Source organism: Syngnathoides biaculeatus, chromosome 15 (genome assembly GCF_019802595.1).
Source record: "Syngnathoides biaculeatus isolate LvHL_M chromosome 15, ASM1980259v1, whole genome shotgun sequence".
NCBI classification, from domain to species: Eukaryota; Metazoa; Chordata; class Actinopteri; order Syngnathiformes; family Syngnathidae; genus Syngnathoides; species Syngnathoides biaculeatus.
The window spans coordinates 4,448,332-4,520,420 of NC_084654.1; the positions used below are offsets into that span (position 1 = coordinate 4,448,332).

General features: G+C 42.2%; 2 protein-coding genes and 1 long non-coding RNA gene across 3 annotated transcripts; 1 reads left to right on the forward strand and 2 right to left on the reverse strand.

Moving 5' to 3' along the window:
• Positions 1-15,480: 15,480 nt before the first annotated feature.
• Positions 15,481-44,216, reverse strand: gnmt (glycine N-methyltransferase). Its single transcript, XM_061844297.1, has 6 exons — positions 43,801-44,216; positions 38,380-38,507; positions 22,641-22,757; positions 22,311-22,453; positions 17,738-17,859; positions 15,481-16,922 (listed from the first exon to the last, which is right to left on the reverse strand). The coding sequence occupies exons 1-6, from the start codon at positions 44,022-44,024 to the stop codon at positions 16,751-16,753; spliced, it is 906 nt and encodes a 301-aa protein (XP_061700281.1). The 5' UTR covers positions 44,025-44,216; the 3' UTR covers positions 15,481-16,750.
• Positions 44,217-52,246: 8,030 nt separating this feature from the next.
• Positions 52,247-54,778, forward strand: LOC133513385 (uncharacterized). Its single transcript, XR_009798480.1, has 3 exons — positions 52,247-52,849; positions 53,051-53,071; positions 53,478-54,778. It is a non-coding gene; the product is annotated as an uncharacterized LOC133513385 (long non-coding RNA).
• A 5,479-nt stretch (positions 54,779-60,257) lies between these two features.
• On the reverse strand, positions 60,258-62,034 carry LOC133513651 (complement component C1q receptor-like). Its single transcript, XM_061844608.1, has one exon. The coding sequence runs from the start codon at positions 61,930-61,932 to the stop codon at positions 60,265-60,267; it is 1,668 nt and encodes a 555-aa protein (XP_061700592.1). The 5' UTR covers positions 61,933-62,034; the 3' UTR covers positions 60,258-60,264.
• Positions 62,035-72,089: the final 10,055 nt, after the last annotated feature.

Consider the following 72,089-nt stretch of genomic DNA (forward strand, 5'->3'; position numbering starts at 1 on the left):
TGAATTTCCACCGACACCCTGGAGGTTAACGGTGCCATGGGCGAGCGTTGTTGGCCCGCGCCATGACCGATCCAGTATGGAATTTAGACGAATGCTCATATTTGTTTGGCACAATTTTACGCCGGATGCCCTTCCTGACGCAACCCTCTGCATTTCTCCGGGCTTGGGACCAGCCTACAGATTGCACTGACTTGTCCCCCCATAGGGCTGCATTCAGTATGTGGAAAAACCCACACAGGCACAGGGAGAACATGCAAACTCCACACAGGCGGGGCCGAGATTTGAACCCAGCTCCTCAGAACTGTGAGGCAGATGTGCTAAGCAGTCGTCCACTGTTTTGAGGAAATACATATTATACAGTAAATGGCATGCAAGAGAAGACCGATAGAAGTACATTCACAAAATAGAAATCTAAACTCTTGTCCTTGCATAAACTATCCAGTTTATCAGCAAACTTGATTTTTTACACAATAGAATGCTCACTTGAACTGACTTTTAAGATCTATTCATCTAATTTCAAACTTTTTCTGTTGAAAAGTTGAAAACAGAATTCTTAAAGACGGATTAATCCAGACTTATTTTTGACACCAACATGTTGGTAATTCCATATCCTTTTTTTTATGCTGCAATTATGTCAAGCCTACAAGGTAGATGCAGTCATAACAAATAAACAAAAATTGAAGCCATAACTCATTCATGATTATGATGGCAGAGTGTTTTGTGTACTTCAACAGTATACAGAATTGTTTTTATCTTATTGCATCATCAATAATGTGATAATTTTCCATGGTAATGTTCTTGACAAAATTAAAAAAAAAAAAGGAAATTCAGACAAATTGGGACAAATCATTCTGGAAGTGAATTTATATGGGTTGGCTGTGCTATTCATTCTGAACACACCCATATTACAGTTATATAAGAGTGTGCACACTTATGCAAGTGCATTGCTTCAGCTGTTGATTGAAATAATTGATTGCTTTTTTGATTGCACTTGGTGGAATGATCTTCGTTTAATCAATCAAAAATTGTTGATGTTTTTCTTTGATGTTAACAGAATACTGCTGTTTCTCAACTATGACAACTATTTGACACAATATCAGTGCATCAAATGTAGCCTCAAGCAATTTACACTACTGATCGGTGTGCGAGTGTATGCTAAAGTGCAGTCTAATTATCATTTCAAATGCATACAGAGGAAATTGATAACTTGTAAAAAGGTCCTTCTTTTTTGTCCTCATTTCATTACCAAATTTGGAATGGCACAGTGTGTTTATTTCATACAATTCCACACAATGTGACTTTCTGTCTTCTTGGGTGAGTCGTGACACCCAATATCCCTAAATGTTGTTTTTCACATAGTTTTTGTTCACGCCCCCCCCCCCCCTCAGCAAGGGATGTTGCCTGTATCTTTATTCCCTTACTGGATCTTGTGGATGCTTACAAACCATTTATGTATTAAGAAATTAGTCCAGTCTAAATTACACTATGTACCTAAAAGTAACACAAGAACAAACATTCAAAATCTGGCATACTCTGTCCAAATAATGACTTGGCACAGACTGGAAAATCCTATAGCTGCTGTTGCGTTTAGTGTGACCAACTGCTTTTTGATAATGATGGTACAGTAAATGGTAACAGGCCCTAAATCTGGCCAAGGGAGAGATTTCTAAAAGTCTCCAAATATAGAATGTATGTGTACACACGCTGCCGGGTATAGGAAGCTCCTAAAGAAATAAACATAAATATTTTTTTAATTGTTCCACCTCTTTCATTGCATCCATTTTGCTCAACAGGGGCCAACAATGGCAGCGATAAAAGAAACAGCTCCTATATCTTAAGCCACCATCTACATTTACAAATACATAGTGTATACACACACACACACACACACACACACCACACACACACACACACACACACAGAGTCACTTGTTGACAGCAGGAGACGATCTGTGCGAGAAGGGATAAGTGACAGTTTGTGGGGGGATTCACTTCTCCATAGTTATAACCAATGCTGTCTATTTTGCTTTAGGTGGGAAAAAAAGATGTTCAGATGGTGGGGTACTTACCATATTTGTTCAAGGGCAGAGCACAGCCATTAATTATTACTGTACAGATTCCTCTATTGCAGTAACAGAGCCATAAAAATGTGATGCAAACCAAGTCTTCTCTGGTTCATTAGAAGATAGCCCTTTGCTTTTTCTCATGAAGAGGCAATTATTGTAGACTGGTGATTTTCAACTTTTATGGAGCCAAGGAACATATTTTACAATTTAAAACATCAACAAAGAAAATGTCATAAAAAGTGGATAAATTCATTACTCTATCTACTTCTTGCCATTGCTCTACTTGCATTAGCTCTTTGTGTCACTATCTCTTACTGGCATTAACATATGAACAAAGATACAATATTACTTGGAAATATATATATATATTATATATATATATATATATATATATATAAATAAATATATATATATATATTAAGTAGAATTTGATACTTTCCTAAACCACACTAACGTGACCCAGCGCACTGGTTGAGAATCATTTTTGTAGACAATTTCAGACTTATTAAACTTTTGATAAATGGCAGCAGTGAGAGGGAAACTTATCGGGCCATAAAACCAAAAATATCCATCAAGCATTCTCGTTTTTCAAGGCAAGTGATGATGATTAACACATTAACACACAATAGTGGATTTTCAATTGTTTTTATAGGTCATTATAATACCAATTCATCAGAGGATTCATTTAAAACAGAAGGTTGTACATTCTATGCAGTGAATATCAACAGACAAGAGTCAGATCATTTTTATTGACTGCATGATTACTAAAAAAAAACAACATCACTTTATAAGTACATATGTTAAAGCAGGGTTATCAAATCTATTTTTTGTCACGTACAGTTATGATGGCTGGGCATTGAAAATCAAGTACCGATTGGAACCGGGAATAATGTGGTTCTCCAGGAATTCATTCAAATTTAAACATTTGGGTTTCCACTTTGGATGCCTACAGTCCGGCGATGCTGGAAAAGAAAGTGGTGAAAACCAACAAAAAGGAATGCGCACGAACTTGTTGTTGGGCCCAATGACAACAACGTACAAAAGTGTTACATATGTTAAAATAAATGACCAGTCAAACAATGCCAACACTGACAAAGCGAACAGGTAAATCGGTTGGTTGTACTTTTGCACTAATGGTTTTTAGTTTTTATTTTAGTCTTAGTCTAAACACAAAAACCAGAGGACAGGGCATCTTAAAGCCCAAGTGTCATCCCTATAAACATTCTAAAATAGATATTGACATGAAAAATACAAATAACATTTTTCACTTCAATGTCTATACGAAAAAATAAATGTGAGCAGAGAGCGTGTCATCCATGCGCAAAGTTGCAGAAGTGTCATTGTACAATATCCAAGTGGCCGCCATATTGGCTGCATCCTCCATCCGTGACGTCAACCGGACATTCGCCAATGAAAACATGCGGTGCACCCTAACTATGGGAGACAAACGCGCCCCTTCTGACACGGAAGCTCTCTTCGAAAAGGAAAACACCACACAACCGAGTGAAGTTACTGGGGCAACATTACACTATTGTTTCGAGGCCTCGGGGCAATATTACATTATTGTTTCAAGCCATATTCAGATGATATGCGATCACGGCCAAACTGCATCCCCGTCCGATCCACTTCCACGGCGGAGATGAGCCATCGCGGCTCATCGCAGCCGGCCGGTGTGGCTTATGACAGAGCCGAGCCGTGCTGCTTTAGGGGGTTGTTCATAGACGCCGCAGTACGTGATGAACAACACAGTAGAGCCGGGGCGCTTTACTGGGCGCACGGGGCTGAGTGAGGCATTCTTGGCTGGGTTCTTCAGAGCCGCCCCCGTCCGCAAAGCCCGACGCGCAGCCGTCACAGAAGCAGTGAATGGCAAACGCGGCGCAGATGTGGCAGATTTTCGGCGCCACGGTGGCATATAATGGAGCCGAGCCGTGCTGCTTTTAGGGGTATGTTCAAAGCCGCCGCAATACTCGATGAACACCGTTGAGCCGGGGCGCATTACTGCACGCACGCGGCTGAATGAGGCATTCTCGGCTGGGTTCTTCAGATTCACCACCGTCCGCGCAGCAGCCCGACTCCGTCCGACCTGCACATTGACATATTTCGTACGCAGATCTTTTGTTTTGTTACGTGATGAGAGACCGATTACGTGGTCCGCCCCAAACTATTATTTTTTTTAGTAGCTGGATACACACCGACCTCTTATTTGGAACCAACGAAGCTCTCGTCCTCTGCACCCGTGCAATCCATTTTACAGAACGAACCGTGTCTCTTGCAGACTTATGAAGGCTAAATCGATTCTCCTGAGTGTTCAAGAAATGTCAAGCAATGCAATGAGCCGGCATTTTAGCTAACACGAAGGAACAACGAACTACCTTCCCGGAGGTAAAACCATTGGAAACAAATGAGTCCACTTGGGGGCGCCGCTGTCCTTTACGTCAATTCCTGCGTCTTTAAAAAAACAAATCCCTCGAGAGGATTTTCATGGCGGAGTTACAAAAAGCTGTATACGTCAAAGTCAATTTTTGTGGTGAAAAAATGCATGGGCCCATATTGGCTGACGTTTTTTCATTAATAACTAAAAATCATCCATTTCATGACAGTAGCCCTTTAATATTGACCTAAAACGTCACCATCGGTCAAACCATCAAACAACAAAACACATCAACTCTAACCTATTGCCTTATCAATGGGTAGGTAAAGAATTTTTTTTTTTTATAGCATTCGTACTTGCCATCTTGGTAAAGCAGCCCTATGGGGGCACAAGCCAGTGAAATCTGAAGGCCGGTCCCAAGCCCGAATAAATGTAGAGGGTTGCGTCAGGAAGGCCATCCAGCGTAAAACTGTGCGAAACAAATATGAGAATTAAAATAAAGGAATAAAGAATTCCATACCGGATTGGTCATGGCCCGGGTTAACAACTCCCACCCGCGGCACCGTTAACCTCCAGGGCATCGGTGGAAATTCAGCTACTGTGGGTCAAAGACAAAGAAGAAGAGGGGGAAAACGGATTCATCAGCAGAAGAAGAAGAGGAATGCATAGAGCTTACAACTGCGTGGAGGGACTTTGAGTGTTGGACCTATAACAGGAAAAGCTCAGGAGTTGGTTGACATAATGTTTGGGAGAACGACTGATATATTGTGCATCCAAGAGAGCAGGTGGAAAGGTAGTAAGGCTCGAAGGGTTTACATGTTAACATGGAGTAGATGGGAAGAGAAATGGAGTAGGGGTTATTTTAAAAGAATTGGCTAAGAATGTCTTGGAGGTGAAAAGAGTATCAGATCGTTTGATGAGGCTGAAATTTGAAATTGAGGGTGTTACAGTATGTATAAGGTGATTAGCGCCTCTGCCCCACAGGTAGGATCTGACCGAGAGAGAAATTTTGGAAGGAACTAGATGAAGTACTTCTGAGCACCCCAGACTGAGAGAGTTGTGATTGGTGCGGATTGTAATGGTCATGTTGGTTAGGGTTAGGGTTGAAGGAAACAGGGGCAATGAAGAAGTGATGGGTAAGTACGGCATGCAGGAAAGGAACTTCGAGGGACAGATGGTGGAGGACTTTGCAAAAAGGATGGATATGGCTGTATGGCACACTTTTTTTCCCCGGAAGAGGCAGGACCATAGAGTGACCTACAAAAGCGGAGGTAGTGAGGGGGAATTTAGAAAGGCACTGAAGAGGATGAAAAATGGAAAGGTAGTTGGTCCTGATGACATACCTGTGGAGGTATGGAAGCAATTTGGAGAGGTGGCTGTGGAATTTTTGACCAATTTATTCAACAGAATACTAGTGGATGATAAGATGCCTGAAGAATGGAGGAAGTGTGGTAGTTCCCATTTTTAAGAGCAAAGGTGATGTGCAGAGCTGTGGGAACTATAAAGGAATAAAGTTGATGAGCCACTCAATGAAGTTGTGGGAAAGAGTAGTGGAGGCTTGACTCAGGACAGAAGTAAGTATCTGCGAGTAACAGTATGGTCTCATGCCTAGAAAGAGTACCACAGATGCATCAGTTTCCTTGAGGATGCTAGTGGAAAAGTACAGAGAAGGTCAGAAGGAGCTACAGTACATTGTTTCTTTGTAGATCTAGAGAAAGTCTATGACAGAGTACGAAGAGAGGAACTCAGATACTGCATGCGTAAGTCTGGTGTGGGGGAGAAATATGTTGGAATAGTACAGGACATGTGTGATGGCAGCAGAACAATGGTGAGGTGTGCCGCAGGTGTGACAGAAGAAATCAAGATGGAGGTGGAACTGCATCAGGGATCAGCTTTGAGCCCCTTCCTGTTTGCAGTGATAATGGATCGGGTGACAGATGATGTTAGACAGGAATCCCCTTGGACCATAATGTTCGCAGATGACATTGTGATATGGAGTGAAAGCAGGGAGCAGGCAGAGGAACAATTAGAAAGATGGAGGCATGCACTGGAAATGAGAGGAATGAAGATTAACCGAAGTAAAACGTAATAAATGTTCATAAAAAGAAGGGTGGAAGGGGAAGATTGAGGCTCCAGGGAGAAGCGATAACGAGGGTGGATGACTTCAAATACTTGGGGTCAACAATACAGAGCAATCGTGAGTGTGGTCCGGAAGGGAAGAAATGGGTCCAAGAAAGTTGGAACAGCTGGTGGCAGGTGTCTGGTGTGTTATGTGACAGAAGAGTCTCTGCTAGGATGAGGGGCAAAGTTTATAAAACAGTGGTGAGGCCAGCCATGATGTATGGATGAGAGACGGTGGCACTGAAGAGACAACAGGAAGCAGAACTGGAAGTGGCAGAAATGAAGATGTTGAGGTTCTTGCTCGGAGTGAGCAGGTTGGATAGGATTAGAAATGAGCTCATTAGCGGGACAGCCAAAGTTGGATGTTTTGGAGACAAGATTCGAGAGAGCAGACTTTGATGGTTTGGACATGTTCAGAGGCGAGAGAGTGAGTAAATTGGTGGAAGGGTGCTGGGGATGGAGCTGCCAGGCAAAAGAGCGAGAGGAAGACCAAAGAGAAGCGTGATGGATGTTGTGAGGGAAGACATGAGGGCAGTTGGGGTTAGAGAGGAAGAGGCAAGAGATAGGCTAAGATGGAAAAAGATGACACGCTATGGCGACCCCTAACGGGACAAGCCGAAAGGAAAAGAAGAAGTTTCCACAGTGCTGAACTTCGCCTTTGTTCTTAAAAATGGGAACTCGCACACTTTTCCTCCATTCTTCTGGCATCTTCTCTCGCGCTAGTATTCTATTGAATAAGTTGGTGAAAAACTCCAGAGCCACCTCTCCAAATTGCTTCCATACATCCACTGGTATGTCATCAGGACCAACTGTCTTTCCATTTTTCATCCTGTTCAGTGCCTTTTAACTTCACCCTTACTAATCATTGCCACTTCCTGGTCATTGATGCTTGCCTCTTGTACTCTACCTTCTCTCCCATTTTCTTCATTCATTTAACTTCTCAAAGTACTTTTTCCATCTATTTAGCACACTACTGGCACCAGTCAACATATTTCCATCACTATCATTAATCACCTTTACTTTCTGCACATCCTTCCCATCCCTATCCCTCTGTGTGGTCAACCTGTCGAGATCCTTTTCTCCTTCTTTCGTATCCAACCTGGTGTACATGTCGTCATATGCCTCTTGTTTAGCCTTCGCCACCTCTACCTTTGCCATCCGTCGGATCTCAATGTATTCCTTTCTCCTCTCCTCAGTCTTCTCCGTGTCCAACTTCTTCTTCACTAATCTCTTTCCTTGGATAACTTCCTGCATTTTGGGGTTCCACCCCAAGTCTCCGTCTCCCCTTTCCTACCAGAAGGCACCCCAAGTACGGTTTTCTCTTGGAGTGAGTAGGGTGGATAGGATTAGAAATAAGATCATTAGTGATACAGCATACACCTGGATGTTTTGGAGACACGGTTCGAGAGAGTAGACTTCGATGGTTTGGACATATCCAGAGATGAGAGAGTGAGTATATCGGTAGAAGGGTGCTGAGGATGGAGCTGCCAGGCAAAAGAGCGAGAGGAACACCAAAGAGACGTTTGATGGATGTTGTGAGGGGAGATATAAGGGTAATTGGGATTAGAGAGGAAGACACAGGAGATAGGGTAAGATGCTGTGGTGACCCCTAACGGGACAAGTCAAAAGGAAAAGAAGAAGACTCTGGTTTCGTCCCGCATCCTAAAAACATGCATAGGTAGGATGTGACCGAGAGTTGAAAGAGAAATTCTAAAAGGAACTAGATGAAGTAGTTCTGAGCAGAGAGTTGTGATTGGTCCACACTGTGACGGACATGTTGGTGAAAGAAATAGGGGTGATGAAGAAGTGATGGGTAAGTATAGCATCCAGGAAAGGAACTTTGAGGGACAGATGTTAGTCGACTTTGCTAAAAGGATAGAAATGGCTGTAGTGAACAAATTTTCCAAAAGAGGCAGGAACATAGAGTGACCTACAAGAGCGGAGGTAGAAGCATGCGGATGGATTATATTTTCTGCAAACGCTGTTGTCCGCATGAGGTTTCTGACTGTAAGGTAATGGTACAGGAGAGTGTAGCTCAACAGCATAGGGTGGTGGTGTGTAGGATGACACTGGTGTTGTGTAGGTTGATAAAGAAGACAAAGGTAGAGTAGAGAACCATGTGGTGGAAGCTGAGAAAGGAAGAATGTTGTGTGGCCTTTTGGAAAGAGGTGAGACAGGCTCTCAATGGACAGGAGGAGCTCCTGGAAGACTGGACTACTCCAGCCAAGGTGATCAGAGAGACAGGCAGGAGAGTACTTGGGGTGTCTTCTTTTAAAAAAGGGTAGAAAGAGACTTGGTGTTGGAACCCCAAAATACAGGAAGTCAGACAAGGAAAGAGATGAGCAAAGAAGAAGTGGGACACCGAGAGGACTGAGGAGAGGTGAAAGGAATATATTGAGATGCAATCTAGAGCAAAGGTCGAGGTATTGAAGGCTAAACAGGAGGCATATGATGACATGTACACCAGGTTGGACACAAAAGAAGGAGAAAAGGATCTCTACAGGTTGGCCAGACAGAGGGTTGAAGATGGGAAAGATGTGTAGCAGGTAAGGGTGATTACGGATAGCGATGGAAATGCGTAGACTGATGCCAGTAGTGTGCTAAATAGATGAAAAGAATACTTTGAGAAGTTGATGAATGAAGAAAATGAGAGAGAAGGAAGAGTAGAAGGGGCAATTGTGAAGGACCAGGAAGTGGCAATGGTTAATAAGGGGGAAGTTAAAAGAAGAAGAGGAATGCACAATGCCTGAAACTGAGTTTCGGGACTTTAAATGTTGGGACTATGAGAGGAAAATATTCTGCATCCAAGAGAGCAGGTGAAAAGGGAGTAAGGCTCGAAGTTTAGGAGCAGGGTTTAAATTATTATACCATAGAGTAGATGGGAATAGAAATGGAGTAGGGGTTATTTTAAAGGACGAGCTGGCTAAGAATGTTTTGGAAGTGAAAAGAGTATTAGATTGAGTGATGAGGCTGAAATTTTAAATTGAGGGTATTGTGTATAATGTGATCAGCGGTTATGCCCCACAGTTAGTATGTTACCGAGAGTTGAAAGAGATATTCTGGAAGGAATTAGATCAAGTAATTATGAGCATCCCAGACAGAGAGTGAGTTGTGATAGGTGCAGATTGTAATTGACATGTTGTTGAAGGAAACAGGGGCGATGAAGTGATGCGTGGGAAAGGAACTTTGAGGGACAGACGGTGGTGGACTTTGCAAAAAGGATGAAAATGGCAGTAGCGAACACTTTTTTTCAAGAAGAGGCAGGAACATAGAGTGACCTACAAAATTGACGGTAGTAACGGGGAAGTTAGAAAGGCACTGAAGAGGATGAAAAATGGAAAGGCAGTTGGTTCTGATGACATACCTGTGGAGGTATGGAAGTAATTTGGAGATGTGGCTGTGTAGTTTTTGACCTACTTATTCAACAGAATACTAGCAGGGGAGAAAATGCCTGAAGAATGGAGGAAGTGTGGTTGTTCCCATTTTTAAGAACAAAGGCGATTAGCAGAGCTGTGGGAACTACAAAGGAATAAAGTTGATGAGTCACACAATGAAGTTATGGGAGAGTGGTTGACCCCAGACTCGGGACAAAAGTAAGTGTCAGCGAGCAACAGTATGGTACCACGGATGCATTATTTGCCTTGAGGATGTTCGTGGAAAAGTACAGAGAAGGTCAAAAGGAGCTACATTGTGTCTTTGTAGATCAAGAGAAAGCCTATGACAGAATACCAAGAGAGGAACTGTGGTACTGCATGCATAAATCTGTTGTGGCGGAGAAATAGGTCAGGATAGTACAGGACATGTATGAGGGCAGCAGAACAGTGGTGAGGTGTGCCTTAGGTGTAACAGAAGAATTCAAGATGGAGGTGGGAATGCATCAGGGATCAGCTCTGAGCCTCTCCCTGTTTGCTGTGGTAATGGATAGGCTGACAGATGAGGTAAGACTGGAATTCCATTGGACCATGATGTTCGCAGATGATATTGCGATATGCAGTGAAACCATGGATCAGGTGGGGGAACAATTAGAAAAAATGGAGGCATGCACTGGAAAGGAGAGGAATGAAGATGAGCCGAAGTAAAACTGAATATATGTGTGTGAATGAGAGGAATGGAGGGGCGAGAGTGAGGCTGCAGGAAGAAGAGATCGGGAGGGTGGACAACTTCAAATACCTGGGGTCAACAATCCAGAGCAATGGTGAGTGTGGAAAGGAAGTGAAAAAATGGGTCCAAGATGGTTGGAACAGCTAACTTAGGTGTTTGGTGTGTTATGTGACAGAAGAGTTTCTGCTAGGATGAAGGGCAAAGTTTATAAAACGGTGGAAGTGGCACTAAAGACAACAATACTGAGCAATGGAGAGTGTGGTAAGGAAGTGAAGAAACGGGTCCAAGTGGGATGGAAAAGTTGGCGGAAGGTGTCTGGTGTGTTATGTGACAGAAGAGTCTCTGCTAGGATGAAGGGCAAAGTTTACAAAACCATGATGTAGCGATTAGAGACGGTGGCACTGAAGAAACAACAGGAAGCAGAACTGGAGGTAGTAGAAATAAAGATGTTGAGGTTCTTGTTAGGAGTGAGCAGGTTGGATAAGATTAGAAATTAGTTCATTGGAGGGACAGCAAAAGTTGGATGTTGTGGAGACACAGTTCGAGAGAGCACACTTTGATGGTTTGGACATGTCCAGAGGCAAGAAAGTGAGTATATTGGTAGAAGGGAGCTGAGGATGGAGCTGCCAGGCAAAAGACCGTGAGGAAGACCAAAGAGAAGGTTGATGGATGTTGTGAGAGAAGACATAAGTGTTCGAGAGGAAGATGCATAAGATAGGCTTCGATGGGAAAAGATGACACTCTGTTGCAATCCCTAATGGGACAAGTTGAAAGGAAAAGAAGATGACTTGTCGTCTTGGTCAAACTTTAATTTCCAAAAGCTACCAGTGTTGTGTGAAGTTACTGTTTTTGCCAAAAGGCTGAGTTCCTGTCCAAAGTTTAAAATGTGACATGAAATTTAGATGTGCACATATACAACATTTGGTGTGATAAAAATAACTGTTAACAATGCTATATTAAACTTTTTGATGAACCCTTATTTAATGGATATTAAATCAGCTGGGTTAGTTCCACATACATTGCCTTTACTTCATAGGGATTACAGTGGTGTTGGTTCAAAGGAACCAAGAATTGAACGTTCATTTTAGTGTACGTTGCAGGCTGCAAAGAAAATCGATTTTCATAATTTAGACAGCCTTTATTTAAACCCTGAAAACATGATTTCCCTCAGAGGGCCTTTATACTGTAACTGTGAATCTATATAAAGGTCTAATTGACTTATATAACTAAACAAAATTGATATAGTTTTGAAATCAGAATTCAGTAAACACATTATTTGTTATGATTAAAATTACTTGATATAGGCTACATTGCCTGCAAAAAGTGGTTTCTATATTATAAAAAGTGAAGACAATTTACAAATTTGGTATTTTAGTATAAAAAGTTGATGTACTTGATTTGGTTTTTCAGGCCACATAAAATGATTTGGCGGGCCAGCCCTAGCCCCTGGCCTTGAGTTTGACCACTGGATGTCAAAGTGACTCAATATGTACTTTTCCAATTATTGTCTGAAATTTCAGGATATCCTCAACTTAAAGAAAATGAGATTTTTGGCACATGATAGGAGAATGCTGAAAACTTGATGGCACAGCTGTAGGGGCATTGGCCTCACAGTTCTGAGGATCAGGGTTCGAATCCCGGCCCCACCTGTGTGGAGTTTGCGTCCGTGGATGCATCGGTTTTCTCCGAACACTCCGGTTTCCCCCCCACATCTCAAAACATGCATTAATTGGAGACTCTGAATTGCCCTGAGGTGTGATTGTGAATGCGACTGTCTGTCTCTATGTGCCCTGTGATTGGCTGGCAACCAGTTCAGGGGGGAACCCTGCCTCCTGCTCGATGACAGCTGGGATGGGCGCCAGCTCTGTCGCGACCCTCATGAGGATAAGCGACTCAGAAAATAGATGCATCGATCATATCCTGTAAAAACCCTTCAAAATAAAACTTTACTATATTGACCAATCTATTTCAATGCAGCTAACTGTTTTCGTATGATTTGGCCATTGATGTGCTGTGAAAGCGACCCTGGCCGGTCAAAACCACGATTAACCACGGACTCTCAAACAAAGCAAAGCATAGGGTCTAGGTCTGGAGACTGGCTAAACCACGCCAGAACCTTGATGGGCTTCTTACGGAGCCACTTCCTGGTTTTCCTGGCTGTGTGCTTCGGGTCATTGCCATGCTGCAAGACGCAGCCACAACCCATCTTCAATGCGCTGACTGAGGGAAAGAGGTTGTTCTCCAAAAACTCACAATACATGGCCGCGGTCATCCTATCCTTAATACAGTGCAGTCGTCCTGTCCCATGTGCAGAAAAACACCCCCAAAGCATGATGCTACCACCTCCATGCTTCACAGTAGGGATGGTGTTCTTGGGATGGAACTCATCATTTGTACACTTTTGTCTCTGGTGTCGTTGGACAGCTCTTTGGTCTTGGCCATGTTGCAAGTTTGAGTCTTACTGATTGTATGGTGCGGAAAGGTGTCTTTATGCGATCTCACACAGGTGCATCTGATTCAGGATAATACATGGAGTGAAGGAGAACTTTTAAAGGCGGACTAACAGGTCTTTGAGGATCAGAATTCTACCTGATAGTCAGGTGTTCAAATACTTATTTGCAGATGTATCACACAAATAAATCATTAAAAAATCATATATTGAGATTTCTGTGTTTTTCTTTTTAGATTATCTCTCTCACAGTGGACATGTACCTACGATGAAAATTTCAGACTCCTCCATAATTTCCAAGCGGGAGAAGTTGCAATATAGCAGGGTGTTCAAATACTTATTTTCTTCACTGTAGCTGGGATGGACTCCATCTTTCCTGCAACCCTTGTGAGGAGAAGTGGCTCAGAACATGAATGGATGGGTGAAACAAACTTAAATATTAGTCGAAGAGGACACAATCACAAAATTGAGTCTTAAATTAATGTTTTTTTTTTGTCACAAGCATGCGACATGGGGATGGACCCAAATGCAGGACTCTGAGGCAAGGACATGATGTTGAGGGTGGTTTTATTCCAGGCAGAGGTCATACACAGATAAGCAGTCCAAAAATGCAGAGGTACAAAATCATGTGGCAACAGGGAAGGTCCAAAAACATAAAAATGAGGTCGGATTAATACTAGGCAAAAAACAAGACTCGACTTAGCTGTGGTGGCTCAGGAATGCGAGCTGTGTCAACAAGGCTAATACATAACAAGAGGCTTGTATACTCACACAGACAACGACAGTCTCAAACACAACGAACTGGCAAATGAAAGTGACAAACTCAAGGCTTACTGTATATGCCTGGCCTAATTACACCAACACACCTCCCCCTCAGGAAGCGTAGTCTGGGTTCTCTGAGGCAGGATCTCCTATCTCTTGGGTAGTTAAAAAGATCCTCGATGGCAAGGCTCTCCTGGTTGACACAAGTCTGCAACATTGCGTGGACATTGGGGACAGTGCCTCTAGATTGACATCTAGGGGTGATGTTCCCCTATTTAAGAATGGGGACCAGAGGGTGTGGTTCAACTATAGAAGGATCAGACTCCTCAGCCTCTCTGGTAAGGTGTCTTTGGGGTGCTGGAGAGGAGGCTCCATCAGAGAGTGGAATTGCATATTCAAAATGAGCAGTATTTTTCACACAGGGCCTTGTTGGATGGGATTATTTTCTTTCCCTTAAAAAAAATAAACCTAAATTTAAAAACTGCATTTTGTGTGTATTTGTGTTATCTTTCTTTAATATTTCAATGTTTGATGGTGGGAGAGATTCAAGTATGACAAACATGCAAAAAAAAGTTTAAAAAGAAATCAAGAAGGGGGCAAATATTTTTTTTCACACCACTCATCTCATTTCTTTTTACTTGTTGGGTTGAAGAGATTTGCTGCCGTTCCAGGCGGAGAGTATGTTGTTATGCTATACTGCCCTCTGGCGTCCAATCCACATTTTGTATTATTTTTCTCCAATGGATTCAGAACGTTCCATAAGTACTAAAAATATCCAAGAGATTTTTAGACATTTGACAGCGACAAAAAAAAAAAAAACAATTGAAAAATGTCATTTAACATCTATAATGACTGGAACGGCAGTGTTTACCCATCACTTCACTTTTACATCCACCCTGACATATGTGTGATCTGGTTCTCTGTGTGATGACCAACAATTCAGCACTGTCAGTTGAATCCCAACCCCCCACCCTCCGCTGTAGTGATTAGAATAAGTAGAATACAATTTAATCATCAGGTTTGTTTTGATTTTTATCACGGAACTTTCACTTGACATCACATTGTCCATTACACTGAAAAGTAAAGTTGCCTCCTTCGTGTAATAGTTCAATAATTCATGTTGCTATATAACATCCATCCATTTTCTTAGTCGCTGATCCTCATGAGGGTTGCAGGAGTGCTGGAGCCAGTCTCAGCTCTCATTGGGTACACCCTGAACTAGTTTGCAGCCAATCGCAGGGCAAATAAAGGCAGACAACAGTCGCACTCACAATCACACCAAGAGGATATTTAGTCTCCAATTAATGCATGTTTTGTGGAGTGCCCAGAGAAAACCCATGCAGGTACAGAAGGGGAGAACATGCAAACACAAAACAGGCGGGGCCAGGATTCGAACCCCAGTCCTCGGAACTGTGAGGCCAAAGCTCTACACCTGATCCACTGTTCCACCCTGCTATATAACAATCACATTAAATATTAAAAGTTGAAGAAAAGCTCCAAACATGTTAACTTCTTCAAACATAACAGTGGGTATAGTGAAGCAGAACACAAATGTGAAACAGCTGTTAGCCATCTTCCACAACTTACAAGGCATAGGAACCCACACACACACAACATGAAATGTTATTTAATGTATTTTGAAGCAAAGTATTACAAGTGATCATCTTCAAGAATCAGCAACATAAGACCGCTGTGAAATGTTCTCTAAAAACATCTTAACCCACCGCATTTCAAAATGAAACACTGTACTGTACTACATATATTTTTACATAAGGCACTGATTTACCATACCGTCTTAAGACAAACGGCAGGGGGCCAGTGTCCTGGATAACATTTAAATTTCCTGCTGTACTCTCTCGCTATGAATTTTATTTTGCATGGCTGGGCCAACATCAGCAAATGTTCTTTTCAACACATTTCAAGCACTGTGCAAAGTGTAAATCAAAGACTGAGTAAAGGAAAGAACGATGTAAAATCTTTGGTTGACAGCACGTCTTAAGATGATAGTGTGTTCAAGCTTCAGCTCACAACCTGCAAGTAATGTGGAATTGAGGAGGGCATTCTTTTTTTTCCTCATAAATCACAAACAAGTGGAACTATTTTCTGGTTTAGCATCAAATAATGTCACAAAGAAATATTTCAAGGACACATGAAACCACATTCTCTAAAATGATGGTAAAATCATGTCGTACAAAGTCAAAAGTTGTAAGTCACAGTTGGCGCTGTTAAACATTCACTAGGTTTGATCATTTGGTCTTCAAGTACTTTAAAACTCTAAACCCCTTTACAAATGCAAACTGTCTGAGGACTTACTATCATGACAGTGATACCCTGTGTAACACTCAAAGTAGGTTAGATTGATAAAACATCAGATTAGTTCACAAAACCAGTAGCGACTTTTTGATGCTCTGACATCAACGACCGTGCAAGATTACAGCTAGACATGCAAATATGAAGAGCAGAATACGCAATATAATCTTCAACCAAAGTATAGTGATTAGGGTGATTACACCAAGAAACTATAAATGACATATTTTTCTTTAGCATTTTCTCCCTGAAAAAAAAAAAAAAACATTATATGAACTTGCTTTTTAAGACTCAGGTGGTAAACACAGAAGAATTAACAATAAAAATCAACCCTGAAACATTACAAGAAGATTGGCATGACCTACTTAAGTTATAGCCATCATCTTTCTGTATTTGAACGTATTAATCGGTGGACCACCAATGGCTACATAGGAACGTTATTTATTATTATTATTGTTGTTGTTTAGAAAGCTATACTTTGTGATATTTAAAATTTAGATTAAATGTACAAGAATTTGGGAGAATGAATATGGTTTAACTGAAAACTATGATATTCCGTGCCATGTCCGTGCACCTATGCAGTCTTCTTGCATACGTGGATGAAGTAGCACGGAGCTTGAGCTTGACCAGGGACATATGCCATGAAATCTCCGTAGACGTTGTGCTCAACTTTGCCGCCGAAGGCATCTTGCAGCAGCGCTTTAAAGCTCTCCAGGCGGTGAGGGTAGTAGGAGAGACGGAATTTACTAGAAAGACACATTGAGCACACATAAAGATCTCTTGCATCCAACCAAGGGCAAGAATAACCTTGACTGTGAGGAATTTACGACTTCACACAAGTTGGAAGACAATTAGTTCTAATTGTTTGAGCAAGTGGTGGGCCTAAATGCATGCAAATTTTACAACCTCTGCTGCAATTTGGGCAAGGCAATACGTTGAACAGGAGTTCCTCAGTTTACGGTGGAGTTCTGTTCATGTGGTGGCATTTTAACCTGAATTTGTACATAATGTACATAAATGAGATTTAGACCTGGACCAACCATATGGATTTTTCAAATCTTAAAATAATTTTTTCTGTAACAGAGCCAAGATTAGTCAGGCAGTTTTGTTTGTGTTGTGTGAGGTCTGCTTCAATAATTTCAACACATAACACTACACACAAAGATTTACGTTCAAGCACCAAAACACAAAATCTCACGTGATCATACATGATCAAACAGACACGACGAGCATGCACTGATGTTATCCGAGTTTTTACCTAAGGAAGCCAGGAACGGAAGTGTTAAGTGGCAATAATGTCTCAAAAAATCTTGCACGAAAAAAACTTCCGATCTGGGAAACCCACTTTCATTGTGGGCAGTTCATGCCTTGAAATGTCCCATTTGGGTACTACTGTAAATTGAGCACCCCCTGGTGGCTACTTAGAAAAGGCAAAACTACATTTTACTGCTCATGACATTGTGTTATTAGAGGTCATTTTATTTTCCTGGTGTACCTTATGTTGTGGCCAGTTAGTGCAATAAGAGATAGCCGTTGGTGTGTTCAAACCCACAACACCTACCTGACCTCAGGCAGGGTCTCCGGGCTGGCCTGAGGAATTTGGATGGTGTAGTCCAGAGTAATCATGTGGGGCTTATTGTTCACCCACAGTACAGAAGTGGAAATGTCCTGAGTTAGATCGCTCTGGAACACAAAACCAATGATGCATAAAGTGCAACTTAATTTAGTACTGAATACCAAGACTTCGTTCATCCATCAGTCTTCTCAGAATGGCCATGTTGTTGGTGTATTTGGACCAGACTCTGGGAGTGTATGAAGTGGATTTGGGTTTAGCACACAATTGTTGATTTAGGATTTATATCTAATCCTTCCAATCTGTATAGCCTCTAGGTTGTCTGCATTAAAGAATAGGAAAGCTCGTGTGATGAAAAAAAAGTCAAATATGAATGATCAAAGTAAAAAAAACAAAAAACAAATGCACGAGTTTCCTCCTGCTCTCTTTTTTTATAGAATGGTTCACCCAAATAGACATAAAATCCAGGAACTTTTGACTTTCCAATTTTCTGAACCCACAACCGCTCTTCCCTCTAATTTTTTACGTCTGAGCAAACACACTATGGCCGCGTGCGCTCCTTTTGACCACTGTGAGTAACATCAGATGTACGCACTGTGGTCAATCAGTGTCATCCATTGAAGTTACATGGGTCATTAAAAGGTTCAGATTACATTCCCATCAGAAAATTTTCAAGAACAATTTTGTATTTTTGCAAACTTACACCGAAAATGTCAACAAACAAAAAAATACATTGCCAAGTTAACCAAGCCAACTATGTTTCCAACTGTCTCATTTTTTTTAAACTCACAATTATATCCCTGTCTGTTTTTCTTGGTGTAAAACTGAATTATTGCTTGCAGAATATCTTTAGCAATGCATGTTGAAAGCTGGATGATGCTCCCAAACAGTTTTAAGGTTGATATGTTCCCTCCTACATTTAAAATACAGAATTAGCTTTTTGGGCAATGTATCATCTGTGCTTTCATCCTTGATCAGTCTGTGCCAAGGGGGAATTTTAACATTACACACCATCTCATCCTGCATTTTCTACTTTGGCTTCAGACCAGACCTTTTTACTCAAAAAAAAGAGAAAATCTCATCCAGTTTCACCACTTTTTCTTCCATTATTCACATACTCCAATATTCATCAAAGCAACAGCATTTCTTTTTTTTTTTACTTTTACCATTATTATCATCAAGAGTAAACATAAGCAACATGTCTAACAGTTTGCTCTTTGTTGCCCAGACTGTGTTGCTAACTAAAGCACCTGGTGGTGGACGATTTGTAATTAAGAGTGTACTCCTTTAAAAGCCAGAGGGGGGCAGAGTCAGGTAAAGTAGGAAGTAGAGTGGCCCAGCGTGACAATGCTGCTCGTTGAGAGAGGCAGTGTGCTGCCATGTTCAAAAAAAAATCAAAAAAAAAAAACGTCATGTGTAGTTCATTTAGCTGGATCTGTTTTCATCTGCGTTGAGAGTGTGCGACAAGTGTGCAAATGCGCAGTTGCGCAGCTTAGAGAGAACATTGCCCACAACCCCTCACCCTAAGGTATTGAGCACGAGCCTATTTCAAAACATGTTCTTAAATCTTGGACATTGAGTCCTCTGGGCCGATGAGAAAAAGGATCATCGAGATCCATCCAGAAAGTCCAAAAGTCAGCATCTGTGATAGTCTGGGGATTTCTGAGTGCTCATGACATTGGTAACATGGGCACATCTATGAAGACACCATTAATGGTGAAAGCATATACAGATTATGGAGCAACAAGGGCTGCTATCCAAGCAACAGCTTTTTCAGGGGTTCATGGTAAAAGGATGTGAGTACTAGATCACTTTACAGCCATTGACAATGTGCGTCACATTATGAAGCAAAAAGTATGACAATGGGACTGTTGAACAACTGCAGTTGTGCATCAAGCAAGAATGGTAAAGAATTCCATGTTGCAGGTGGTGGGGTGGGGGTTATCAGTTTGAACATTAAATGTCTTGTCTTTGCAGTGTGGTACAGTAGTATTCAAAATAATAGTACTCCAATGTGACGAACCAGATTAATCCACGTTTTCAGTATATTTTTTATTGCTACATATCATGTTACCAGTAGGTGGAGTAGATTCTCACATGCAGCATTCGTGATATGCACACTCTTAAGGCTGGGCCATTGGGCAATTTGTTGAAAGGGGTGTGTTTAAAAAAATAGCAGTGTGACATTCAATCAGTGAAGTCATCAATTTTGGGGAAAACAAGAGTGAATCAGGTGGCCCCTATTTAAGGATGACGCCAACACCTGTTGAACATGCATTTCTCTTTGAAAGCCTGAGGAAAATGGTTTGTTCAACACATTGTCCAGAAGAATAGCCCACTATGATTAAAAGTTTGATCAGAGAAGGCAAAGGTGCGAAAAATGATAGGCTGTTGAGCTAAAATGATCTCTAATAATTTACAATGGAGAGCAAAACCAGAGACACATGGCAGAAAATGGAAGACAACCCTCAAAATGGATGGCAGAAGAACCAGAATGCCAGAAACTCAACCAATAATCAGCTCCAGGATGATCAAAGACAGTCTGGAGTTACCAGCAAGTACTGTGACAGTGAGAAGACGTCTATGTGAAGCTCATCTATTTCGAAGAATACCCTGCTAAGTCACTCTGCTAAAAAAAAAAAAGGTTTGTGCAGAAGAGGTTACGATTTGCCAAATAACACACCCACTAGCCCAGAGAAAAAAATGGAGGAGCATTTTGTGGGCTGATAAGTGTAAATTTGTTCTTTTTGGGTCCAGGGGCTGCAGACAGTTTGCGAAATGACCCCGAATTCTCAATTCAACCCACAGTATGGACACAGTGAAGACAGCGAAGTATCCTTGTGCAAGCATTATGATATGGGGATGTCTCTTCTGCTATGGTATTGGGACTATTTATCAAATACCAGGGATCATGGATCGGTTTACATATGTCAAAATACTTGAAGAGGTAATGCTGCCTTATGCTGAAGGGGACATAACCTTGAAATGGGTGTTTCAACAAACAATGACTCCAAACACACTAGTAAACATGTAGTCTTTTGTTCCAAAACAACAAAGTTAATGTCATGGAGTGGCAAACATATTGCCCAAACCTTAATCCAATCAAGAACATTTGGCGTGACACTAAAAATTTCTGAAGCAAAACCAATAAATTTTAATCAACTGTGGAATGCCATGAAGGAATCTTGGAGTGGAATAGCAGCTGAAAGGTGCCACAAGTTGGTTGACTCCATCCCACACAGATGTGAAGTAGTTCTAAAAAAAAACTGTGGTCATACAACAAAATATTATTTTAGTGACCCAAAGGATTGGTAATTCAATCTATCCATCCATCCAATCATCCATCCTCTGAGCCGCTTATAAAAACAAGGGTTACGGCAGTGCTGGAGCTTCCTATCCCTGCTGTCAATGGACAAGAGGCCAGGTATACCCTGAACAGCCAATTGCAGGGCAATTAGAGACAGACAACAGTCGCACTCAGAATTACACCTAGGTGCAATTTCGAGTATCCAATTAATGTATGTATTTTTGGAATGTGGGAGGAAACCGGAGTGCCAGGAGAAAACCCCCACAGGCATGGGGAGAACATGCAAACTCCACACAGGTGTGGCTGGGATTTGAACCCCGGTCCTCAGAACTCTGAAGCCAACACCTTTAAGCTGCACCACCATGCCGCCAGGATAGGTAAATACTAGAAACAAAAAACTAATTTTGAGTTTGTAAAGTCAACAGCAGACTGCTATTTTTCAACACACGTCTTTTACAAATTGCCCAATTGTACAGCCTTACGAGTGTGTATATCATGAATGTTGGGTCTTTTTGGCTTTCTGCATTTTCTGCAGATTTCCATGAAAGGCTGAACACCACGAGTTTTGCTTCGACTTAAAAAGTCTATTGTCAGTGAACAGCGTCACAATGTAAAAGTATCATCCAAACAAAAAATAAAAAATCCACCTGAAATTTCATGGGTGCATTAAAAAAACTGGGGGGCTTTGCATGTCTGCGAGACCCAGGTGGCTGCTGCCAAACTGTACAGTGTTCATTTTTTTTTAAAGTGTGTGTTATTATTGTTTTACAATACTGTAATACTACCATACTACCACTTCTAATAATAATAATCTCATATGTACACACACTTCCTGTGGGTAGAAAAAAAAACTGGGAGAGAGTCTATATTGCCAAAATTCATAGAAATTCAATCAATGAATTAAGCTATCAAATGTTGCCAACATCCTTTGAAAATATCCACACCTTTACTCTCACTGGTTTGCGGTGTATGTGGCAATCTTATTCTTCTTTCATAAGTCGCCCATGTTTTTGTGGTTAAAAAAAAATATCACTACAATGTATTGTATGTGAAACCTCTAAAGGTTCAGGGTTGCAGTTTTTCATGGGAGTGTCCATTAGATGTGCAGCGGCCAATCACTTGGTGAGGTGGTATGAGTTGCCAACTGTAATTTTTTTGCTCTAGTCAAGTCTAGTCGCATTTGGCCGTGCACGCTACCTTCGAGGTTCCATTGTATTCTGGAACAAATATACCCAATTCCAGGCACCTTCATACCTTATAGTAAACGTTTTTGCCTTGCGGTGCCCGCCCAGTCTCCAGGATGTAGTCGTAGTTGCGGTGGTCGATGATGAGGATCCCACCTGGTTTGACCATCCTCGCAATGTTTTGAAGAGCTAACTTTTGGTCACTCTGGTCCCCTAAGAGCATAGAAAATACAGTAATTTCTTTATGATTGGAACAATGAAAGCCCTGTTACAAACTGTGAAAAAAAATAAAGGTCAAACCTCACAAGATTGGACAAATCATGATTATGAAAGATTTTGTATTCTAGTACAAGCGTGAATAAAAAAAAAAAGCCAATGCCAAATAGACCACATACTGCACCTTTAAAATCAGGCAAGTGGGCAAAAGAGTTGCCAAGGCAAATAACTGCATCAAAGCCATCTCCTCCTTGTTTCCGGATGTCTTCTGGGAGCGTCAGCCAGTTGGCTTCTTCGATCACTGCCAATCCCAACCCCCAACACAGAGTAAAACAATTAAAAAAAATTAGCACACGACAATATATTTAAATAAACATAACTAAGTAGCAACCAATTCCAAATCCAATTCCAATGAAGTTGGTAAGTTGCGTTAGAAGACTGGAATACTACTGGCAAGGTATTCAGAGAGGCAGGCAGGAGAGTACTTGGGGTGCCTTCTGGTAGGAAAGGGGAGAAGGAGACTTGGGGTGGAACCCCAAAATGCAGGAAGTTATCCAAGGAAAGAGATTAGTGAAGAAGAAGTTGGACACGGAGAAGACTGAGGAGAGGAGAAAGGAATACATTGAGATCCGACGGATGGCAAAGGTAGAGGTGGCGAAGGCTAAACAAGAGGCATATGACGACATGTACACCAAGTTGGATACGAAAGAAGGGGAAAAGGATCTCGACAGGTTGACCAGACAGAGGGATCGGGATGGGAAGGATGTGCAGAAAGTAAAGGTGATTAATGATAGTGATGGAAATATGTTGACTGGTGCCAGTAGTGTGCTAAATAGATGGAAAAAGTACTTTGAGAAGTTAAATGAATGAAGAAAATGGGAGAGAAGGTAGAGTACAAGAGGCAAGCATGAATGACCAGGAAGTGGCAATGATTAGTAAGGGTGAAGTTAAAAGGCAGTGAACAGGATGAAAAATGGAAAGACAGTTGGTCCTGATGACATACCAGTGGATGTATGGAAGCAATTTGGAGAGGTGGCTCTGGAGTTTTTCACCAACTTATTCAATAGAATACTAGCGCGAGAGAAGATGCCAGAAGAATGGAGGAAAAGTGTGCGAGTTCCCATTTTTAAGAACAAAGGCGAAGTTCAGCACTGTGGAAACTTCTTCTTTTCCTTTCGGCTTGTCCCGTTAGGGGTCGCCACAGCGTGTCATCTTTTTCCATCTTAGCCTATCTCTTGCCTCTTCCTCTCTAACCCCAACTGCCCTCATGTCTTCCCTCACAACATCCATCACGCTTCTCTTTGGTCTTCCTCTCGCTCTTTTGCCTGGCAGCTCCATCCCCAGCACCCTTCCACCAATTTACTCACTCTCTCGCCTCTGAACATGTCCAAACCATCAAAGTCTGCTCTCTCGAATCTTGTCTCCAAAACATCCAACTTTGGCTGTCCCGCTAATGAGCTCATTTCTAATCCTATCCAACCTGCTCACTCCGAGCAAGAACCTCAACATCTTCATTTCTGCTACCTCCAGTTTTGCTTCCTGTTGTTTCTTCGGTGCCACCGTCTCTAATCCATACATCATGGCCAGCCTCACCACTGTTTTGTAAACTTTGCCCTTCATCCTAGCAGAGACTCCTCTGTCACATAACACACCAGACACCTTCTGTTCCAACTTGCTTGGACCCATTTCTTCACTTCCTTACCACACTCACCATCGCTCTGGATTGTTCACCCTAAATATTTGAAGTCCTCCACCCTCGCGATGTCTTCTCCCTGGAGCCACACTCAACCCCCTCCCCCCATCTCATTCACGCACATATATTCTGTTTTACTTAAGCTAATCTTCATTCCTCTACTTTCCATTGCATGTCTCCATCTTTCTAATTGTTCCTCTGCGTGCTCCCTGCTTTCACTGCATATCACAATATCATCTGCGAACATCATGTTCCAAGGGGATTCCAGTCTAACCTCATCTGTCAGCCTATCCATTATCACTGCAAACAGGAAGGGGCTCAGATGTGATCCCTGATGCAGTCCCACCTCCACCTTAAATTTTTCTGTCACACCGAAGGCACACCTCAGCATTGTTCTGCTGCCTTCATACATGTCCTGTACTATTTTTACATACTTCTCTGCCACACCAGACTTACGCATGCAGTACCACAGTTCCTCTCTTGGTACTCTGTCATAGGCTTTCTCTAGATCCACAAAGACACAATGTAGCTCCTTCTGACCTTCTCTGTACTTTTCCACTGGCATCCTCAAGGCAAATAATGCATCTGTGGTACTCTTGCTAGGCATGAAACCATACTGTTGCTCACAGATACTTACTTCTGTCCTGAGTCTCGCCTCCACTACTCTTTCCCATAACTTCATTGTGTGGCTCATCAACTTTATTCCTCTATAATTCTCACAGCTCTGAACATCCCCTTTGTTCTTAAAAATGGGAACTAGAACACTTTTCCTCAGGCATATTTTTGCCCGCTAGTATTCTGTTGAATAAGTTGGTCAAAAACTCCACAGCCATCTCTCCAAATTGCTTCCATACCTCTACCGGTATGTCATACCGGTGACTGGCTTTCCATTTTTCATCCTTTGTAGTGCCTTTCTAACTTCCCCCTTACTATTCATTGCCACTTCCTGGTCCTTCACACTTGCCTCTTCAACTCTTTCTTCTCCCTCATTTTCTTCATTCATCAACTTCTCAAAGTATTCTTTCCATCTATTTAGCACACTACTAGCACCAGTCAACACATGTCCATCTCTATTCTTAATCACCTTTACCTGCTGCACATCCTTCCCATCTCTATCCCTCTGTCTAGCCAACCTGGAGAGATCCTTTCTCCTTCTTTCATGTCAATCTGATGTACATGTCTTCATATGCCTCTTGTTTAGCCTTTGCAACCTCTACCTTTGCTCTACGTTGCATCTCGATGTATTCCTTTCGCCTCTACTCAGTCCTCTCAGTGTCCCATTTCTTCTTCGCTAATCTCTTTCCTTGTATGACTCCCTGTATTTTGGGGTTCCACCACCAAGTCTCCTTCTCCCCTTTCCTACCAAAAGACATACCAAGTACTCTCCTGCCTGTCTCTCTGATTACCTTGGCTGTTGTAGTCCAGTCTTCCGGGAGCTTCTGCTGTCCATCGAGAGCCTGTCTCACCTCTTTCTGAAAGGCCGCACAACATTCTTTCTTTCTCAGCTTCCACCACATGGTTCTCTGCTCTCTCTTTGTCTTCTTAATCTTCCTACTCACCACCACCCTATGCTGTCGAGCTACACTCCCTCCTACCACTACTTTACAGTCAGTAATCTCCTTCAGATTACATCGTCTGCACAAAATATAATCCACCTGGGTGCTTGTACCTCCACTCTTGTAGGTCACTCTATGTTCCTGTTTCCTCTGGAAATAAGTGTTCACTACAGCCATCTCCATCCTTTTTGCAAAGTCCACCACCATCTGTCCCTCAAAGTTCCTTTCCTGGATGCCGTACTTACCCATCACTTCTTCATCGCCCCTGTTTCCTTTACCAATATGTCCATTACAATCTGCACCAATCAGAACTACTTCATCTAGTTCCTTCCAGAATTTTTCTTTCAACTCCAGGTCACATTCTACCTGTGGGGCATAGCCGCGAACCACATTATACACAACACCATCAATTTCAAATTTTAGTCTCATCACTCGATCTGATACTTTTTTCACCTCCAAGACATTCTTAGCCAGCTCTTCCTTTAAAATAACCCCTAATCCATTTATCTTCCCATCTACTCTGTGGTAAAATAATTTAAACCCTGGTCCTAAACTTCTTGCCTTACTACCTTTCCACCTGCTCTCTTGGATGCACAGTATATCAACCTTTCTCCTAATCATCAAGTCAACCAACTCCTGAGCTTTTCCTGTCATAGTCCCAACATTCAAAGTTCCTATACTCAGTTGTAGGCTCTGTGCATTCCTCTTTTTCTTCTGACGACGGATCCTCTTTCCTCCTCTTCTTTGTCTTCGACCCACAGTAGCTGAATTTCACCGACGCCCTGCAGGTTAGCAGTGCAGGGGGCGGGCATTGTTAACCCGGGCCACGCCCGATCCGGTATGGGATTCTTTAGATGAACGCTCATATTTGATTGGCACAGTTTTTACGCCGGATGCCCTTCCTGACGCAACCCTCTGCGTTTATCCGGGCAGATTTCACTGGTTCGTGTCCCCAGGAATAAAGATGATGAGCCACACAATGAAATTATGGGCAAGAGTACTGGAGGCTAGACTAGGACAGAAGTATCTGTGAGCAACAATATGGTTTCATGCCTAGAAGGAGTACCACAGATGCATTATTTGCCTTGAGGATGCTCGTGGAAAAATGCAGAGAAGGTCAGAAGGAGCTACATTGTATCTTTTTAGACCTAGAGGAAGCTAATGACAAGAGTACCAAGAGAGGCACTGTGGTACTGCATGCACAAGTCCAGTGTGGTGGAGAAATACGTTAGAATAGTACAGGACATGTTTAGCAGAACAGTGGTGAGGTATGCCGTATGTGTGTCAGAAGAATTTAAGGTGGAGGTGGGACTGCATCAGGGATCTGCTCTGAGCCCCTTCCTGTTTATGGTAGTCATGGATAGACCGACAGATTAGGTTAGACTGGAATCCCCTCGGACCATGATGTTTGCAGATGAAATTGTGAGCTTCAGTGAAAGCAGGGGGCAGGCGGAGGAACAATTAGAAAGATGGAGGCATGCACTGGAAAGGAGAGGAATGAAGATTAGCTGAAATAAAATGTGCATGAATGAGAGGGGCGGAGGAGGAGGATTGAAGCTACAGGGAGAAGAGATAGTGAGGACTGATGACTTCAAATACAAATACTACACAGCAATGGTGAGTGTGGTAAGGAAGTGAAGAAACGGGTCCAAGTGGGGTGGAACAGTTGGCAGAAAGTGTCTGGTGTTCTATGTGACAGAACAGTCTCCGCTAGGATGAAGGGCAAAGTTTATAAAATGGTGGAAGTGGCACTAAAGACACAACAGGAAGCAGAACTGGAGGTAGCAGAAATGAAGATGTTGAGGTTCTTGCTTGGAGTGAGCAGGAAATGAGCTCATTAGAGGGACAGCCAAAGTTTGGAGACAAGGTTAGAGAGAGCAGACTTCGATTGTTTGGACATGTCCACAGGTGAGAGTGTGAGTATATTTGTAGAAGGGTGCTGAGGATGGAGCTGCCAGGCAAAAGAGCGAGAGGAAGACCAAAGAAAAGGTTGATGAATGTGGTGAAGGAGGACATGAGGACTGAGGTGTTAGAGAGGAATATGCATGAGATAAGCTTGGATGGATTTTTCGATGGAAAAAGATGACGCGCTGTGGCGATCCCTAACGGGACAAGCCGAAAGGAAAAGAAGATGGCGGCTTTGCTTAGCTATGCATATTTGTATGTAGTTAAAAGAAAAAATGTTTAATTGACAGTTATTGTAAGTTTGCAAAAACTATTGTTCTTAATAAATGTGTTCTAGACATGAAACTTCAATGGATGACACGTCTGATATTGCTCATAGTAGTCAAAGGGATCATTCAGGGCCGTAGTGTGTTTGCTCAGACACGTAAAAAATTAGCGGGAACATTGTGTAACACTGGTAAACATGACCCTGTTCCAACTTTTTTTGGAACAAATTGCAGCCAAAACATTCTCAGTTAATGATTATTTGCTCAAAACAATAAAGGTCATTAGTTTGAACATTAAATACCTGGTCTTTGTACTTTATTCAGTTAAATGTAGGTTGAACACAAATTGCAAATTATTGGATTCTGTTTTGATTTATGTTTTCATTGGGATTGGGTTTGTATTTATAATGGTACTAAATAAATATATAGGTTTCATATAAGCATTTCATTGCCAGTTTGTGGAACTGCAAATTGGAGTGAGGTGCATGTATTTTGTCAGCTTAAGGTCTCTGTCCACACACACTACACAGGTATATGCCTGTGGGGCATGCCCTTCTTGTGTAATGTGAACAACAGCTCATGCACACATGCAGGGAACAGGCAATATCATTGCTTAACCATTTGCTCACTCACTTTCCTCAAACTTGTTCAAAAAAATTGGAACACTTTGAACAAATCATTTACTTCTCAATTTTTGTAAATCATAAAAAAAAAGTGTCACATTGAATCCATCAAAATATGGTACTGTACATTCAAAATGAGATGCAATCTTCAATACTTGGGTGGTAATCCCTTAGTTTGCCTCGATGCACCATGGCATTGAGGCAATTAGCCTGTGCGATTGTTTGGGAGTTATGGAAGCCCAGATTTCCTTGATGCTTGCTTGTCAGTTCTTTGTTTTTGGGTCTAGTGACCCACATTTTCCTCTTGATAATACCTCATAGATTCTCAGTGGGTTTTAGATCTGGCAAGTTGGCTGGCCAGACAAGCACTGTGATGGCATGGACATCAGACCATGTTTTCGTGCTTCTGGCAGTATGGGCAGGGATCAGGTTTTGCTGGAAGATAAAATCTCCATCTCCATACAGACCCTTAGCAGAAGGAAATAGAGTGGTACCTGTACTTACGAACGTCTCTTGTAATGAAAAAATTCCGGTTACGAGACACCTCAGAAAAATCTCGTCTCTAGTTATGTAGGAAAATTCAGAATATGAAACGAATCAATAGGCGCTGGATTCGCAGTCCCCAAATTCCACCAAATGTAAACATCCTGAAACTTGGTCTGAAAGTGGTGCGATACAGCTGCTCTCCCATTAGCTATTGACGTAGGATCTTCCCGGCAACCCATTGGGAAGGAGGGATGTCGATCTTTAACCATGATGCACATCCTGTATCCTGGTTTGCGTGACCCAATAGAGCTGCTCTCCCATTGGCTATTGCCGTAGCATCTTCCTGGCATCCCATTGGCTAGGAGGGATGTCAATTTTCACCCATGATGCTTTGCTTTTCCCTTGGACACTCGACTGTCACTAAATCACGTTAGCACATATTGGAAAAGTACAACTTTTTTTAGAGTTTTCATTTGGTGTTTTACAGAGTTATTCATCTTTATTCACCACGGGCCCCAATAAACTTAAGTGGAATTAAGTGGTGTGCAGGCGTACATTCGTAGTTATGTTTTCTCTCAGCTGTCAAACGTTTGCCTCCTGCTCCGGCCCCTACGATGGCTTTTGCTTGTCACTCACCATTCTCTTCGCATTGTTGCTCAAATGAACATCATTTTTCTTTTTCTTTACATTATGTACTTTGAATGCTTATTTTGGGTAAAACACTCTACTAGACTGTTGCAGGCGGAGTTTACCAACACCCGCAGTGAACATTTGACCCCAAACCATAACTGACTATGGATATTTTGTACTGGACCTAAAGTAGTTTGGGTTCTGTTCTTCACCCAACTCCAAACCCTCAGCTCTTAATTCTAAAATGAAAGGCACACTTCACTAATTGGAAAACAGGACATTGGACCTCTGGCCAAGAGTCCAGTCCATCATCTTCTTAGCCCAGAGAGATGCTTCCCATGTTGGCTCAGGCTCAGAAGTGGCTTGAACCAAGAAGTTATAGCCCATCTCCCGGATGTGTCTGAATGTGGGGGGTTTTGAAGCTGTGACTCAGGCCTCATTCCAGTGTTTCTGGATCTCTCCTAGATTTTAGAATATTCTCTGCCTGATAATCCTCTGAAGCCCACGTTATTCTCATTTGCTGGTGCATCTTCTCCTGCCACATTTTTTTCTTCCATGAGGCTTTCCATTGATATGCTTGGATACTAGCATAGCCTCCTTAGCTATGACCTTTTGTGGCTTAGCCATCCCATGGAAGGTATCAATGATGGTCTTCTGGTCAGTTGTCAAGTCTGTAGTCTTCTGCAGATTGAACCCAACAGGGACAATTGAAAGAAAAACTGTAACAATGTAAAGACACCCGAGGAAACCTGTGCAGTGCTTTGACTTTAGGGGGACATTTGTGCATAACACTATTCGGGCTGATTTCTTCACGGTATTCATTTTTTTTTTTGTTATTCCTGATTTTGTGGGATTTATGAGCAAGAAAACCAAATGATGGAAAAATAAACAAATGCAGTGCGTTTTGAAAGTATTCAGCCCCCTTGAACGTTTCAACCTTTGCCCACATTTCAGGTTTCAAATAAAGATATAAACATGTATTTTTTTGGTCAAGAATCAACAACAAGTGGGGCACAATCGTCAAGTGGAACTTCTTTGTCCCTGGTGAAGAAAAGAAAGTCCAAACCACGAGGCTGCCACCACCATGATTGACAGTGGAATGGTGTGTTCAGGGTGACAAGCTGTGTTGCTTTTACGCCAAACATATCGTTTTGCATTGCCAAAAAGTTCGATTTTGGTTTCATCTGACCAGAGCACTTTCTTCCACGTTTGGTGTGTCTCCCAGATGGCTTGTGGCAAACTCTAAACTAAATGTTTTATGGATATCTTTGAGAAATGGCTTTCTTCTTGCCACTCTTCAATAAAGGCCAGATTTGTGCAGAGTACGACTGATTGTTGTCCTATGGACAGACTCTCCCACCTCAGCTGTAGAAAGGTTGAAAAGTTCAAGGGGGCTGAATACTTTCACAAGGCACTGTAAATACTTGGAATTATTTAAATTTGGGCAAACACATCGATACTCTATGAAGATTTAACTTTTTGAATGAAATTATGGAAATAAATTTACCTTTCCATCATATTCAAAATTGTGGAAAACTGCCTGTGTGTTTATACACATGTACGTATGTACAAACCCAATTCCAATGAAGTTGGGATATTGTATTAAACACTATAAAGACAGAATACAATGATTGGCAAACAATGTTGAACCTATAATTGAATACACTACAAAGACAAATTTAATGTTCACACTGATCAACTTTGTTTTCAGTAAATATACATTAACTTCAAATTATATGGCTCAAACACATTTTCAAAAAGATGTAACAGGTGGCAGAAAAGATTGAGAAAGTTGAGGAATGCTCATCAAACACCTACTGGTAAACAGGCTAATTGAGGTTAGTGCCATGAATGAGTAAAACGGAAGCTTCCTTCACAAGCAAAGATGGGGTGAGGTTCGCCTCTTTGTGAACAAGTGCATTAGGAAATAGTCGAACAGTTTAAGGACAATGTTCCTCAACATAAAACTGCAAAGTATTTTGGGATTTTATCATCTACAGTACATAATATCATCAAAATGTTCGGAGAATCAGGAGAAATATGGAGAAAAATAAGTGCCAAGGCCAAAAACCAACAATGTATGCCCATGACCTTCGACCCCTCAGGTGTCACAGCTTTAAAGGAATACGGCAGTGATTGTTTACCTCGACGATTATCTTGTTAATCCATTGTAAATATACTGCAAGGATAACCAGAAAAATTATAGTAAAAAAAAATTTAAAATAACTAATGCGCTCTTTTATCCAAGTAATCACATTTTTGTATGAGCTTATTGACAATTATTACGAGATCACATGACTTAAAAAACAGGAAGTGATGTATCCCGTGCGTAAACAAAGAAATACACAGTCATGGACAGCACGGTTTTCTTGGATTTGTCCTCATCTGGTGAAGGAATAGCAGTATCGGTTAATTTGGAAGACAGAAGAATACGTCCATACAGATTTGAACCTGTGGCTGAAAATAAAGATAAATATTTGGATGGATCTTGGGAAGGGAATGACACAGAGTCTGACTAGGTAACTAACCACAGGCACAGAACGGGCGAATGCTGATCGTGTCTGAACAACTAATTATGGAAACCTTTGACAAAGGTTGCTCAAAGAAAAATATATGAGGAGTACCAAAGTTTTCAACAAGAATGGACAGCCTTTGTGGAGAGGGAGGGTTCTGCTGTGTGTTTAAATTCATAGATGGGGAGTATGCCAAAGCGTTCCTACTCGATGTTGCCAATCAACATTTTGCCAACTTCGCATAAAGACATCCCTTTGTCGGCAAGAACTGTTCAAAATTGTACCATCATGATAGCAAATCAAATTGAATTATGTTCACAATTAATGGATGGAAGTCTCAACGCCTGCATGACGTATGACGCACTAGAAGTACTTTTGTCATCATTGGTTAGCAACAAAGTTATTTAAAAGAATTCAGAAACCTATTGTACTCTAAAAGTGATGGTCTTAAATAAATGCGCAAATACACCTGTACTTATGTCGTACAGCACAGGGTGACCACATTTCGTTAGCCACTGGGTCCTTAAATGTTTCTTTTTCTTACTGGGCAGAATATGCCACAGAGCCTCCTCGGATTATTTCTATCCAAGTTAAGGCAAAATTTTGCAATACTGTCGGGCATTTTTACGTTTCTGATGGTGGTGATATTGCATGTGATAACACTACAAATCGGCCTTGATTTCTTTGTTTACGCATAGAATGCGTCATATCCGTACAAGCAGGTCATGTGACTCGCCAAAATGGCGGTGCCCATGAAAATTAGTAATTGCCGATAAAAATCTTCTCAAAACACCATTAAATGATATCGGATTAACCTCAAATTTTCAAGGTACAGTACATATGACATGATTTATCGGATTAAGGCTTATCGTTGTTTGGTGGAGTATTCCTTTAAAAACTGCCATCACTGAGTAAAGGCTATCACCACATGGGCTCATGAACACTCCAGTTCGTACAGTTTGGCGCTACATCTGTAAGTACAACTCAAAACTCCACTTTGCAAAGAAAACGCCATTTCGGTCTCGAGGATAAGTGGGAAGGAAAATGGACATGGGCATGGGCATGAACGTTTAGGGGTCGAAATGGATGGAGCCGTGTGAATGATTGACAGCTCCTTTTTGACCAATCAGTGACCAACATTTTCTGATCTCCGCCCATGCTGCCTACAGCCGCGATCCTTTACCCACAAACAAAGACACCGCGTGTTTACTTTAAGGCTCTGAATTGCGAGAGTAACCCTAACCCTAACACTATGGAGAAATTGCCAAGCAGCTTGGTGAAAAAAGGTCCACTGTTGGAGAAATCGTTAAAAATGGAAGAAGCTAAACATGACTGTCAATCTTAATCGGAGTGGAGCCCCATGCAAGATATCACCACGTGGGGTCTTAATGATCCTTAGGAAGGTGAGGAATCAGCCCGGGACTACATGACAGGACTTGGTCAATGACCTGAAAAGAGCTCGGACCACCATTTCCAAGGTGACTGTTGGTAATACACTAAGACGTCATGGTTTGAAATCATGCATGGCACGGAAGGTTCCCCTGCTTAAACCAGCACAGGTCAAGGCCCATCTTATATTTGCCTATGACCATTTGGATGATACAGAGGAGTCATGGGAGAAGGTTTTGTGGTCAGATGAGACCAAAATGGAAGTTTTTGGTCATAATTCCACTCACCGTGTTGGGAGGAAGACAAATGATGAGTTCATACCCAAGAACACCATCCCCACTGTGATTCATGGGGGTGGTAGTATCATGCTCTGGGGTGTTTTTCTGCACATGAGTCAGGACGACTGCACTATATTAAGGAGAGGATGACTGCAGCCATGGACTGAGATTTTGGGGAACAACTTCTTTCCCTCAGTCAGAGCACTGAAGATGGGTCGTAGCTGGGTCTTTCAACATGACAATGATCCGAAGCACACAGCCAGGAAAACCAAGGAGTGGCTGCGTAAGAAGGTTGCCACCCAAACCCAAGGTTCTGGTGTGGCCTATCCAGTCTCCAGACCTAAACCCAATAGAAAATCTTTGAGGGGTGCTGAAACTCTGTGTTTACCAGCGACAGCCCAGAAACCTGTCTGATCTCGAGAAGATCTGTGTGGAGGAGTGGGCCAAAATCCCTCCTGCAGTGTATTCAAACCTGGAGAACAACTACATGAAATGCTTGACCTCTGTTACTGCAAACAAAGGCTACTGTACCAAATATTGACATTGGTTTTCTCAGGTGTTCAATTACTTATTTGCACCTGTATCACACAAATAAATCGTTCAAAAAAATCATACATTGTTATTTCTGGATTTTTCTTTCTAGATTTTTCTCTCTCACAGTGGACATGCACCTACAATGAAAATTTCAAACCCCTCCAGGATTTCTAAGTATGAGAACTAAGAACACAGCAGGGTGTTCAAATACTTATTTTCGTCACTGTATATCCGATTCAGAAATATGGTGCTTCGATGTGGCTGGGGAACGTGTAACGCAGACGAGCGCTATCCAGAGAGATTACTGAGAGGATATCTGATGCGCTTTCTCACCCCAAAGCGTAATTTAGAGAGATGCAAACGGAGGATCAAGGCTTGTGGCCGGACCTCACAACCATCTGAATGTATCGAAGATAAATTAGCAGAAAGCTGTCTGTTTCAAGCTAAGTTAGTCAATTAGTCGGTGCTCTACCTGAGCTGGACGAAACTCAAATCTTCCAGCCGCACCTCGGCTCTGCTCTCAAGTGTTCTTATCCATGATTAAACAAATCATGTGAATACAAATATTTTGGCACTACATTTACATGTACAGTATGTATGTTCAGACCGATAGAGGACATGCATAATGCCATAATTTATGTAAATTAATTATCCACTATGAACGTAGATATTTCGAATCAACATGTTTATGTAGTATAAAAATGCAAACTTACCCTGCTTTGCATGAACAATAGGCATCAGAAATCTTATCGCATTCGATGTACAACATTAATTTCTGAGGTGGTTGATTCTTTCGCATGGACTACCAACACATTTCAGAAACTTTAACTGGCGTTCCCATTTGGGAAACCTTGACATGATGAATATATCTCTGTTGACCGAAATTTAGGCCTTTCTGTACACTCTTTGTCGATATTTCTGATACCACCGGCAGAAAGGAAACAGAAATACTATCGGGAATTCGATCTAATGAATCGCTCATAACATGCTTCAGCCATACTGCGTCCACCATTTTGATCAGTAGCTTAGGGGGCATGACAACAGTATCTAGGTAGGTGTGGCTTAGGCGCCCTGCGCGGATTTATCCATTTACATTTTGCAAATGAAAAAAAAAACACTGAAAACGAAAACAAGAAAGAAGGTTTTCTGCAGAGACAGTTGTCAAGACAGAAGCAGGCAGTAGCATACAGTATATGACAACATGCTTACGTCACCAATGATGATGAATGAAGAAGTCAAGCGTTCAACTGACTAGACGGGTGTTCCAAAATGCAACAAAAAATTGAGAAGAAAGGTCAAGGGCAAGGGCAAAAAAGGACAAGTGTTGAAAGTTTACGACTTTCCGTCGAGTATAATTCAGTGTCATGGGCCCTGAGAGACTTTAGTCTAATTCACAAATGAAATGTTAATGCAGTCACTCATATTTGAAAAATGTACGGGTGTGGTCAGTAATGCCACAGATATAAAGTTGCGGGTGTGATAAGGGATGGAATCTCAAGACTTTAAAATAACTTACTGAGTTGTTATACCTGCATGAGAGTATGGAGTTAACTAAAACCATAATCATAACTTATTGACACAGCACAGACTGAGACAGACATTTTTAAAGAGGTCAATAAACATTCAATTTCAAAACAAAATATTCATATAATCAAATCATTTAATTTCATCAACAACTAAAATAGAAAACAAAAATTTCAAACCCAGAAATGACAATTTCCAATTTCAACTGATATTAGTAGAACATGATATAAAACGCTATTTAAAAATTTTCAACAACAAAAATTCTTGATCTGAAAAACTTAGTCTGAAGAAAGGTTACATGCACTGGCCTGTCAAAGAATAAACACGAACAGTCTATACCCACAATGTTTTGAAAATGCTGAAAGTTTAGTTCAACATAATCGGCGTTAGTGGCAACACTCAAGCAATACATTTTAACAAACATTCCCGTCAACAATCGATGTATTGTTATAATTTATCTTAATTTATGGCGGTAGCTATTGTCAATCCATTGATGAAAGATAGCAGTAGATGATCTATATCTTCCTATAGCATGTAGAGAGGAAAAATTTCCAACTTCAAGATAACGCTGTACCACTGGGGAAAATGACTGTTCGCATTTAGATATAGCAATTACAGACTTGTCTAACGCTAGAACTTACTGTAGCTCAAGTCAAAGTAATTCACAATCTCATACTTATTATAGTTACATACTGAAACATTACCTATGTTATATCCCAGAAATGTTTTCAGTGTAACTGAATTTCCTTTGACATGCCTCATGATGTAGATGACTTTCAACGTATTGTAAATGAGCTCGCAGTACGTGAAGAAGCTCGGAACATGTGCTTTTGGCATAACTTAAGAACATGCTCAGTACAGTTAACTTGCATTTCCTTTTTCCGGGTGAATACTGATTGTTTAGGATCAGGCTTGTTTTGTTACCAACGTTTATGAAATAAACACGTAAATTAATGTAAAGACTATACCAAAAAAAGCGAAGTCTTTCAATATCCACGTATTTCTACTTGTAACAAATTTTACGCGTGTGATTTTTCGTGCTCAACTGTGCAGATTTGCGAGCGCAATGGTGCTCGGGCGCAAATCACAGTGCCTGTCAAATTTTTATATTTTTGTACAGCTTCCCCACTTTAATGTTTAAGATCTTCAAACTTCTTTAAATAGAGATTTTATTGATGAAGGAAAAAAATATATAGTTACCTGGCCCTGTTTGAAAGTAATTATTCCCCCACTCTCCTTCCCTTGTTAATCATTAATTAATTGTTGCTAATCCCAATTTTTGGTTAATTTTCACCGATCACACCCAAGCCTGATTCCCTCCAGACCTGCTCATTGAAGAAACCTCAGAATCGGTAACGACAAAAATCAACCCAGAAAAAAATCTAAAAAAAAGAACAAAGTGACTACCCAGAAAACTTCTATAACAGTTGAATAATTCACATCTATCAGTCTCTAAAGGGTTAAAAAAGCCATTTCTGAAGCTTAGGTGAACCATCTGGAGAGCCATTCGCCGCACATGGAGAAAACATGGAAGAGTGGTGAACCTTCCCAAGAGTGGCTGGCCGACAAAGACAGAACGTCTCAATATTTAGAAGCTTCGGAAAGTTTTTAAAATCAACCACTTGGAGCTTGTTATAATAAGTGATAAGTGAATTATTGTTTACACACACCCGTAATTGACAACGACAATATGTGACGTCAGCATGGAAACACTTTTATTCCTCGTGTCAGGTTTAGCAGTCATAATACAATGTTTAAATAGTAAAGCTGGGAATGAACTGTCACGGCATAGTCAAACGGAATTGTTTAATGATGACTTTGCTGCAAGATCCTGAGCTAGCTCCCTAAGCTTCCTTACCCTAAAGGCTGAAGTCAGTAGCAGTCCAGACAGTACAGACAGCTCAGTTTGCTTTGTCCTTGTTTATGCCTTGTCTTTTAAACATGCCGCTTTTGGGAAGGCAACACGGCTTAGTGGCAGCGGCCCATTGATAGAAGTTATTAACATTTAGCCACTTGTTGCTCTACAAAATTCACAAAGTTGCTCAGCCCGCTATTGGGAAGGTGGGTGAGTGTGCAAATCAACAACTATCCTCTTTCTCCCCGCGTTAAAAATGTAATCCTGTGAAATAATGTATCTCTAATTTGATTACATTTGTAGTAGTAACGACCGGATTAGTTGCATTTTTTTTCCTCATTCTGAATATGTAACGGGACAAGCTGAAAGAAAAAGAAGATGTACTGTATAAGTATTTCTTGACACCTGTCCAAGCCTGTTTCCACGCACCCCACACCACATACCCCTGACACTGGAATATAACAAAAACACTGCATGCAACATAAATACACATACATTAGTAGTACGAGTACAAGTACACTATATGAGGGCAGATGACATTTGCAAAAAACATATAGATTGAAATTGTAAAATGGTGAGAATGAGACATGAAAATCAGGTACACTGTGCTGAACCTTTGGGTGTTTCCAAACATCAATCATGAAAGTTCAATGAGAGTAAAAATATCGCACCCCATTTGTCAAATGCTGCTTCTTTTCTTCTTTCCCATCTTGACTTCAGCGCATACTTTAGCATTTTGTCACTGGCATCTACACTCACCACACTGAAGCCCTCCTCCACCAACATAATGGAGTCAACCCTGCAAAATGAAAAAAAAAATACATAAAAAAACAATACGAACAACCTCTACAATGATGGCACTAAAAGAAATCAGTGATCAATTGTGTTTTACTCTAAGCGTTGATGAATGTGTGACTATTGTGATGTAGTTTAGTCAACTGAAATGTTTACTTCATTCCACTGTGTGTGGGTGGATAGGAAAAGAAGCAATGTTAAAACCGTCTTTAACTGCTTTGACAGGTTTATACCTGCCTACTTGTACAAGTACCATTATTATGAAGAGATTTAATTGCAATGATGAAGTCATGACTTTCATTCACAGTTGAGAAGAAAACCAGATTATTCAATGAAAGAACCTGGGAAATGGTAAGCAAACTGAATGAAGTCTGTATTTGTTTGTTAGCAGATGCTGAACTTAGTTTATGAACAACCTCTGGACAAAGTTGCAGAGAAACGATTACTTTGCCATACTGCCGTTTGCGTTGGAGCTGAAGGAATGTTTTTTTTTTTTTTTTTTTTACTGACACACCTTTGGTGACTGTTTTTTTTTCCACACATGAGCTTTACTGTCATTTGCATAATATAATACAGTCATGTGTAGTGCAGCGAAGTTGGAGTTGTACCCCAATTTCAGTGAATCTGCCCATGTAATGATGAGAAAGGCTTTCTCTTCTATCACAAATGTAAATCTAAAAATCTAAAAACAAATCTGTTTATGAAGAAAATAAATTCTAATTTTGATTGATACTGTCAGAGAGATTAATTTAGCATATTTTTCAAATTGTTTTCCAATTGAGGTTTGAGGTTGTTCATTTGGATCTGGACTATCTTGATAGAGCTGCATGCACATGACCTCAAAGGCTCCCTTTGCTTTCAATGAACAAAACCTACCAGATTGGGTAATATGAAGTGGACAACGACCTGAAAAACTAGTGCAGTGCAATGATTAACAGCAACTAAATTCTGAGAATGTACAGTGGAACTCATTCCACCAGACAAAAAAAACATTATATAATTGAATTCACATTAACCCAAGTTCATTGGAAAGAACATTGATCTGGTGGTGGAGAGCCATTCATCCACTTTCTACAGGAAAACGTATGTCCTATCTCAGCTGACTGGGCAAGAAGCGGAGTACACCCAAATTTTTCTTCTTCACTTAATGCGGGTGGCACGGTGGTTCAGCTGGTAAAGCATTGCCCTCACAGTTCTGAGGTCCCGGGTTCAATCCTGGACCCGCCTGTGTGGAATTTGTATGTTCTCCCCGTACCTGCGTGGGTTTTCTCTGGGCACTCTGGATTCCTCCCATATTCCAAAACACGCAACATTAATTGGACACTCTAAATTGGCCCTAGGTGTGATTGTGAGAGCGACTGATGTCTGTCTCCACGTGCCCTGCGATTGGGTGGCAACCAGTTCAGGGTGTACCCGGCCTCCTGGCCGTTGACACCTGGGATAGGCTCCAGCACTCCCCATGACCCTCGTGAGGATAAGCGGCTAAGAAAATGGATGGATGGATGGATGGACTTAATGCGCGAGGAAGCCAGACTACTTGGAGAACATACAACCACCACATAGGAAGGTGATTTGAACCTCAAATGTAAAAACTGAGGCGCAGATGTGGACTTGACCCCCATGTTTTCACCCCCATAGATGAGTGTTGTTTTTTTTTCATTTCCCCACGTTGTTGATAATGTTTATCTGTCTATCTGTCTGTAGATGAGTTACGTGAGAGAATAGGCTCCTTGGGGGGGGGGGGGGGGGTGTAAAATAGTCCAGTAGTAACACCATTCCACTGGGATCTTGTTTAAGTTGGTCAACATGGCTAAGCTCAAGACACATTTCTGTTGAGTAGGATCAATGCCATGCTGAGTTAAATACAAATATTGAATAGACTATTGCCTTGTGTGATAGCAAATTTAAAATGTTTACTTTGCTTTAACAAAAGATGTGCAACCCTGACCTTCTATCTAGCTGACACAAAAAGTGACGCAGGAACTTGTAAGAATGACTATGTGATAGTGTCTATGACAAAATTAGATGTTCTGAAAATGAATCATCATAGAGGACATTGTCATTTTTACAAAAAGAAACAGTACTGTAATTGTTATATGAGGCTACATTTATACGATGTTCACGGCGGCACACGGCGCCGCCGGTTCGGTCCACGAGCTTAGAGAGAATGTGAAACCGTGACAGGCCAGGAGGAGACCTATTGGCAGCTGTAGACCAAGGGCTGGATTGTACTGCACCTTTGAGGCTCCAGGACTAAGATGACCTGTCCCGTCATAGGCTATCACGGATAGAAATTGTAGTGTCACTGAAAACATACAGTATCACTACCAAATATTTTTTAAAATGTATTATTTTATTGATTATTACAATTAAACAGAATTAAGTTTAGTGTGAACAAACAAAACCACATCATCTGCAAAAAGCAGAGATGGAATGCTGAGGCCACAAAACCGGAACCCTTCTACGCCTTGGCTGCACCTAGAAATTCTGTCCATATATGTTTTGAACAAAATCAGTGACAAAAGCAGCCTTGGTGGAGTCCAACTCTCACTGGAAACGAGTCTGACTTACTGCCGGCAATGCAGACCAAACTCTGACATTGGTCATACAGGGACCGAACAGCCTGTATCGGGGGGTTTGGTACCCCATACACCCGAAGAATCCCCTATAGGACATGGTCAAACACCATCTCCAAGGCCACAAAATACATTTAGACCAGTTGGGCGAACTCCCATGCAACCTCGAGGATCCTGCCAAGGGGTAGAGCTGGTCCACTGTTCCATGGCCAGGACAAAAACCACATTGCTCCTCCTGAATCTGAGATCCAATGGATTCTCCTCTCCAGCACCCCTGAAAAGGCCTTACTGGGAAGGCTGAGGAGCATGAGCCCCTTGTAATTGGAACACACCCTTCTGTCCCACTTTCTAAAAATGGGGACCACCACCCAGTCTGCCAATCCAGAGCTACTGTCCCTGATGTCCACGTGATGTTACAGAGCCGTGTCAACCAGGACAGCCCCACAACATCCAGAGCCTTTACGAACTCCGGCCGAATCTTATCCAGCCCTGGGGCCCTGACACCGAGCAGCTTTTTAACCACCTCGATCACCTCTAACAAAGAGATACAAGAGCCTACCTCAGAGAAGCCAGACTCTGCTTCGTCATGGGAAGGTGTGTCAGTGGAATCTTCTAAGTATTCTCCCCACTGACTCACAACGTCCCAGGTTGAAGTCATCGGTGCCCCATCCCCAGTATACACAGTGTTGACGGTGTACTGTTTCCTGCTCCTGAGACGCTGGATGAGAATTTCCTCTAAGCCTTCTTTAAGTTTTTCCCCATGGCCTCACAGAACTCCTCCCATGCCCAGGATTTTGCCCACCAAAGCTGCATTCTGCCTGGACCAACCGGTACCCATCAGGTGCTCCACAGGCCAGAAATGCCCAATAGGACTCCTTCTTCAGCTTGACAGCATCCCTCACTGTTCGTGTCCACCAACCAGTAGACCCTCACAATACGTTAAGGCCTGCCATGTCGGACCAGCATCTTCCCCCAACATCTGAGCCAATTTACCACCAGATGGTGATCAGTTGACAGCTCCGCTGTATTCCCACAGCGCCTCTCACCGTGGGCAACTCAAGAGTGGACCAGAGTCCAACCCCTCTCAAGAGGACTGGTACCAGAGCCCAAGTGGTTCATAGAAGCGAGTAAAACTCGGAACATCTCGGCCTCACACACCAGCACAGGCTCTTTCACTACAAGAGAGGTGACATTCCATGTCCCTAGAGCTAGTTTCTGCAGCCGGGAATCGGATCACCAAGGTCCCCGCCTTCAGCTACCGCCCAGCTCACATTGCACCCCACCCCTATGGCCCCTCTCACAGGTGGTGAGCCCATGGGAAGGGTAACATGTTACCCTTTTGGGGTGTGCCCCGCCAAGCCCCTTGGGTGCAGACCCGGAAACCATGCGCTCACTGTCGAGCCCCACCTCCAGGCCTGTCTCCAGAGTGGGGGCCTGGTGACTCGTGTCCAGGCAAGTGAAACCTGGATCCATTTCTGTATACCATCATGGGGGTCTTTTGGCCATGCTTTGTCTGGTCCCTCACCTAGAACCTCTTTGCCATGGGTGACCCTACCTGTGGCGTGAAGTCCCATACAACTTCGCTCCTAGGATCCTCAGGACACCAAACCCCTCCACCACAATAAGTTGATGGCTCGAGGAAGGGGCAGTCATAGCTATAAATACAATTTTAACTAAGAGTTGGCATATATTTTTCTCTGTGTTTCAGTTTTAAGTTTTTAGTTTCCTCATTTTCAGTTTTCACATTCAACGATGAATTTTGATCTCGGTGGATCAGTACATATTTTCTTTAAACAAATTCTCTTTTCGGAATGAGAGAAATCAGACAATAATAATGAAATAATAAAATAATGAAATCAGTGGATGCGGTCAATCTTAACTCAAATAATATCTCTCAATTATCAAAAGAATTATTATTTCCATCACTGATTACTCAATTAATTGTGACATCTTTGCAACATAGCCTGAGCAGTTTTGTGAAAACTTGTATGTCTCACACTGTAGCCTTGTCTCAAAACTGATACACTATCACGAGTGGTAAACACACAACTGTGAACGAGCCACAACTACCTGCAGATTAGAGCTGTCACAGGCCTGTTCATCACCCAATAAAGTGCTTCCTCGACAAGTGTTTGTCACATAAAAGGATTATCTGCCACGTTGCTGAAACCTCCTACTGCCAAAAAGGGACAGGAACTGAACAAATGGATGATGCAACTCTGCACTTTCATTCTTCTCCATCCTCAGACAGATTTTGTCCTCAATTTAACTGGTTCAATGCATTGAAATGCCAACCGAATGGTTTAGAGAAAATGTTGATCAGAACTCCCACATCCCTCATCCAAGTAGTATATAACAAATGTGAACAACAGTATAATAATAATAATTACTACCATGGAACCACTGATAATGTTTTAACCATCGTAATTGAGTGATTCCCCAGGTAGAATTAATGTATATTGTATCATTAAGTGGACTCGTTTTAAGATACTTAAACAGTACATTTTGGGAATTTTATTAGGTTTTACTCCTTCAAAAACGTCAAATTTGATGCACCAATAGCCGATGAAGAAATTGAACTGCAGTCATTCATTACAACGATAACGTCATGGAGACCTATGTTTGTGCTGCTGATAAACAAAGGCAAAGACTGAATTGCTTTCTGATTGATTGGAGGCAAGAGTTTTATCAGTCATTGGGGCCCGGTCGGTGTGACTTTACCCTGTTCCGCAGGCGACATCCAGCACCCTCTGGACACCTTGTTTTCGGAGAAGTGACACCACCCAGCTCTTGTACTCCTGCGTCCTGCTCTGCGTGTTCCCGATGTAGAGCTGCCATACTTTGGCCGCTTTCCCGTCCGCATACTGATCGGGGAGACCTTCTGCAGCGACGCCGAGCGAGCGGGTCCTGAATACACTGTCGACTGACATGCTGCCTGCCGCCATGGTTTTCTGTCAGTGTTTTCTAAACAAGTTGCCTCTCACTCAGTGGCCCCAAGCGAGTGGATTGTCGACACATGCTAGTCTCTTTTGCGCTTGTTATTATTTATACAAGGAACGCTGGGGCGAACAAACTTCAGTCCAATGGTACTCTCCAGTCAGCAGACGCCTACTTCCTGATTCGCTAACAATATTTGCGTCACATCCGTATTTACTTCCGGTGTCGATAACATTTCACCAAAAATATGTCATGTAGGAAATGTGTAAAACACAATCTTTGGTGACGAGGTATATTCCCGCGTGATCAGTTGTCTTTGCATCAACCCTTTTTTAATATGATCCACACCACAAATCCGTTTTTTTTTTTGGGTGGGGGCGCAAAGTATAGCAACTTTACAGGGGAATTGGTTTGGCTTTCAACCATAAATTAGGGCGTGGATTTCATCATGCCACTAAATTAAGTACTACTAACGCCTTTACAGTACAGTACCGGGTGGAACTGATGACATGAGACTAGATTTTGTGATTTAATGACCAACTTTGTGGAATTGCAATACATTACATTGCTTGGACAATGTGTAAAATTAAATTTAATGATATTTTGTGATGGCACAGTAGGTCAGCTGTTGAGCGTTGGCCTTCCCTTTCCTCCCACATCACTAAAACATGTGTTAGTTGGCGACTTTAAATGTTGTACAGGTGCGCCACGGTGCAGCCTCTCTAATTTTATTATTATTATTACATATTGCTTCCTCCTTCTAAAGGAAGCTTAAAAACTCAAAGAGCCATTTCTCCCACAGGATAACAATATATTTAATGTTCTAACTGATGAACATTATTGGTTAATATTGAATTCAATTTGAATTTGATGCCTGCAATAGTTTCCAAAAAGCTGGGACAGAGGCAATAAAAGACAGAGAAACTTGAGGAATTCTCTAAAAAAATATACCTGTTTGGAATGTTTTAGAGGTGAACAGGTTTACTAGAAACTGGGTGCCATGATAGAGAATAAAAGGAGCATCCCAGATATGATCAGTTGTCCAGAAAAAGGAGTGAGGCCGTTTACCACATTGTAAACAACTCTGCGAACAAATAGTCCCCCAGGTTAGCGATCTATTTTCTGAGCTGCTTCTCCTCACAAGGGTCACAGGAGTGGTGGAGTCAATCCCAGCTATCTTCACACAGGAGGCGGGGTACACCCTGAACTCATTGCCAGCCAATCACAGGACGGGATTTCATTATCTACGAATCATAATCGTGTCAAAAGATTTAGAGAATCTAGAGAAATTACTCTAAATCACGCTTATGTGTGAATGTGAGCGCAAATGGTGATTTGATTATATGAGCCCTGGGATTGGCTGGCGAACATTGCAGGGTGTACCCCACCTCTTGCCAAGAGTCAGATGAGATGGGCTCCAGCACGCTTGCAACTATACTTAGGATCAGTGGTACGGAAAATGAATGCCTTGATAATATTGTCTACACAAGATACTATAGTTAATAAATTCCCCATAAATAAAGGTAATGAATGTTGAACATAAAACATTAACCGATGCAAGAAATTTATTCAGTCACATCCAGTTCAATTAATTGCATTACATACCAAAAAGTCACTGAGTTCTAGTTTCCCCGGGTCCTCTTTCTTTCTTTGAATTCTCTCAACCATTCTATGGCCTTGAGTTGTCACATTTACTGATAGAGAAGTTGTGCATTGATTACAAGCTGGGGTACTGTTTAAATATGGTCTTATCTTGTTTATGTAACTGGATGAAGGCAGTTCTGGGTGCTGTTCAAAGTTTCCTCTGCATTTTATTATATAGTACACAAAAACAGACTCTCTGTGTCATCAGCATGCAATACAGTGACCACTCTTTTCTCTTTACTCTTAATTGCTATGCTGAGGGAGGACCAAGTCATTACTCTCCAAGTCACAAGTAGGTCTCAGGTCTTTTCCCTCAAGACCCTAATCGAGACAGGCAAGTCTAGAGTCACATCCTACACTTTGAGTTTCGTGTCCTTTCGAGTCATTTTAACAACATGAAAATAATCTATTTTAATGTATATAATATTGATATATTTTAATTTATCCATCCATCCTTCCATTTTCTGAGCCGCTTATCCTCACGAGAGTTGAGGGAGTGCAGGAGCCAATCCCAGCTGTCATCAGGCAGGAGGCAGGGTACACCCTGAACTGGTTGCTAGCCAATCGCAGGGAATATGGGGACGGACAAGAGTCACACTCACGATCACAATTTACGCAATTTAGAGTCTCCAATGAATGCATGTCTTTGGATGTGGGAAAAAAACTGGAGTGCCTGGAGAAGACCCACGCAGGCACCGGGAGAACATGCAAACTCCACACAGGCGGGCCAGGATTTGAACCCCGGTCCTCAGAATTGTGAGGCCAACACTCTACAGCTGCCACAAAGTGCTGCCTTTGTTCCAAACCAACAAATTTAATGTGATGGAAAGGCCAGCCCAATCCACGGACCATAATCAAATCGAGTACTTGCGGGGTGACGTCAAAAATGCTGTTTCTGAAGCAAAACCAAGAAATATAAATGAATTGTGGAATGTTGTTATGAAATCTTGGAGTACAATAACTGCTGATAGGTGCCACTGCTTGGTTGACTCCACAAATGTGAAGCAGTTATAAAAAAAAAACTGTTCATACAACTAAATATTTGTTTCGTGATTCAAAGGATTGGTAAATCCTAGAAACAAAAAAAGTTTGTACAAAATAGTTTTTAATTTCTAAAGTAAATTTTTTTAACACACCCCTTTCAATGAATTGCTCAATTTCAGAGCCTTAAGACTGTGTATATCATAAATGTTGCATCTAGTTGGTTTTCTGAGAATCTGGTAACTTGTTTGATATTTATCAATAAAAAAATATACTGAAACCTATAAAAATAAGATAAAAAATATAAAAATAAAATGAAAACATGTTGAAAATATGGATTAATCTGGTTAATCTCATTGGACTGCTATTATTTTGAACACTACTGTACAAACTGTATATATTACCCTTCATACAATACTATATACTACCTATTTTGTACAATTAAAAACTCAACAGTGATGGTTTCATGGGGTGGATTAGGTCTAAAATGTACCACCCTCCACTGAAACCAGTTATTGTATGTTTAAAAACATTGTCGTCTGTCACCTTTGCACTACAGCTGTACTTATATATAAAACATACATATGCAATAGATTTATTTGCATTCATGAGCTTTACACAATGTGCCTTCGAGGTTGAACAAGCTCCATAAATGATGAATTTTGTTGAAAACAACAGTAGATGGTGCTCTACGACAGAGAACAGTGACAAGTCCACTAGGGGCTGGTTGTTTTCTCCAGTGGGGCAATGCTGATCTAGCAATCCATCCAACCAGCCATTCTACACACTTATCCTTATCAGTCACTGGTATGCTCAAGCCAGCTGAATGGCAGGAAACACCCTGGAGTGGTTCTTGTTTTTTTTTTTTTTTAAACAACCTTCAAGGGCTTAGTTGTTTTATGTTATGTTGTGACTACTTGCTCTTTCCCATTTATACTGTGTTCCCAGTTATGTTGTGACTGCTAGTGCAGCTGGACATAGATAAGTGCTGTCCTTTTCTGTCTCTCACTTTGCTATAACGAAGGGGAAGGGCCTTGCTGTCTGGACTTCAGTAAGGGGTGACAACTCGTAAGCTTGTACCTTTGCCAAAACACCAGCCAATAGAAGGGCACATCGAGAGAACCATTTACACTCACATTCATACCGAGGGACAAATTTAGTCTTCAATTATCCTTACATACATGTTTTAGGGACTGTTGGAGCAAAACCAAGTACCTTGAGAAAACCCAGGGAAACACAGGAAGAACATGCAAAAGAAGAGGAGCCTGGATACGAACGGATCACTTCTGAAGAACTTTCCCTATAGGAGCTAAATTGTCAAAATAAATCTACAGGCAACAGTAAAAGTCATATTTAGCTGTATATGTCTGTTCGACTGCAACAGCAAACCACATCAAGTCAACCAAGCAGTTTTAGAGTAGCTACAGTAGTTGTATGTATTGTATGTACATAGATACTGTAGATGAGGGGTCGTTATATATGTGGGTCTTTCAGTAGTTTGTCTGTGTGAAAGCATGTGAGTAATAAGTGCTTAGAGCAAATACTGAATAATGTCGCTAACTGCACCTTATATACATACAATATATGTATATATGCAACGAGTAGTATTGTGAGAACTAATCCCGAATAATGTCCCTAACTGCACCTTATATATAGTACATGCAGTATATGTGTATATGCAATGAGCAGTAATTGTGATAGCTATTCATGAATGTCCCTAACAGCTGCTCATATACATATCGTAAATGCATATACTGTATACAATGTACACGTATTTGCATGAGAGTGTCGGTGTGCTTGACCCTAACCCAGCTATCGGGGTACTCTCTGAACTGGTCAACAGCCAATCGCAAGGCACAAATAAACCAAGAACCATTTGGACTTACGTTCACACTGACAGGCAATTTATGGAACAAGGATTTTTTTGGGGGCTGAGGAGGAAATTGGAGTACCCGGGAAAACTCCCGCAGGAACAGAGAGAACATATCAATTATTAATTAAAAATAGTTGGGAAATAAATTGCATTCTGTGCATTATTTTTTCTGACTCCCACAAGTACAAACATGTTATTAGGGATAATCAACTGTTAAAACTCCATACATGACAGAAAATGGAAAAAAAAAAAGTTTCAACATCCTCAACAAGACATTTCATTCTTAGCCTGAAAAGTTCCCTCTATTCTCCCCCACTGTACTGTGGCTTTTATTTCATGTCCCGATGGTATCTCGCTCATGAATGTTGTCCTTTGTCTGAATGATGGAGAGAAATGTTGCAACACACAATTGGATGACTGGGTCTTCTGAAGTCTTCAAATGACTATCGAAGATAAGTTGAAAAACACATCAAGCAACAAATCTGACTGAAACACTGAATAATAATCATCAATCCTCGTCACATTGAGAAATTTTAGGTAAATCAATCATTAGAAGTATCCATGTACCATAGCAAGTTCCAATAAACCCAAAGATTATATTTATAAATAACAAAACAAATGTATGCATGACTAAAGTTCAGGGTGTACTAAATAGCTGGGATTGTCTCCAGCACTCCCGCAACCCTTTGACCATAAGCAGCTCAGATGATGGATGAATGCGATTTGGAGTGTAACATATTGCAGCGTCACTGTAAGGCAGTGGTTCCCAAATTTTATTTGCTGCTCATTTTCTCTAAATATGCCATGTATTTAAAGCTCCACTGATGTGAAATGCATGATTTTTAATATGTTTTTGATTAAAAAAAAAAAAAAAGGCAGCCGGAATGTACCCATCCGTTTTTTCACCACACAACATGATTTCAACGTATATGGCTTTTTGTAACTCCCGCCATGAAAATTCTCTCAAGGGATATGTCTTGGGGAAGAAGCAGGAAGTGACGTTATCAGCAGGAGACCACTCGGGCGGCCTCGTGTTTTTATACCAGATTTACCTGTGGGAAGGCAGCGCTTTGCTCCTTCAGGTTAGCCAAAACGCCAGCTAGTTGTATTGCTGGATATTGTATACACTCAGGAGGATGAATTTACTTCAATGGTTTGCAGAGGTGCAAAGGATGACAGCTTTGTGGGTTCTAAATGACAGGTAGGTGTGTATAGAGCTACTACCAAAAATAATAGTTGGGGTGGGGGCACGTAATCCTCTCAGCACATAACAAAAGATCCGTGTACGTAAATCAGGGATGCTAAATGTGTCGATGTGCACGTCGGTGCCCCGCATCCGCCGATCACGGCTTCGGCACCCCGCGTCCGCTAATCAGGGCTTCGGCTTCACCGCATCCGCCGATCACAGCTTCGGCGCCCTGCATCCGCCAATCACGGATTCGGCGCGTCGCGTCCACCGATTGTGGCTTCGGTTTCGCCGCGTCTCCCGATCATGGCTTTGGCGCGCCGCGTCCTCCAATCACGGGTTCGGCCAGGGTGGCTCATTGCAGCGCAGAGTTGGATCATTGTTGCACTGAGCAGGGCCGTATTGCGGCGCTGTTGTTGCTAAGTACGCTACGCAACATCGTGTCATACATACTGTCGGGGAGTCTGTTGTTAGTTAGAAGTGATCCATATCATCTAAATATGGCCCGAAACGATAGGGTAATATGTCACTTCACTCGATTGTGACATGTTCTCTTCTTCGAAAAGAGCTTCCATGTCAGAAAGGGCGTCAGAAAAATGAAAAAATCTCTGTTGTTCCTCTCCCATAGCAGGTGCCACTACGTGTTTTCAATGGCGAATGTTCCAGTGTAACATATGCTGATGATGTTGCAGGCAATAAGGCTACCACTTTGATGTCGAGTGAGACTTCCGCAACCTTGCGCATGTATGACACGCTCTGTGCTCATATTTATGTATTTGTACAGACATTGAAATTAATAATGTTATATGTATTTTTCATTACAATAACTATTTTAGAAGGTATATCGGCCCTTTAAGCCTTGCGTGTTGTATTGTATTGTATTGTATTTCAGCAGCAACCGCCGCCTCTCGACCATGCGTCCGTGGTCCTCAACTAGCAACAAGTCAGGAAATGTGGAAGCCGACATGAAATGGGACTGGAGGAAGGATGGGAAAACTTCAACATGGTCCTCTACACAGACGGATCAGCAATGAGTGGTATCGCAACAGGCAGGGGTGGAATCGTCGTCACCACTGGCCATCCAAGTGACCCCCAAATCCACCGCTCCTTCGCCTCTCCAGCAGGCCGATGGTGTTCCTCCTTCCAGGTGGAGCTCAAAGCAATGGTCAAGGTGTTGCAAATCGTCCGGGCTGACGACACCATCTTGAAAACCCGGGTGGTCAGTGACAGTCTTTCCTGCCTCCTTCTCATCCAGACAATGCACCCATCGAAAACCCTTAAGAACAAGGACGAACAAGATATCCTCATACTCCTGTCGGAGCTCACAGAGCGTGGGTGCCAGGCTAACTTCATTTCGTGCCCTAGTCATTATAGTATCGTCAGGATTGAGCTAGCAGAAGCCCAGGCCAAAGCTGGATCGGTTGAGGACCAAACCGAAGTCAACCACCATTACGACACAGCAAAAGCAATGATCCGTAGGGCGACAAGGGGCGTCACGCCGTCCTATGAATGAACACAACGAATCTACAGCAAACGAGGCAGCTTTATCGACCACCAAGCAGAAATGACCGACAGACGCAAAGACCAAGTGAAATTGAGTCGGCTCTGGTGTGTTCATCACCCTGCTCTGAAGTACTGGTTGGCCAAGATCGGCAGGGTGACAGAAAACATCTGCAGAAAATGCGGGCTGGGGGACGAGACTGCGGAGACTCTACGATTCTCTCCTCGTGGTTGGCATCCAAGCCAATCACCTGCACTGCTCAGCCAAGCTCCTCACTTTGGTTGGTCTGGACAGCCACTGGATTAAATCGGGTGGGGGAAAGATATGCTGCAAAAAAAAAAAAAAAAATTCAATATTTGTTCCACGAAACATGCAATACAAATACAGTACAGATAACATCTGTCAATGTGATAGCACAGTGAAATTGTAGTTACATCTCTATCAAATTTAGGCATTCTGTTTGAAACCGACCTCTTTTTAATGGTGTCTACTGGTTTCCTTCCACATTCTCAAAACATGCTTTTAACTTAATTGAAGGTGTGAATGTCGTGTGAATTTTCAATTGTCGATATGGGCGCTGCGATGGACTGTCTACGAGTCCAGGGTATACCCAAGCTCTGGCCTAAAATCAGCTAGAATAGGCTACTGTTACCTGTGGAGTGTCACGGGCATACGACATGGGGCGACTCTGAGGCAAGGACATGATGTCGACGGTGGTTTTATTCCAAGCAGAGGTCATACAAAGATAAGCTGTCCATAAAAGGCTGAGGCACAAAAACAACAGGCAAGGTCCAAAAACATGAAAACGAAATCAGATTACTACTCAGCAAAAAACAAGACTTGACTTAGCTGCAGTGTCACGGGAACGCTGGTCGTGACAATGAGGCAAAAACACAAGAGGCTTGTATACTCACACAGACTAATGCAGTCTCAAGGACAACGACTGGCAACGGAGAATGACAAACTCAAGGCTTATATGGTTGGCCTCATTAGTGTCAATATGGTCCAGGTGTGGAGCTGCTGCCAGATGTAGCTCCACCTAAGGCAGTGGCCTGGCCATGCTCTTGACAGAACCCACTCACAACACGCGGATCCCAAACACAGCAAAACAACAAAACGACCGGGGGTGTGGGGGCGGAAGGAGGCCTGGAGGAGGGCACAAACTCTCACCCAGTCTGTCTCGTGGCTGTCCACACCACCCAAAGGTAGGAGCTTGGGCGAATAGCACAGGACGTCGGCTAGGACGCTTAGCATCAGGGTCCCTATGGGGTGACTCAGTCAGTTGTCCACGAGGGGGGTCCCAATGGCAATGCAGGAACCAAACAGGACCTCGGGGTCATGGGCCAGCTTGGGGTCAAAGGCCACTGAGGCTTGGGCGAGACAAGGCTTGGGATCGAAGGCCACCGAGGCGTGGGCGAGAGGCAGCTGGGGTTCAGGCGCCGCCATGACTTGAGCGAAAGACGGCTGGGGTTCAGGCCCCGTTGTGACTTGAGTGAAAGGCAGCTGGAGTTCAAGCACCACTGAGACAGGACCACGAGGCGGCCGGGCCTAGGTCGCTGCCGAGACGGGAGAGAGAGACGACCAGGGGTTGGCTGCCGCCGAGACAGGAGCAAGAGGTGGCCGAAGCTAGGTCGCCACCGAGACAGGAGTGAGAGGTGGCCGGGGCTCGACATATATAGGGTCTTGCAAAATGATCTTACACATTTGTAGGTTGAATAAAAGGCAGATAAAGTAAAGAAACAAAAAAAGTGTTTTTATTTTCGAAAATCATATATAATGCAATTGTTTTCATACAATGCCATTTTGCTTTGTTTCTTTATAATGCCATTGTTTTTCGTTTCTTTTTCAGTTGGTGTAATGACTTGGACTGGTGAGCATCCCGCTTTCATTGTGGGAACATTTATCAAAATGTAGCGCCTCTCTAGTATAAAATATTTCGCCGAGGTAGCCACCTGAGTTTTTTCCTAACTCCAAAGTAGGAAATTGGTAATTACTCTGTCTTTTACAACTTTAGTTTTTACTTGTGCATTAAATTATCCATCAAAAAGTCTCTGAAATAATGTTTCCCTTATGAGTAGAAGTTCATAATCTGTGGTAGCTTCCATTATCACTAAAAGGTGTTGTCTTGGTGAGTAATTCGCTAACTACTTGTAGTAGGGCTGCTTAGATTTGGTCACATCCTCTTCCAGTGAAGATGATGTAGGTGTCTCATTTCTGTATGTGCCATTTGCTTGCTGTTGTCCGGATAACCTCTGACTTGCTGCATTGGTCTTCAGGCCTTTATCTACTGTGACGACAGACCACGATCCACCACCATCAATGGGGTACACATCAAAGGGAACCATTTCTCTCTTCACAGCTTCTTTACATTCACACGAAACCAGGTACCGGTTCTACTGAAGGGTCGAAGTTCGCCCTCTGACACGCCCACGTCCAAGACTCTTCACTGTTTCCATTGTCTCTTGGATGGCATCAGTATTTACTTTTTCATACATGACCACCAAGACAGCATGAGCCAGATCTAATGACTCCTATTGGCACCATCCTCTTAATTGTTTTATCAACTCAGTCTGTGTATCCATTTTAGAACCCAAGCTATCAAATTTTACCAGCACAAAATAAAAAAATAAATGCACAAATAAATGTCACTAGTATCCCAGTGGTGCCTCCAAATTATGTAGCGCCTCTGGAGTAAAAAATAATTCGACAAGGTAGCCACCTGAGTTCTTTCCTCACTCCAAAGTAGGAAACTAATAAATTAACTCAATGGTAATTACTCTAAATGCCTATTACAACTTTACTTGTGCATTTAGTTCTCTATCAAAATGTCTCTGAAATAATATTTCCCTTGTGAGTAAAGGTTAACTAATGTAGATAACCCAGCTATCATATAAACTCCCCACTTCTAACTGTCTTGCAGATAGTCAATTAATACACCTGGTTATGTAACAAAAACTGTGAACATTTAATAACAAAATAAAGGTTAGAAAAGCAAATCTCTTTACTCAACAGTCATTCAGTAAATAAATTGAACAAAACAGGTACACACTACACACGTGGCTAGGCTAACCTACGCTAAGGGCCCAAGCAAAAATGAATTTAGCCGGCAAAGCAAACGAAATTCAAACCTCAATGTCACTGCGGTGTTTCCCCTGGCAGGAGTGTAGAAAGGTGAAGGTGGTTTTTTTCTCTGTCCAGCGTCCTCAGAGTCCTTGTCCTTTTTTTCTTCCTTGAAGTCCAAACACAGGCCTTGCTAGCCGCATTAGCTCGACGCTAGCGCCCTTGTCTTCTCCCTCGTGGTCCAACACACAGGTCTTGTTAGCTAGCGTTAGCTGGTTGCTAGCGACCAAGCCAAGTCCCATGCATGCACTTTAGCCCCTGTGGTAACGGCTAACTCCACCACGTTTCGGTGTGATTTGTGTCGTCCACGCAAATGACACACCATCCCAGTTGAACTTTCAATAGTCCTTGTCGAACACTTTCATCAACTTTTGATAAATGTCTACCGTTCACTTTCTTTGTCGTTTTTTCAACCACCTCTCCCGGTCACACCATCCAGCTTCTCTCTCTCTCTCTCTCTCTCCTCTCTCTCTCTCTCCTCTCTCTCTCTCTCTCTCTCTCTCTCTCTCTCTCTCTTCTCTCTCTCTCTCTCTCTCTCTCTTCTCTCTCTCTCTCTCTCAAAACCCAGGTTACCACAATAAATCAACAAACAAAAGTATGTCCTTTTCACAAATGAATCAAACACATTTAAATACAAATCCCTCCAAAAGAAAATAAAGTCAGCACACACAGTTTAACAGATATTCCACGACATTGCATAAAGAAAACCTATAACTAATTGCTACTCCATTATACGGAACTTTTATCTGTACCAATTTTTAACCGGGTTACAAAAACAAACTAATCTGTCACTGCAACAGAACGAGCGTTCCATTTGCACTTCAATCTCGGTAGACATGATCCCGTACGAGCTCGAAACATGATCTTTTTATGGGTTACCAATTTCAGAGCTACATTGAAACGAAAATCAAACTTTGACAGTGTGCGAACAATAATGGATCCCATTTGACTGATTTAATTTTTAGGACATAATGAAACAGAATGGCATTATATGTACTTTTTGAAAGCAAAAACACTTTTTGTTTCTTTACTTTATTTGCCTTTTATTTAACCTACAACTGTGTCAGATCATTTTTCCTGAATATATATATATATATAAATACATTTTTTCAGCCGCTTATCCTCACGAGGGTCGCGGGTGTGCTGAATCCTATCCCAGCTGTCAACTGGCAGAAGGCAGGGTACACTCTGAACTGGATGTCAGCCAATCCCAGAGCACATGAAGGCAGGCAAAAGTCACACAATCACACATAGGGGCAATTTAGAGTGTCCAAATAATGTTGCATGTTTTTGGGATGTGGGAGGAAACCAAAGTGCCCAGAGAAATGCCACACAGGGACCGGGAAAACATGCAAACTCCACACAGGCAGGGCCAGGATTGAACCAGAGTCTTCAGAACTGTGAGGCCAACACTTTACAGCTGCGCAACTGTGCTGCAGTGAATATTACTTTTTAATTATTATTATTATTTTTTCTTTATTTTTTTAACAGTGTACTGGAATCATGTATGGACAGGAAGACATTCATAATTTTTTATAATATTTATTTTCTTCCACTTGGTCGTGTTTTTTTTTTTTTTTTTTTTTTAACGTTTCTGGTAGAACAAAATCATTCCAAGGGCCAAAACAGAAATCAATGCATCGGGCATGAAGGGACAGCTGCATGTCAGTATTTACATCGGCTGGTAAAGCGTTGGGCTCACAGTTCTGAGGACCCGGGTTCAATCCCGGCCTTACCTGTGTGGAGTTTGCATGTTCTGGTTTTCTCCGTGCATTCCAGTTTTATCCCACATCCCAAAAACATGGAACAGTAATTAGACACTCTAAATTGCCCCTAGGTGTGATTGTAAGTGCGGCTGTTTGTCTCTATGTGCCCTGCGATTGGCTGGCAACCAGTTCAGGGTGTACCCTGCTTCCTGCCCGTTGACAGCTGGGATAGGCTCCAGCACTCCCCGCGACCCTCGTGAGGATAAGCGGCAAAGAAAATGGATGGATGGATAAACGTTTTGAAACAAAGAACAGAATTATGGGCACAGACACACATGACGTCAACAATGCAGTGGACCAACAAGAACTGAAAGAAACCCCAAGTTAAATACAAGAGATTGACGAGACGACGAACACCTGGACAAGACACTAGTGGTTGGAGGGAGGTGATTGGTCAATACAATGGAGGAGGGTAAATGTGAACAGGTGGAAAAAAGTCAAAAAGTTCTGAGATGTTTAATATTGTAAAAATGTAAAACAATTAAAATGCGTGAATGTTGAAGTATACACTGAACACACACAATGATAATGACATAGTCAACACTCAGGGTGATTTTTTTCGGACAGACAACACTTCTCTGTCTGCCGTATCCTGATTTTTGTCCATGGTCAAGGCTTTTTCGCTAATTTGCCAAACAAGTCAATGCCAAGCTGGGTGTTCTGGTGCAGGAGAAAGCGTGTCCTTGGAATTGTGCCTCGTGGAATGACAATTTGGTGGCAGAAAGTGGATCCAAGTAAGCCTGCTTAGACCATGTCTATGTTCTGGCACAACACCTGTCTCATGCAATTTTTGTGAATTTGATTGCGGTGCTGGCAGACAGATCTGAGTTCCGGAGGCATATTCAAGTCACTAGCGGTTGTCACCAGCACATTTCATATACTCGCTAACATTCTCTGTTGCCACACGGGCCAGAGGTGACAATGTTCTACTCACGCATGGAGAGCCTTAATGACACATCATCCTCTCCCATGCAGAGATGTCTCATTTGAGACTGTCAGTTAATTTCGGCAAATTTAAAGGGAATAAGGTCAGCCGGCATATGAAATTGGGTGTAAACACGCCCAGTGGCGCAGCCTGTCCATTATCAAATCTGGCAGCCAGGATCGGTCTATGACATTACAAATACTGGTCTCACCCACGAATAGTGTAAATCAGACGCAGCACAACAGTGCACCAGATTTACGTCATTCAAGAAAATAACGCCCTGAGTATTTTCAAATGTAGCACGTGAGCCAGATTTACGCCATTCCCGAAAATAAGGCTCTAAGTATTTTCCACTGGCGGACTCGACCTTTGGTTGGTATTTTGCTCTCTGTGCTTCTGGTGGTTGATCACATAAAATCTTCCAATACAAATAATCACAACCACGGCCAAAGCAGCTAAAATCCACAGCCAAATAAATGTGCCTGCAGAAAGAGAGGAACCTTTCATAGTGTCATTGTCAGGCTTAGAATATCCTCTGACAGAGGGAGTGGTTATGACAAAATGTTCATTGACTGCTTTTACACATTCCACCTGATGTCTTAGTACATAACCTTCTTGACAGGCACAGACATAACTTCCAAATGTGTTTTTACACTCTTGGTCACATTCACCCATCAAACACTCATTTATGTCCTCGCAGAATTTGTCATTTATGATGAAGCCTTCAGGACAGAAGCAAGCACTGTTAGTGTTTCCCTCACAGGTGGCGGGGCATCTCTCCTTTGCACAGTGGAGTTTACACCTCCGAGGATCCTTGCTGTCCGGTGCATATCCTCTGAAACAAGAGCATTTGAAGCCGTCTTTTAAGGGAGTGCACTTTTGCTCACATGGACTATCTGAGCATCCCTTCAAACTCCGAAAAAATGTTTCATCTGATAATTCTTGTGCCAGGCATGCATTTTTGTGGAAGGTCCTGCACAGGAATCCGTCAATTGTGCTCGAGCACGGCCACTCCCTGAGCTTTCGCTCATTTGAAAGTGAGACACAGCTAGGAGAGCAGACTCGAATGTTATCTTTCCAGCCAATATAAGAGGGAACAAAGTCTCTGTGTCCTTTGCCAGAGGTCCACTGATAGCCTCTTATATGAACGGCGAGGTTGCTGCAAGCATTAGTTGGTAAATAAAGTCCAAGCCAGAAGTTTCCTTCAAGTTCTTGTTTCACAATATCAAGCAATCTCTTATCTTCTGCTGACTGAAGTGTCATCAGCTCTCCATTCCTGGCTTGACATTTTTCTTCAGCTGTTGAAAAATCCACTTTGTCTTGGCTGATAACCAAGCAGTTGCTCCCGAGGCAGAAAGGCCTACAGGTGTCAGCATGCCCAGTGCTAAAGCATGTGTTGATAGAGAACATAGAAAGTAGAGAGAATGTTACAAGTACTTGAAGATTCAAGCAGGCCATGTTGCTGTGGTGTAGTTCATTTTCAAATGTTGGCTGGCTCATGGCAAACTCAGACCTCTGCAGGGTACTGCGGAAGGAAAGCTAAGGCAGGAAGGAAATGAGATAAAGACTTAACTACTGTGTTTTTCCAATGTGAAGCACAAGGAGCATGACACATTTATGCTCAGAAAAAGTCCCTGACTTATTTTACTCGTAACGTCAAGCCAAAACAGATATTGTACTACTAATATTAGCTTCAGGCTAGGGTCGCGGGAGTGCTGGAGCCCATGCCAGCTATCATCAGGCAGTAGCCAGGGTACACCCAGGACCGGTTTCCAGCCAATCGCAGGGCACACAGAGTCAGACAACAGTCACACTCACAATCACATGTAAGGGCAATTTAGTTTATTAGTTGGTTAATTGGAGACTCAATTAATTAATGCATATTTTTGGGATGTGGGAGGGAACCGGAGTGCCCGGAGAAAACCAACAAAGGCACAGGGAGAACACCCGAACTCCTTATAGGCAGGGCCGGGATTTGAACTCCAGTTCTCAGTACAGTGCTGCCACATCCATTTTCTGAGCCTCTCATCTTCACGAGGTTTACGGGAGTGCTGGAGCCTCTTCCAGTTGTCAACGGGCAGGAGGCAGGGTAAACCCTGAACTGGTTGCCAGCCAATCGCAGGGCACATGGATACAGACAACAACTTCAAATACTTTGGGTCAACAATCCAGACCAATGGTGAGTGTGGTAAGGAAGTGAAGAAATGGGTCCAGGCAGGTTGGAACAGTTGGCGGAAGGTGTCTGGTGTGTTATGTGACAGAAGAGTCTCTGCTTGGATGAAGGCCAAAGTTTATAAAACAATGGTGAGGCTGGCCATGATGTACGGATTAGAGATGGTGGCACTGAAGAGACTAGAGGAAGCAGAGCTGGAGGTGGCAGAAATGAAGATGTTGAGGTTCTCTCTAGGAGTGTGCAGGCTAAATAGGATTAGACATGAGCTCATGAGAGGGACAGCCAAAGTTGGATGTTTTGGAGAAAAGAGACCAGACATCGATGGTTTGAACAAGTCCAGAGGCGAAAGAGTGAGTATATTGGTAGAAGGGTGCTGAGGATGGAGCTACCAGGCAAAAGAATGAGAGGAAGATCAAATAGAAGGTTGATGGATGTTGTGAGGGAAGATATGAGGGCAGTGGGTATTAGAGAGAAAGTTGCAGAAGATTTGCTTAGATGGAAAAAGGTGACACTGTATATATATATCCATCCATCCATCCATCCATTTTCTGAGCCGCTTATCCTTCCAAGGGTGTGGGAGTGCTGGAGCCTATCCCACCTGTCAAGGGGCTGGAGGCGGGGTACACCCTGAACAGCTTGCTAGCCAATCGCAAGATACATAGAGACAAACAGTCACACTCACAATCACACCTAAGGGCATTTTAGAGTGTCGAATTAATGTTGCATGTTTTTGAGATGTGGGAGGAAACCGGAGTGCCTGGGGAAAACCCATACAGACACAGGGAGAACATGCAAACTCCACTCAGGGAGGGCTGGGAATGAACCCGGGTCCTCAGAACTGTGAGGTCAATTTAGCTGGGAAGCCTCACGGTATATATACCTTACTATTTTGTGTGTGTATATTTGTGAGTGCACTTGGGTTTGTGTGTGTTCAGTTCCAGTAACAGGCAAAGAAAGCAAGAGTGATAAGGGTGGCATGGATTTGGTGTTTTCAGATAAAAGAGAAGTCTTTTATAAACATAAGTTATGTAAACATGCTTTAATATCCTGTAATCCAATCTGGTACAGTCTTCATCAAGTCATAAATCGTCAGTCAAGATGGATTCATATAGTTTTTCTAAGCGTGGATTGAAACCAGAGGAAACCCAACAATAACTGTCTGTTGCACTTTTCTTTGCTTCCTTTCTCAATCGCCGACATCGCACAACGGCAATCGTTAATGTCACAGTGACTAAAAGCAGCAAAGGAATCACTGAGCCGAGTACACAGATCAGCACCCTGGAGTTTACCACCTTGGCACTTGCATACAAGGATGTGTTGCTTGGAGTGAGTGGAACGGGCATATCCTTGGGTGTGGATATTGTCTGGGGCTCCCCTGTTGTCATGGGTACAGTCTCAGTGATGTTTCCTGGTGTTTCCTGGCCCACTGACTCATATCCTCTTGCATCCGTCACATCTGGAGTGCACTTTGTTCCAGTGCTATGCACATGAAAGCCCTCTGGGCATCCACAGATGAAGCTTCCTTCAGTATTGATGCATTTGAGAGGACAACGCACAGTAGCACATTCATTGATGTCCTCACATGAGTAGCCGTCCTCTGATAAAGTAAAGCCTTTTTCACAGCAGCAAGAGAATGAACCAATAGTATTTAAACAGCTTTGTGAACATTTGGAATGCACACACTCGTCCAGATCGTGACAGTTACCCTGATTCATTCTGAAGCCTTCCCGACATGCGCACATGTAACTTCCTGCTGTGTTAATACAAAAGTGGGTGCTGCATGCGTCTGACTCTTGGCACTCATCAATGTCAGAACAGTTGTGCAGGTTTGCGTCCAATTCAAACCCAATGGGGCAAATGCAGATATGTTCCAACTCTCCCACGATGCACTCATACTCACAGGTGTCACTGGTGCACACATCTTGTATCTTACAGGAGAGTCCATTGTCCTCAAGATCATAACCTTGGTTACAAATGCATTTTACCTGATCGGAGTCCTGCTGGCAGATATGTTCACACCCACCATTGTTCTGTGCGCATTTAACATTTTCTGGTTGGCAAAATGGACCAGGTACAGTCCACTGATATATTTCATTCTTCTGGATGCACACAGAAAAGTGTTCCTGCTGGTCAGTGCACGAGACTTTAGCATATGTTCCAAGTGGCAAGGATTTCATCTCACTTTCCAGTGGGTCCTCAGAGAAAGGAGCCATGTACGATATGTATCCAGAGCCCAAAAGATGCAGAGCACTGCACATTCCTTTAAAGTAAAACTTACACACGGAAAACAAAGGACCTTTGCAAGCTCCGGCAGTCCATGTCAGCTGATCCTCATCAGGGGAGTTGTAACTAACCCGTACACATCGCTCTGTGCATGTGTCCACGGGGTCTTTATTCCAGTTGGAGTATTGGGAATCTGCTTCCCCAGACACCCACTTGAAGCCTCTTAAGGGCTTGTCAGCCAACACACAGTCTCCTCTGTGCAGCTTTAATCCAATCCAAAATTGTTGGCTGTTGTTCTTCTGGATCAGCAAGAGGAGAGAATGCAGAATTTCTTCTTCTTCTTTATTTCTTAGTGTCATCAGGTAACCTCCATTGTGGAAACAGCGCTGATTGGCCTTGTCAAAGCTCACCTTCTCCATATATACAGTGTAGCAGGCATTCAAAGTGCACATTGTTTCATCCCGAACACCATTAAATCCTCCAAAACCTGTGATGAGAAGCAGTAGTTGGAAGATCAGTGGCATAATTGCGCTTAACAACAATTTCACTGATACCTCTTGAGAGTTTTCTCATGAAATGTGAGCAACGTGTGGTTGTTGGTTTGAAGCAAAGTGGCGTGGCTCTGAAAGTAAGGATTATGTTGCTGCATCCTGTTTGGGACAACTAAAGGCGGAAACAATGTTTAGAAGCAGTCAAGGGCTCTTTCTTTCTCCTTTGCTGAGCAGTTCCGTTCTGAGCTGGAAAACAATGTTGTGCTCTGTTGTGTTTTGACTAGTTCTCCAGATGTCTCCGGCCCCTGCTGACTTGAAGTTTTTAAGATGACTCCTTTAATTGTACTGCGCTACAATACATGAATACGCAGAGGTCATTTGCCCTCGTAGGCGCTCTGACATGACAATTGGAAAGTGGGGATGGATGGAATGAGAGGTGACAAAACAGTAACCTTTGAAATTCTCCCACCAGTCCACAGGAATTATGGTCTTGTGTTATCTTTTGGTTTTCACATCAACCTCACTTATTTTCTTCAAATAGCACAACAAATAAACATCAGACTTTAAATTGATTTTTTTAATATGCTAAATGAAAGGAAGGTGTCGGTAAAACTTACGTGTACGTGGTTTCCGTGATTATAAAGTGGTGAATTAGTCAATAATTGTTTTCCTCCCACTTTGAAAATGTTTTCATAGTGCAGATTGATTAGAGGGATGACATTTATTAGCTACTTGTGAAATAAAGAGCCAGAGGTATTTGGACTTCTTTGCACTGTGGCAGTCCACATAAGGGACACTGCCACAGATATGGGTTCCTGTAAAAAAAAAAAAAAAAAAAAAATCCTAATTTGGTACCACTTCTTCAATATCTGTCATTGGTCCTTTGAATTGTGATCTCCTTTCTCACCTTTACGGCACCAGTGGTATAAAGGTACAACGAGAGTACAGTTGTCACAAGTTAACAACATATTCTCATCACCTAGTGGATTGTTAATACTGGGTGGTCTGAAAGCTCTGAATCAGAAAACTTCCCATGGTTTTTTTTTTTCAGCTCAGTGGAAGAACAAGAACAATGGCAGGAATTCCAGTGAGAGACTCCTACCATCAAACCAGCTCAGGAAAAAGAGAGAAACATTGTTCATGTTTTTTTACGCTAAGCTTCTATAAATGGGCTTTCACTTGTACAGTGCTTTTCTACCTGAATGTACTCAAAGCGCTTGATCAAAAATCCAGCACATTATAGTGCCATTTTTAAAGAGTTTCCATATCGTGTAAGCTTCTCTTTTAGTCAGGCTCGTCAAGTCATGATGAAGCCCAATTTAAACATCAAGTAACCAAATGCCATGAATAATATGCTGCCATATCCTGTCAACAGTACATTGTATAGATTGTGGGGTGTCTATCTGAAGTGTCAATTTGTGGAAGTTTTAAAAAAAATTGTTTGCATCGGTGGAGCAAGATTTGCAGATGTTCTTTGATCGATCTGAGAGATTTTCTTGTTACATGTAATATTGGGAATGGAGTGTGAAACTAGTTCACATTGGTGATATTTCTTAGTACATCCTTTTACTTTTGATTGTAACCAATTAGGAGAAGAACTAATTTTTCACCGCGTGTGTTTCCACAAAAGGAAACACCTTTTTGAAATGCTGAAACTAAAACTTATATTTTTCAGATTTGCACTTTCTCCATAACCAGAAGGCCATGCTTATATGTACTTTTTGATTCATTAATGAAAGCATTTGTGTCTTTACAACAATTTTCATGGCTCGATTTGTGTAAGAAAAAAGGGTTTTATGTATTAGATACCTCTGGAATGGAGGTCTTTTTGATGAAAAAGAAAAAACTATGTAAGCTACATCAAAAATAAAACATGCTAAAACGACATGTATGCATGTAAAACTGTTTAAACATACAGAATGTATGAAAAAATAGCAAAACTAAATTTATATAGTGCATTTCATACACAAGGTAACTCAATGTGCTTTACATGGTTAAAAGCATTTGAATAAAAAGAAATAAAACACTTAAAACTGGGAAACAAATAAAAAAATGGAAAAATGAAAATGAAAGTATAATTAAAAACACCGCACAGTGCAAGAAATATTAAAAGGTGCAAATGCTCCAAAAATCAGGAGAAAAAGAGGAGTTTTCAACCTGGATTTCACAAACATTCACACTTAGGGCTGACATCACCTCTATTGGCAACTTATTCCATTTGTTTGCAGCATAATAGCAAAATGCTGCTTCACCATGTTTGCTTGGAACTCTACGCTCCACTATTTAAGTAGGGCTCTGAGTCCGTCAATCTCAGAAGACAGAGGGCAGTAATAGCTCCATATTGCTACGCTCGAAGGGTATCATTCACTAGGAAAAAGTCCATTGGTCCTAGTCTGGCCAGTTTGTTCTGTCACAAGCAAGCAGCATGGAGTAGGACCGAAATGCAGGACTCCGAGGCAAGGTTGTGGTTTTCGAGGGAGGTTCAGTAACAGGCTGAGGTCAAAACACAGGTAGCAGTCCAAAAGGGCAAAAGCACAAAAATTGTGTGGCAAAAGGTAAGGTAAGGTAAGGTAAGGTGAAATGTGGGTCAGATAACGACAAGGCATAAACATGGAAGATGGAAAACAAAAATATGACTACGAGGCACAAGATCGCTGGAATTAGGCAACTCACTCACACACACAATGAATGAAACGAAAACATGTGGCTTAAATATATAACATATTTAAGATCAATGAGGCACAGATAAGGAGTGGCCCTGACACGATGAGCTCGGAAACCTGATTGTTATTTGTAAAAAAAAAAAGTCAATTTAAGTTAAAGAAATTGCTGATTTGATTAAAAATAACTTTCTCCACAATCTTGGCTATGAATTTTGAGATCGAGATTCTGTGTTCAGTTCTTTTTTTTTTGAGAGATGCTGACCAGTAGCTGGTTTAAAGTTGTAATCCAGAGGACCTATATTTTATTTTTTATCACACAAACATAGTTAATTTTTCATAAATTTTTTTTTTAAATTCTCACCACAACAGCTAAGAAATAAATTAGCGCCAAAATCCGCATTTTTTTGTAATCCGAATGCCTGTTTCAAGTCGAGGCTCTTTATATGCAGCTGCCGTGTGACGTCACATCCAGACAACCTCAGTAAAGAAAATGGCTTCCTATACAGACAATCTTAAACGCTGCGAGTGGGATCTAGAGGAGCTAGACAGCAGTGAAGAAGTTTTTATGGAATGCTCTGTGGAAGAGATAGGAACTGAAGAGGAGGAATTTTCTATTTCTTCCCATGTTCAAAAAACATCCCATGCAGGTGTAATTAAACCATATATGTTCGAACCTGAGTTGACGAATGCAACACAAGGACAGGATTCGGCGAGACCTGACAAAGTTGACGTGGAACTTTGGAATCAAAACATAGACTGGTAGCTGCCTCAAGAAATCTATGTACACCTTGTTGAAGAAAAAATCTAATTCAAACACGTTTAAATGTCTGATGCTGCTTGCACACAACAGTGAGTTGCTTTTTGTTGAATTTGTACTAGAGACTGAGTTGGTGTCAAACAAAAATCAAAACCTTCGGTATCGTTCAGCGTTTAGCCCATTCTTGTGTTTTATTTAGCCCGTATTTTAAATAATGCACCTAACACTTGAGAGCACACACTGCCGTCGTCGAATTTTAGGAAGACCTCAGCGTCAACGGTACATTAACTTAATACAGTGTCCAATTTCGTCACCTCCTAAACATCACATGGATACGGATATTAGTGTTCAAATACTTATTTTCTTTACTGTATCTGTATCGGTATTGTACTTACATTTAAAAAGAGGTAGATACTTGTCAATACTAAACAATTGAGCTCGTACGTACTTACTTGCTACCGAAGCCAAGAGAACGCTGTACACGGTTTTCAAAGCAGTCCTCCGTGAAATGCTTTGAACATATTATTGTCAACTTTGATATGTAAGTCCACTGCGCCTGCTTTGTCTTCACAAACCTGGTCCATAACCTGCCTATCTGTTCACCTTTCGGCCATTCATGTGAGCTGACTCCGTTAGCGTTTGACACGGAACAGCCGTATACAACACATCAGTACAACTCAATCACACCCCTGCCTTGCTTCAGATGATCCAACTCAACTGCAACGGCATCTCCAACAAACTCCATGACATCGTCCGTTTGGCCCAAAATCATGACATCATCATCATCGCCCTGCAGTAAACAAAGCTATCAGACCGATTGAAACTGGCTCAATGCGACGATTTTACCATCGAACATTGTGATCGCCCACGAGGTTCTGTTTTCTCATTCATAAGCTGACCAAATTCCGAGTTCTGGATATCCCAGGTAACGATCGTATCTCGAGACGCCCTGTACATTGGACGCGAAGGCATCTACCTGATAAACACGTACGTTCCTCCTTCCTCCTCCTGTCCACCTGGATACGTTCCCAACATCAGCTCACTCCTGATCAGGGACAACACACTGGTTGTGGGTGAACTGAATGCCCATAGCAATGCATGGCACTCAATCATCTGTAACGACGCCCGCGGTGAATCTGTGCTCGAGTCAATCAAACAATCGGACTTCGGGATCCCGAATGAGCCCTATGCAATCCTCGTAACTGCCACCTGCCAGAGCTCGCCCGATGTCACCCTCGCCACTCCCTCCCTTCTAGCGTTTACCTCATGGAGTGTGATGGCCGCTCTTGGATCCGCTCACCTACCCATCCTGCTCTCCATGGACAGCGAATACGTCAAATCTCCCGCGGAAGGACACACACTAATCAACTTCAAAAAGGCCAGGTGGGCTGACCTAACCTAACCACCTATGCCAAAGATGAGGTAGCCAAACTGCCACCACCCACCTCTGTCATCGAGGGTGAAAGAAACTTCTGAGCCAACATCAACACAGCGTCGATACGTTATATGCCCAGTGACAGGGTCAAAAACATCAGACCCGCCTTTCCAACGTTGGCTGAATTCCTCGCCGAAGAACGTGACGAGCTGAAGTGAACCAATCCTGCCCATCCATGGCTGCCTGAAATGAGTCGTGAAATCGCCAAACTGGTCAAACAATATCGAGAAGCCAAGTGGCGCAACACCGTGTCCAGGTCCAACCTGAAAACTGGCGCAAAGCGCCTGTGGTGAGTCGTGAAAAGCCTCAGCAGCGGCTCCAAGCCACCCGAAAACAAGGCGAAATTCTTCCACAGCTCAGTGTCCCACAAGAACACCAAGTAATCCGACAAACTAGCCAAACAGCACTCAGCCCGACCAAATATCAAACGTGGAGCTCAAACACCTAGGGCCGATTGCATGCGCTTACCTTGCCGACATGTACAATCTGTCAATTCAGTCGAATGTGATCCCAACCATTTGGAAAAGAGAGCGAATAATGGCTCATCCGAAACCTGGCAAGCCGCGAGACCAAGGCATGTCATACTGTCACGCTATTATTACTTCTACTGGAATCCCTCTTCTTGCCTACATTGATGGAACACGTATCGTTAGCCGATCATCAACACGGATTCAGGAAACTGTGCAGCACCGTCACTGCGCTCCATCAAATAACGTCGGCTAGCATCAACGGCTTCAACTGCAAGAAACCGTGCAAAAGAACAGTGCTGGTAGCCTTTGGACTATCCAAAGCATTCGATGTTGTGAGCATTGCCCAACTCACCAACAACCTACTCGGCACCACACGACCAAAAAAGAATCAAGGGATGGTTATCATCATACTGACGCGAACGGTCGTCTTTCGTGGAATTCACTCACGCTCCTGGTGGACATGAATGGGCGTGCCTCAAGGTGGTGTTCTATCACCACTCCTGTTCAATCTACTGTGATGAAAACAAGTGTTTGAACACCCTGCTATTTTGCAAGTTCTCCCACTTAGAAATCATGGAGGGGTTTAAAATTTTCATTGTCGGTGCATGTCCACTGTGGGAGAGATAATCTAAAAAGAAAAATCCAGATATCACATTAATTTTCAAAAAACGAGACATGATGATTTAGGTCACTGATGGTGTAGCGGTATATACGCCTGACGTTTGGTGTGGGCAGCATGAGATCGATTCCCACTCAGCGATGATGTTGATCCTGTGACTGATTGGCGACCAGTTCAGGGTCTCCAGCTCTCCCGTGAGCCTTGTGAAGATGAGCAGTTTGGATAATGGATGGACGGTTGATGTACCAATTTAAGGCAGCAAGGTGGTCAACTGATTACAGCATCAGCCTCACAGTTCTGAGGTCCAGGGTTCAAATCCCAGCCCCACTTGTATGGAGTTTGCATGTTGTCCCTGTGCCTCTGTTGGTTTTCTCCAGGGACTCCAGCTTCCACAAACATCCCAAAAACATTAATTAACTGGATACTCTAAACTGCCTTTAGGTGTGAGTGTGGATGTTTTGATGTGCCCTGCAACTGGCTGGTGACGAGTTTAGGGTGTACCCCGCCTCCTGCCCGAAGATAGCTGGGATGGGCTCCAGCTCTCCAGTGACCCTTGTGACGATAAGCTGCCCAGATAATGGATGGATGGATTTAGTAATTCAAAAGATGAATTGCTCTGTTGGCTCCAGTTTTATTTGCGCAATGCTTCACATTGCTTTTGTGGGTGTTTCTACCTTTATTCCCCAAAACAATCCCAAGCGCTTTCTCCTTTGGTTTTCTTTTTCTCATGGAGAACGAAACAAAATTCCAAGATACAGTTCTTTACTTGCATTGCGTGACACAAGATGAATGAGGGTTGCACAACACATGCAGCAGCATAGTGCAAATCTTTGGCTCATCCGTGCCAACTGCTTCCTAACACATCACTAGGAGTTTTGTTTTGGTTTTCTTTTAGGAGCAACTGAACAAGGCCTGCAGCTAAATGTGTGATAGGGTGAAGGAGAGTGCATAGGTGGCACCTCTACCTATTGAGAACAAGCGTAGAATTCTATTTTGGTCTGAATACCCCAGCATTTGTTTGTTCCTTGTCTTAATTAAAGAGACGTTACAATTCATACATATTGTGGGAAGTATTTTACCATGAAAATAAAATTATGTTCAGTCTTTTTTGCCAAGTCATTCATAAATCTTACATGGACACTATGAACAAATGTATGACTGCTTTGTCCCACAGAGCAAAGAACTAGTTTGATGTGTTTTCAGCTGACAATTATTAGCACCAATTCTAAAGGCTAATTAAGAGCAAAAAAAACATAGCATATACTTAATAAAACCCAAATGAACAGAACCAATGATAGTTATGTGACATGAAAAGCAGAAGACAGATCTTTCTGCTCATCTATGCCAAGAGTGTTTGCAAAACATAAAAACGGAGATAGTATGTAAATAGATATAGATTTTCTTACAAAAACCCTGTAGACAAGCCAAAGTGTTCGTAAACCTGGGACTTTGTAACCTGCGGTTCTACTGCATAATGATATAGTAACATTCAAATGATGGTAACTGGGTAGCATGTTGCGCAATTGGTTACTGTGTCTGTTATACAGTCAAAAGGATCGTTTGAATCTCAGCTGAGGCCTTTCTGTGTAGTTTCTCCTTTTTCCCCACTTTCCAAAATTAGGCGTGGGTTTTCCCCGGGCACTCCGGTTTCCTCCCACATCACATGCAACATTAATTGGAAACTCTAGATTGACCCTAGGTTTGATTGTGAGTGCTACTGTTGTCCGTTTCTATGTGCCTTGCAATTGACTGGCAACCAGTTCAGGGTGTACCCTGCCTCCTGCCCAATGACAGCTGGGATAGGCTCCAGGACTCCCGCGACCCTTGTGAGAAAAAAGCAGTAAAGAAAATGGATGGAAAGACAAAAATTTCAATGTGGAGATTTGTCTATTTCTGCTATGTGATTGACAAGGTTGTACCCAGCCACTTGCCAAAAAAGTCACCTGGGATAGGCTTCATCCCAGTGATTGACAGAAATGGATGGGGGAATGATTGCATTTGAGAATAATGTTCTACCATTTGAAAGTGTCTTGCACAGCAACATTAATAACCTGATAGAGCAAATGAAACAATGGTGAAGAAAAACTTTATCTAACTGTAATGTCCATTCCTGAAAAACAAGTTTTACCAAGCGTGTGATTATTTCCAAGGAAATTAGTCAAACCTACGCTGTGACGGACTCTAGTTTCACTCTTGGGTGTCTTCACGAAATGCAGTAACGAAATAAAATACAATTCACAGTAAAAAAAAAAAAAAAGTTTTCATTTTAAGTATGGTAGTGAAACATGTTCTGGCCTTTAACCTTAATATTAAATCGAAAAGACAACTGTCAACGGCAAACTGAATGCTGGAGAACTATATAGTTTGTGGAAGAAGGTTGTCACATGTAAGGTAAATGTGTCCATATTTTAGTGACAAAATGAACATATAAATAATGAATAGCTTCGGAATCATAAATTATTTTTTTTATACTTTACAAAAGTTGTTGTTGTGTTCAGATGCAGCACATCTCCACATATATCTTTTTCCAGGGTATTTTCTTACATACTGATGTCTCAGCAAACTTAATACTTTCACAGAACGAGCTGAGGAATGCCGCTGTTGCTTTAGGTATATATAGTGAGAATCAGAGGCGTGCAGAACGCGGGGCTTTTTTTTTTTTTTTGTGTGCAAGCATGTGTATTCCTCGCTGGTGACTGATATAAATAAAATGTCATATAAGTGTTTTCTTAAAAAAAAATATCAAAATATTTGCAAACGTTATACACGTTTGACAAGAGGGAGGAACATATAGTGACCTACAAGAGCGGCGGTAGAACCACGCAGGTAGATTATATTTTGTGCAGACGATGTAATCTGAAGGAGGTTACTGACTGTAAAGTAGTGGTAGGGGAGAGTGTAGCTCGACAGCATAGGATGGTAGTATGTAGGATGATTCTGGTGGTGGGTAGGAAGATTAAGAAGACAAAGGTAGAGCAGAGAACCATGTGGTGGAAGCTGAGAAAGGAAGAATGTTGTGCGGCCTTCCGGAAAGAGGTGAGACAGGCTCTCGATGGACAACCGAAGCTCCCGGAAGACTGGACTACGACAGCCAAGGTAATCATAGAGACAGGCAGGAGAGTACTTGGTGTGTCTTTTGGTAGGAAAGGGGAGAAGGAGACTTGGTGGTGGAACCCCAAAATACAGAGAGTCATACAAGGAAAGAGATTACCGAAGAAGAAGTGGGATACTGAGAGGACTGAGGAGACGTGAAAGGAGTACATCGAGATGCGACGTAGGGCAAAGGTAGAGGTGGCAAAGGCTATACAAGAGGCATATGAAGACATGTACACCAGGTTGGACACGAAAGAAGGAGAAAAGGATCTCTACAGGTTGGCCAGACAGAGGGATAGAGATGGGAAGGATGTGCAGCAGGTAAGGGTGATTAAGGATAGAGATGGAAATGTGTTGACTGGTGCCGGTAGTGTGCTAAATAGATGGAAAGAATACTTTGAGAAGTTGATGAATGAAGAAAATGAGAGAGAAGGAAGAGTTGAAGAGGCAAGAGTGAAGGACCAGGAAGTGGAAATGATTACTAAGGGGGAAGTCAGAAAGGCATTACAAAGGATGAAAAATGGGAAGGCAGTTGGTCCTGATGACATACCGGTAGAGGTATGGAAGCAATTTGGAGAGATGGCTGTGGAGTTTTTGACCAACTTATTCAACAGAATACTAGCGGGCGAAAAGATGCCTGAAGAATGGAGGAAAAGTGTTCTAGTTCCCATTTTTAAGAACAAAGGGGATGTTCAGAGCTGTGGGAACTATAGAGGAATAAAGTTGATGAGCCACACAATGAAGTTATGGGAAAGAGTAGTGGAGGCTAGACTCAGGACAGAAGTAAGTATCTGCGAGCAACAGTATGGTTTCATGCCTAGAAAGAGTACCACAGATGCATTATTTGCCTTGAGGATGCTTGTGGAAAAGTACAGAGAAGGTCAGAAGGAGCTACATTGTGTCTTTGTGGATCTAGAGAAAGCCTATGACAGAGTACCAAGAGAGGAACTGTGGTACTGCATGCGTAAGTCTGGTGTGGCAGAGAAGTATGTTAAAATAGTACAGGACATGTATGATGGCAGCAGAACAATGCTGAGGTGTGCCTTAGGTGTGACAGAGGAATTTAAGGTGGAGGTGGGACTGCATCAGGGATCAGCTCTGAGCCCCTTCCTGTTTGCAGTGGTAATGGATAGGCTGACAGATGAGGTTAGAC

Bases quoted from the DNA above. Each gene is read 5' to 3' on its own strand.
- gnmt (XM_061844297.1), bottom strand. From the start codon at position 44,024: ATGGCGGCAGGCAGCATGTCAGTCGACAGTGTATTCAGGACCCGCTCG. The intron at 38,508-43,800 runs GTAAAGTCACAC...TTCATTTTGCAG, and splicing joins GATGTCGCCTGCGGAACAGG to GGTTGACTCCATTATGTTGG. The intron at 17,860-22,310 runs GTATGAAGGTGC...TTTGTGTTCCAG, and splicing joins GCAAAAACGTTTACTATAAG to AGCGATCTAACTCAGGACAT.
- LOC133513651 (XM_061844608.1), bottom strand. From the start codon at position 61,932: ATGCCACTGATCTTCCAACTACTGCTTCTCATCACAGGTTTTGGAGGA.